Source organism: Ostrea edulis, chromosome 5, assembly GCF_947568905.1.
Source record: "Ostrea edulis chromosome 5, xbOstEdul1.1, whole genome shotgun sequence".
Lineage (NCBI taxonomy): Eukaryota > Metazoa > Mollusca > Bivalvia > Ostreida > Ostreidae > Ostrea > Ostrea edulis.
In genome coordinates this window covers 70,990,110-71,062,198 of record NC_079168.1, presented here as the reverse complement: position 1 = coordinate 71,062,198, position 72,089 = coordinate 70,990,110, and the positions used below count along the sequence as shown (strand labels likewise).

Sequence of the window (72,089 nt, the reverse complement as noted above, 5' to 3'; positions counted from 1 at the left end):
TAACAGTATCATCACCTTTCATCACAACAAGTAAATAACATGTATTTAAAAAATATTGATCACGTACGCAGCATACAGTGAAACTTCTTCAAACCGGCCCCTCAGAAAACCGGTTCTCCCTGAATATCGGCCCCTCAGAAAACTGGTTCTCCCTGAATATCGGCCCCTCAGAAAACCAGTTCTCCCTGAATATTGGCCGATTTTCAAAGTCCCGGCAGAAATCTTAACATTTCCCTAAAAACCGGACATTGGCCACTTTTTAAAGTACATTTGTTAACAAACATGTGTAATTTACCCTTAACATACCGGCCACTTTTTGAAGACAAGAAAATTTTGGCCAGAGGTTGATCAAGATCGGCCAGGTGTGCAAATTGACTGACCAACTGGCCAGGTGGGAAATTATCACTGGAGGTGTGAAAAACACTAGTAGCCTCTTTTATTTCTATTGTTTACCTGTGCTGTTAAGGGTGTTAATTGACACTTAAGCTAATCCAAGAGACCCTTCCTAATTCTGAACAAAATGTAAAAAACAGTAACAAATTGAAGGAATACAGAATCAAACGCCATATTGTTTCACCATACTATCCTATGGATATAAGCGGTAGGTAATAAAGAACAAACCCATGACTGATAATGATAATTATTAAAAGATAGATTAATTTTCTTGGTTTCCATAGACTTAAAATTCCAAAGAAATATTCAAATTACGATTTCATATTTACTACTGTACTTTTGAAAAAACGTCAAAACAAAATTGTTAATGACATAAACGATGAATGTAAACAGAGTTTTTATAGGTAAGAGGAATTCCAATAATAGGCCTCTGTGTTTTCTTTATGTATCCTGTTATAGATTTTCAGTTTGAAATTAGATGATTTCAGCGAGAATATTTCTTGTAATTCATAATTACCTTTAGGTACAAGTGGACTAATTTAATCTCCACCGATAATTGATTATAGATCACCAGATCAAAGTGAACAGTACCTACTTAGTGAATATTGGGATAAAATGTCTATAATTGCTAAATTCTCAGTATACCGGCCATCCCTCTAAACCGGCCGTTTTTTTCCAGTCCGAGAGCCAGCCGGTTTAGAGAAGTTTCACTGTATATGTATTCAATGAAAATCATGCATAGCTTCCATTTAACAATAAAAAAATATATCAAGATTCTAATACAATTAAATAATGCCACATGATTTGTAAACGGGGAAAGCACGAGATTTATTCATATTCCTAATGTGAATGTTGTCCTTTTTGTTAAGACCCGCCCACTGTATTTTATATCATTATTCATGAAGGAGTACCATGACAAAAACTGCTTGTTATGGGGTTTAAAAATCAATTGATATTTCGACATTCCTTGTGACAAAAAACAAAGGGAACTATTAAAACTATTCGGAAACCATTGTCTGTGGCGTCTATGCATAAAAATTTAACTTTTGTACAGCAGAATTACTTTCATTGACCATGGAAAAGGGGACTGACTCTGTTTCACCTCATCCTTTACTTTACAATTTTCTTAAAATATCTATGGTAAATGATTAATTTTATTTCATGTATTTGTATTGAGAGAAAGTTTATGTAACTGTTTTATGAGAGATTTTTTTGAAAATACAATTTCTTTAAGTAATATTGTAAAAAAAAAAAAAAATATATGATCTTCCTATTCTAAGTTAGCCTTAAATGTAGTAAATTAATTAGTTATCAAAATTTTGTAAATTCCTTTGATGGATTACTTTTATATGATAAAACCTCCAAATTGATATAAAAATTACAAAACTCACACCATTCATGTATTTGATATGAAATATGATCATTATTGAAATTGAATACTATAAAATCTTGTGTGAATCAATTTTCCACTGTAATTTTGAAGGTCTGAATATTTTATTTTTGAAAATGTACTTGTTCATGATTTCAAAATTTCTACTGCATCAAAATGAATTTCGCTCACAGTGTTATTTATATGTATGGAAAGGAAAGGGGCACGGAAATGTTTGCTGTTTCATCGAAATCTGAGAAAAGTTGTACAGTACATCTATAGCACATGAATAACACGTTCATGTAAAGTTTTGGGTATACTCTCAATTAAAATAAAGTAAACACTACTTTCAAAATTGGAATTTCATTTTCATGGGCCAAAATGGACTCTTATCACATATGATAGTTTGATATAAGTATTGTGAGTGTACTTATTGTAGCATGTTTTAAATCTAGTGCAGTGAGAATTGATACACTATTGGGTGTAATCATAAATACTTGTACAGTAGTTCTGCATATGTGTATGAATATTAACAGTAAAGATTTACATCTGTAGGAGGAGTACAAACAAGTCAAAAAGAGAAATAAACAGCTGTGTGTAATCCTAGCTCAGGGAGAAAGTAAGTCAAACTGAACAGCTGTGTGTAATCCTAGCTCAGGGAGAAAGTAAGTCAAACTGGACAGCTGTGTGTATCCTAGCTCAGGGAGAAAGTAAGTCAAACTGAACAGCTGTGTGTAATCCTAGTTCAGGGAGAAAGTAAGTCAAACTGAACAGCTGTGTGTAATCCTAGTTCAGGGAGAAAGTAAGTCAAACTGAACAGCTATATGTAATCCTAGCTCAGGGAGAAAGTAAGTCAAACTCAACAGCTGTGTGTATGTGCTATCTATATAACTGAGTTATTTTATTGAATTTGTACATGTGCTGTCTGTATAACCGAGTTATTTTAGTGAATTTGTACTTGTGCTGTCTATATAACCCAGTTATTTAAGTGAATTTGTACTTGTGCTATCTATATAACCCAGTTATTTTAGTGAATTTGTACTTGTGCTGTCTATATAACCCAGTTATTTTAGTGAATTTGTACTTGTGCTGTCTATATAACCCAGTTATTTTAGTGAATTTGTACTTGTGCTGTCTATATAACCCAGTTATTTTAGTGAATTTGTACTTGTGCTGTCTATATATATATAACCCAGTTATTTTAGTGAATTTGTACTTGTGCTGTCTATATAACCCAGTTATTTAAGTGAATTTGTACTTGTGTTATCTATATAACCCAGTTATTTTAGTGAATTTGTACTTGCATGTGCTGTCTATATAACCGAGTTATTTTAGTGAATTTGTACATGTGCTGTCGATATAACCCAGTTATTTTAGTGAATTTGTACTTGCATGTGCTGTCTATATAACCCAGTTATTTTAGTGAATTTGTACTTGTGCTATCTATATAACTGAGTTATTTTATTGAATTTGTACATGTGCTGTCTATATAACCCAGTTATTTTAGTGAATTTGTACATGTGCTGTCTATATAACCCAGTTATTTAAGTGAATTTGTACATGTGCTATCTATATAACCCAGTTATTTTAGTGAATTTGTACTTGTGCTGTCTATATAACCCAGTTATTTTAGTGAATTTGTACTTGTGCTGTCTATATAACCCAGTTATTTTAGTGAATTTGTACTTGTGCTGTCTATATAACCCAGTTATTTAAGTGAATTTGTACTTGTGCTATCTATATAACCAGTGCTCCCACTGGACCAAAATTCCCTTTCGCCACTTTTTGGGGGTGCAGCACGGCGCAGATAATCTCATGCTATACAATTATTTCCATCATATTATTTTATTCATTACACTGATTTTAGCATTTGGAATCAGTTACATTACTTAAAAATATCCAGCTACCATACCTAAACACTTCTTTCTGAAATAATAAGTTTATTTGTTTGATAATTAAATTTTATTGTGGAAATCAAAAATCAGGTAATAAATCATATAAATATAAACTTCATGATGCTACACCCCTCAGTGAAAACATTGTGTACATTGGCCGAAATGCAGATGTCACAAAACATCAAGCCCAATTTAGAGTCATATCTCAACCATTCCCTATTAAATTTCCGTTTTGGTATGGTAAATTTTGCAATTTGGACAGAATCAGATGTTTGAGCCGGTGGGGTTGACTGTAAAGCCAAACAGAGATATTTTTCTTTAATTTTAGGCTGACTAGGGTCAGAAGCTACACGTTTAGTGTCAAAACAGAATGGGGTGCATAGTCTTATGAGATTAGCATCTTTATACTGTTGCGCACCGAACTTAAAAGAAAATTATTTATCAAAATTGCTACATCCATACCAATGGTGACCGACCGCATTGTTTATGAAATATTCGAACTAAAATCAAACACATCAAAATCAAAATCTTGTAATCAACGAGCTTGGCTGCAAAAACAAACAATTGATGTATATACATTATACACAATAATACCGGTCGGTTCTGTGGTTAAGAATTGACATTAATGTGGAGATGATAATACAATAATGAATAAGACTTTAAACGTTAAACAATTGACCACAGCAGGGTACACAGCTGTCCGATGTACTTTATTATATAATCACCGACTTTTTTGCAGCCATAGATTATCTGGCCTTCGTGACCAGCTCTGTGTGCACTGGAGCGACGCGAGATTTCCAGTCGCACGCGTTAATTGACTGAGTAAACAGATTTTGTCTGCATAAATAAACAGCCGATAATGTTTCACTGACAAAGGAAAACACGAGACAGATTTTAAAATACAAATTATTGCAAAAAGGGATTTTCGCCACTTTAATTTTTTTTCGCCATTTTTGAAAAAAATTCGCCATTGGCGAAAATGGCGAAGCCCAGCTCGAGCACTGTATATAACCCAGTTATTTTAGTGAATTTGTACTTGCATGTGCTGTCTATATAACCCAGTTATTTTAGTGAATTTGTACTTGTGCTGTCTATATAACCCAGTTATTTTAGTGAATTTGTACATGTGCTATCTATATAACTGAGTTATTTTATTGAATTTGTACATGTGCTGTCTATATTACCGAGTTATTTTAATGAATTTGTACTTGTGCTGTCTATATAACCGAGTTACTTTAGTTATTCAGAACATGTGTTACTGTTTACAGTGAAAGACAAGGCGGAGGTTCTAATGCAGGTTGACCAACTCACTCAGGTCAAGGACGAACTCACAGAACAGGTACTATTTATAGAAATGTGCATCACATGTACAAACATATTGAAATTCAGACACTTCTTCGTTGAAATATAAAAATTTGTTTTCATTTTAAGGTATCAGAATTAACGGCCGATTTGGAAAAGGAAAGGTCAAAGGTTCACAGTCTAAAGTCAGAGCTTGATAAGATAAAGGTATTTCTTAGTATGGTCTGTCAGATATGATTGTCAGTTACCAATATAACAAAAGTGTAAGGAGATTGCAACAGACAGACAAACGACTAAAAATGAATTTGTATTTTGTTTTTTATCATTGTAGGGAGGCAAGCATGGTGGGAAATAAGCAATACAATGTACACCAAGCATGGTGTAATAGGGACTACTAAAGGGCCATTCTTTCATTTGAATTTGTCTCCAGTTAACACAAAGCATGACATACCAACAAACAATTTCTCTCCAGTGAATGATGAGAACAACATTGTCAAGCATGTTGTAATGGACAGCTGTGTTGTGAGATGTATCATGGACAACGTTATATTTTATATTTTTCATTAAATTGTTTTTCTTAAAAGTTTTGGCTTTTTTAAAAAATGAGACTATATTATATTAAGACATTGCCTTCCCATCGGTCTGTTTGTCCTTAACGCTTTGTCAAGGCCATAACTTCTGTATGATTGAGAGGAAAAGTTATATTTCGTGGAAATGTTCTTTATGAGAACCTGATGTTTCATGACCTTAATCCAAAGTCATACTTAAAATTTGATGAATATTCTTGGTATAATTCACCACTTTTAGCTCACTGGGACAACTGTCTAGAGGGCTATTGTCATGACCCTGGCGTCACACATTAAGGAAAAAACTTCAACCTGGGCTATATCTTTTGAATCAAATGGGATAGGGTATTGATATTTCACATATAGATGCCTTATGAAGAGACCTTTCTTTTGGTACCAAGACTTGACCTAGTGACCTTGACTGTTGACTTTGACCTACTTTTTAAAAACTTTAAACTGGGCAATATCTTTTGAACCAAAGGGGATATGGTTTTGATATTTCACTTATAGATGCCTCATGAAGAGAACTTTGTTGTGGTACTAAGACTTTCGACCTCGGACATTGACCTACTTTTTATATGCCCATCGAAGACGGGACGTAGTATTATGGTATGGCATCGTCTGTCTGTCTCTCTGGACCTTGTGGAGAGGATACAGACTGAACCATAAGCTCCAGTATTTTACAACTTGGTACATTTGATCACCATTATGAGAGGAAGATGCCTAATGTTTTTCAAGATCAAAGGTCAAGGTTACAGTATCACATAGTGGGAAAACCTTGTAGGCAGTATACAGACTACTGTTGGGGCTAGGACCGTCAAACTTGGTATACATACACTTTATGCCAAGTGGAGGATGCCTATTGTTTCTGAAGGTCAAGGTCGTGGTAGCAGGATACAGACTGAACTGTTGGGGCTAGGACCATCAAACTTTGTACACATACATCTTATGCCAAGTGAAAATATTACATAGAGAGTACATGATTTGTCTGGTTTTACGATGCAAAGAAAGTATGTCACACCCTGATGATTGCTGATACTACTTGAAACCAAGCTCTACAAATCATAGTGTAAGAAACAACCTATATTAGCTTTTCATGGGCGTATTACATGTATGTACCGTTGGCTGTACTCTTTGTTACAAACTTTAACCTGGGCAATATCTTTTGAACCAAGGAGGATAGTTTTGATGTTTCACATATAGATGCTTTATGTAGAGACCTTTGCTTTGGTACCAAGACTTTTGACCTAGTGACCATTATTGTGGATTTTGACCTACTTCTTAAAGGTTACATCTTTTGAACCAAGGGGATAGGGTTTTAATATTTCACATATAGAAGCCTCATGAAGAGACTTGTTTTGGTAGAAGACATTTGACCTAATGACCTTTGCCTTGAACTTTGACCTACTGTTAAAAAACTTTAACCTTGGTTATCTCTTTTGAACCAAGAGTGATAGGGCTTTGATGTTTCATATATAGATGCCTCATTAGAAGACATTTCTTTTGTTACCAGAACAATTGACCTTGGCAGTGCTCGAGCTGGGCTTCGCCATTTTCGCCAATGGCGAATTTTTTTCAAAAATGGCGAAAAAAAATTAAAGTGGCGAAAATCCCTTTTTGCAATAATTTGTATTTTAAAATCTGTCTCGTGTTTTCCTTTGTCAGTGAAACATTATCGGCTGTTTATTTATGCAGACAAAATCTGTTTACTCAGTCAATTAACGCGTGCGACTGGAAATCTCGCGTCGCTCCAGTGCACACAGAGCTGGTCACGAAGGCCAGATAATCTATGGCTGCAAAAAAGTCGGTGATTATATAATAAAGTACATCGGACAGCTGTGTACCCTGCTGTGGTCAATTGTTTAACGTTTAAAGTCTTATTCATTATTGTATTATCATCTCCACATTAATGTCAATTCTTAACCACAGAACCGACCGGTATTATTGTGTATAATGTATATACATCAATTGTTTGTTTTTGCAGCCAAGCTCGTTGATTACAAGATTTTGATTTTGATGTGTTTGATTTTAGTTCGAATATTTCATAAACAATGCGGTCGGTCACCATTGGTATGGATGTAGCAATTTTGATAAATAATTTTCTTTTAAGTTCGGTGCGCAACAGTATAAAGATGCTAATCTCATAAGACTATGCACCCCATTCTGTTTTGACACTAAACGTGTAGCTTCTGACCCTAGTCAGCCTAAAATTAAAGAAAAATATCTCTGTTTGGCTTTACAGTCAACCCCACCGGCTCAAACATCTGATTCTGTCCAAATTGCAAAATTTACCATACCAAAACGGAAATTTAATAGGGAATGGTTGAGATATGACTCTAAATTGGGCTTGATGTTTTGTGACATCTGCATTTCGGCCAATGTACACAATGTTTTCACTGAGGGGTGTAGCATCATGAAGTTTATATTTATATGATTTATTACCTGATTTTTGATTTCCACAATAAAATTTAATTATCAAACAAATAAACTTATTATTTCAGAAAGAAGTGTTTAGGTATGGTAGCTGGATATTTTTAAGTAATGTAACTGATTCCAAATGCTAAAATCAGTGTAAGGAATAAAATAATATGATGGAAATAATTGTATAGCATGAGATTATCTGCGCCGCGCTGCACCCCCAAAAAGTGGCGAAAGGGAATTTTGGTCCAGTGGGAGCACTGGACCTTGGACTTTGACCTACTTTTTAAAAACATTAAGTAAAGGATATAATCCAAAAACTGTTCATTCTGTGAGAGAAAGAACTGTTCGAGGCTAGTAGACCAGTTCTATCTCTCACAGAATGGACAGTTTGAGGCTTATATCCTACTTAAAACATTACATCTTTTGATTTAAGAATGGACAGGCTCAGGTAAACCCATTGACAATGATAGTTATGAATAAATCTGTTTTTGAATAGTCTGACAATATATCCCCGAGTCTTGAGTGGAGGTCTGTTTCTTTTGTTCACTTATTGGACAGTGTCAGGTAAGTTATCAAGGGTATCTAGTGCAGTAGGTGTTTTATATTCACTCACTCTGTCGTACTGAGCCATATCAACATGTCCTCTTCTGATTGGGAGAGCATTTTCATTGCACAATAAAAATTTAAGGAAAGTACTGTGAATACTATCTTGATGAGTGTTATATTCTGGATATTGAGGGTGAGAAAGTTATGGAGCCAAATTTTGATCTGAAAAGCATCGTGTTTTCAAATATATTGGATGAGGAAATAACGCCAGCCAAAAGAAACCAATACGTCCATCTCTTGAAATGAAATTATTCATAAAAGCGAAAATAATAATTCAGAATTAGGATATGCTAATAAAGAAAACATAAAAAAAAAAAGCATTGTGAAGAAATTTCGGAATGTGCTGTTAGTTTACATGTATGTTATATGGAAAGAGAAGTAACTCTTGTAATGGATACTTTATCTCCCCCTAAGGGAGCTCTTCATATTGTTTATCTCCCCCTAAGGGAGCTCTTCATATTGGAAGTTAGATATAGTGTTTCAAGTGATACTGAATAAAGCATGGTCTAACAATGGTAGCAGAGCGTGGTTGAAAGGAAATTAGTGTATCATAGTGTCAAAAACAGTGTAAGGAAGTGTGACATTTAAGAACTATTCAGTAAGAATTCAGTGAATGTGAAAAAGTGCAAAACTTCGTGGACTAAGAAAATAAGAATGTCAACAAAAATCACCCCCCCCCCCTCTTATGACCCCAAAGTGAAAACTTATGAATTGTACAAGCAAGAATTGTTAGCATGGAAAGAGGTCACAGAGTTAGATAAGAAGAAACAGGGAGTTGCTATAGCCTTGTCCCTTCCTGAAAATGATGAGTCCAGGATACGAGAAAAAGTGTTTGATCAGCTGAACTTGGAGGATCTTAAGGAAGAAACAGGTTTGAATACCTTGATTGAATTTTTGGACAAACATTTAGCGAAAGATGACTTAGCAGATAGCTTAGAGAAATTTGAAGACTTTAAAAGGTCTGATGGACAGTCTATTAATGAATACATATCCATTTTTTATGCCAAATACAGAAAAATCGAAAAGAAAAACATGAAGTTACCCTCTGAGATTTTAGCCTTCAAGTTACTCAGAAGATCACTGATAAGCAAAGAGGAAAGAATGATTGTATTAACTGGAATGAATTTTGAGAATAAAGAAACTCTATGAAGAAGCTAAGAAATCCCTGAAAAAATTCAAAGGTGAAACTTGTGGAAACGCACCCACTACATCAGTATCCATTAAACTTGAACCGGCATTCCTGGCAGAGAATGAGGAAGCACTGATGGCAGCTGGATATGCGAGAATGCCAATGAAGGGTAACATTAACAGAGGAGCTGGAAGAAATGAGCAGACGCGGGGGAGAGGATTTCAGAGTGGCCAGAGTAGAGGTTCATACCGTCAGCAAGGTGGGCAATCGGGTATAGGCAGTTCAGGCATTAAAAAGAGCATGAATCCATCAGGACCAGATGGAAATGTATTGACATGCAAATCTTGTGGGTCATTTAGACATATGATGGCAGCTTGTCCTCACAGTTGGGAAAACATGGCGAAAGTAAACACATGTTCAGCTGAAGAAGAAGAATTTGTGCTGTTTACAGGAAACCAACCAAAAGAGATAAGGCACTTGGGGATGGATGCCAGGAACTGTGCAGTTCTAGACAGTGCCTGCAGCAGTACAGTGTGTGGAAGTACATGGATCAACACGTACATTGATTCGCTTGATGAACTAGACAAGAATAGGATTAAGAAAATGGAGGGCAGAAGAATCTTCAAGTTTGGAGGGGGAACTCGTCTTAAATCTGAGGGAGAATATGCAATTCCAGCTCGTATAGCCGGGAAAGATGTTACGATAACAACTGATGTTGTTAATTCAGACATTCCATTACTGTTGTCAAGAACAGCTATGAAAACTGCTGGCGTGAAGCTGAACTTAGAAGATGACACAGCAGAGATCCTAGGAAAAACAATGAACCTTAATTTGACCTCTTCTGGACATTATTGTGTTCCCATAGATAAGGCAGAAATGATACCAGTTGAGGAAGTTTGCTCAGTCAGGATCGATGAGATAGACCCTAAGAAAAGGTATTTAACTCTTCTAAAACTGCACCGACAATTTGCCCACCCACCAAAGAAACGACTGGTATCACTTTTGAAGGATGCAGGAGCTTGGCGAGACAACTTCGGCCAGGATATTGAAAATATTGAGCAGAAGTGTGATGTATGCAAGACCTATGCTAGAACACCATCACGGCCTGTTGTTTCATTTCCAATGGCATCCCACTTTAATGAAAAGGTGGCTATGGACCTGAAGTACTGGAGAGGAAAGTGGATTTTGCACATGATTGACATGTGGTCCAGATATACAGTGTCTGTTTTTATCCAGAGGAAAAAGGCAACTGATGTCATCGATAAAATCATGTCTCATTGGATAGGAATATTTGGTGTCATGGGGGCAATTATGACAGATAATGGAGGGGAGTTCAACTCGGAAGAAACTCGAGAAGTGGCATCCATTTTGAATGTAAAGGTGCATACATCTGCAGGTGAAAGTCCATTTCAAAATGGATTGTGTGAAAGAGTGCACTCTGTAACTGACATGATGTTGACAAAACTAGAGCATGACTACAGGGATGTGAGTGAGCAGAGTCTGTTATGCTGGGCAAACATGGCAAGGAATGTATTGCAGATGTGGAATGGTTTTAGTAGTCACCAGCTTGTGTTTGGGTGGAATCCCAACCTCCCCAACATCATGACAGACAAATTGCCAGCACTTGAGGGTTGTACATTGAGCGAGACATTTGCTAAACACCTTAATTTGTTGCACAGCACCAGACGAGCTTATATAGAGGCAGAAGCTGATGAAAGAATTAGGCGAGCATTGTTGAACAAAGTGAGAGCAGCTGAACAATTTTATGAAAATGGAGATATGGTATACTACAAACGTGAGGGCAGAGATAGATGGCTTGGACCAGGTAAAGTTGTGTTTCAAGATGGCAAGGTTGTTTTTATACGTCATGGTGGAGTTTTTCTCCGAGTGTCGCCCAACAGACTACAAAAACTATCAGAAAATTTTATACAAACAGAAGAGAAAGTTACAGATTCTGGAAATATTGAGAAGACACAACAACCAAGAAAAGCAAAGAGTGCAGTCTCTGAATACCTGATGGAAAGCAAAATGAATCACAGTCCAGTTTCACTAATTCAAAGCAATATTGCACTGAAAGCACATGACAGCATTCAATACAAGATGGGTGCAGAAGATGATAACTGGATAAAAGCTACAATCCTTGGCAGAGCAGGTAAAGCAACAGAAAATAACAGAAATTGGTATAATGTGCAAGATTTTGAGAGCAAAGAAGAAAAAAATTAGACCTGGGCAGACTCTCTTCGGAAAGAATCAACCAAAATGATGAAAGTGTGCATTCTACAACATATGAAAATACAAGTTGTGACAATATAGCCCTAGCGAAACAAAATGAACTAGAAAAACTCAAAACCTTTGACACGTACACTGAAGTTGAAGATGAAGGGCAGAATAGATTATCAACAAGATGGATCATCACTTCAAAGGAAGGACAAGTAAGAGCAAGACTTGTTGCACGTGGATTTGAGGAAGAATTTTGTATCCCTAGAGACAGTCCTACAGTCGGAAAAGGTGGTCTGAAGATATTTTTGACAATAACAGCAAGTAAATTATGGGATGTCAAAACCACAGACATAAAATCAGCCTTCTTGCAAGGAAAAACACTTGACAGAGATGTTTATCTTCAACCTCCAAAGGAAAGCATCACACCTGCTGGAACAATATGGAAGCTGAAACACTGCTTATATGGACTAAAAGATGGTGCAAGACAGTTTTATTTGAGCGTCAAAGAAGAACTTGATAAACTTGGTTTTGAGCAATGCAGTGTGGACCCAGCTCTATTCTGTTATAGAAAAGACAGGAAGCTTCATGGGATTATCTGCTCTCATGTTGATGATTTTCTCCATGCTGGGGATGAAGTTTTTGAGAGACAGATTTGCAAGTTTCGAGAGAGATTTTCTGCAGGAAAAGTAGCTGAATGCAAATTTCATTACATTGGCTTCTATGTAAAGCAAGATCAAGAGGGGATAGTATTGGATAACACCAATTACATGGAAAAATTACAAAGTTTAGAGATTGACCCTCAGAGAGCAATTCAGAGGAAATGTCAGCTGAGTGGTGAAGAACAGACAGCATACAGACATATTATAGGACAGATCAACTGGGCAGTGCAGGGATCAAGACCAGACCTTGCATTCGAAATGATAGACATGAGTACTAAGCTGAGAACTGCAACTGTAGCAGATTTAACCAGACCAGCAAAAACCATTAACAGGCTTAAAGACTTCAAAAGTGTTTTGAAATTCCCAACATTAGACCTCACCTCGTTGAAGATTATGACGTTTACTGATGCATCTCTAGGAAATCTTAATGAAGGAGTAGGAAGTACCCAAGGAGTCATAATCTGGATTATGGACAAACAAGGAAAATGCTGCCCCCTTTTCTGGCAGGCTAAAAAGATACGAAGAGTCGTCCGCTCCACTCTAGCTGCAGAGGCGCTTAGCCTACAGGAAGGACTGGAGGCAAGTTTTTACTATCGACACATGTTGGAGGAAATTTTAGGACTCCACAGAAAATCCATCGATATTTATGCATTTGTGGACAATAAAAGTGTCATAGATTCTGTGCATTCTACTAAACTTGTGGAAGACAAGAGACTTCGAATTGATATTGTAGCTTTGGCAGAATCAGTCGCGCAAGGGGAAGTACGGATAATTCAGTGGTGCTCTGGACAAAAACAGTTGGCAAACTGCTTAACAAAGGCAGGGGCAGATGGTTTGTGTGTCTTGGAGATTCTACAAAGAGGGCAAATGTTGTCGGACTTTGTACTTTAAAGTGACAATGTTACTGTTAATTCTAAAACTAGACAAACTTTAATTCTGAACTTTTATTTCATTTTGGTTAGGTTCAAATAAGCCTTAAGAAAAGGAAAGTATAATTAATGTTAGTTTACATGTATGTTATATGGAAAGAGAAGTAACTCTTGTAATGGATACTTTATCTCCCCCTAAGGGAGCTCTTCATATTGTTTATCTCCCCCTAAGGGAGCTCTTCATATTGGAAGTTAGATATAGTGTTTCAAGTGATACTGAATAAAGCATGGTCTAACATGTGCCTCTTGATCCAGCGAAATTTAAATACAGCATGGGAATATGTCTTTCAAATTAAAAGTTTGATGCAATATAATAATGACCAATGGAATTAAAAAGAATTGTGAATATTAAAGTTTGAGCAGAGGGGAAATATCGTTTTAAGTGTTTCTGTGATTTTTCCAATATTTGTGTTGATTTTTACTTGTAGGGAATTTAGAATTAAATCTGTATCTCTTTGACACATGTATTGTCTTTCTCTTATTTTCAGCATACCTGTAGACATCTAATAAGTTGTAGGGTTTACCTGTCACTGTCCAATAAGTTGACAATTACTGTCCATTATTTTTAAGAATATATAGTATCTGTCCTTTATTATAAATAATGGACAGCAATTGTCAACTTATTGGACACCTACAGGTATAACCTTTTAACTACAAGTGGACTTTCTTCTATATAAAAACCTAAAAAGACAAAGGATTGTGTAACAAAAATGTTTTAACCTTGGCTTTGTCTTTTAACCCAAGAGATAGGGATTTGATTTTTCATATTTGGATGCCTCATGACCAGGCCTTTAATATGGTATCAAAACTTTTGACCAAGTAATTTTGGAATTTTGACCTATTTTTCAAAAACCTTTGAATTAAAGGGATAGATTAAGTAGAGTCATGCTTCCCAGCAAGCTGTGTTGTCTTGTTTACATGCTTTGTTGCAATATGAAGTTCATACTTGGTGCAAAAGTTCTTTATGAGAAGGTGATGTTTATGTCCTTGACATATGTATATAGTCAAGGTCACAGTTGAAGAAAATTAAAAGTTTCCTTGTGTATCCAGACCATAATTATGTCTCTCCTCTTCCAGGGGGAGACATATTGTTTTTAGCTTACCTGAGCTAATAGCTCAAGTGAGCTATTTTGATCACCTTTTGTCTGTCGTCTATGTGTCCGTCGGTCTGTCTGTAAACTTTTCACATTTTTATCTTCTTTTCCAAAACCACTGGGCCAAATTAATCAAACTTTATACAAATCATTCATTGGGAAAGGGATTCAAGTTTGTTCAAATGATGGGCCATGCCCCTTCAAAGGGGAGATAATCTTGAAAATGAAGAATAGGGTGGAGTCATTTAAAATTTTCAAGAACCACTTGGCTAGGAAACTTCAAATTCACATGAAAGCTTTCTGACATACTGCAGATTTGAGTTGGTTGAAATCATGGCCATTGGGAGTATAAGGATATGGCCACAATAGGGCATCAAAATTTTATAAGGGAATATATAGAGACAATCTTCAAAACCACTGGGCCAGGAAAGTTCAAATTTTCTTGCCAGCTTCCTGACATAGTGCAGATTTAGATTTGTTAAAATCATGCTACCCCCCCCCCCCCCCCGCGGATACATATGTAGGTTGGGGTCCACAATAGGAGATCAAAGTTTTACATACAAATATATATAAGGAAATAAAAAAAAAGTTGTTCTCAAGTATTTCTGGCCCAGGAAAGTTAAAAATATGCCAGCTTCCAGACATAGTGCAGATTCAGGTTTGTTAAATCATGTCCCCCAGGAGTAGTTGATAGATTTTTTTATGGCAAGACCTTGCTATACTTTTGTATTTGACCTTGTGACCCTGGCCTGGAAGATTTTCCTACTTATAATAAAAATATGACCTATTCAAAATCTCCTGAACTATTTAAGATAAAGATTTCATGCTTAAAGTTGTATACAGATTTCTCAAGGTCTTTCATATTATTCCATGATCTGTGACCTTGGTTTTATCCAGAACAGCAAGGTCATGTTAGGTCATATTAGTGTTGAGGCAACTCTTTATTGCATGTATGTGAATTCATTTTCAATTATGATGTGATCCTTTGAGACTAGGTTGGAATATGGGGCCGAAATGTTGCATGGGAATAAAGATTGATAAAAGATCACAACAGAAGGGCCAAGGTGATTCAGGCGAGCGATGTGACCCATGGGCCTTTTGTTTTCCTCTAAAGAGGTTAGGGGGCTATGTTGTGTCAGTACAAATATTTGCATTGGCTCACTGATTTTGACTACGGATAACTCCGTTTACCTGATCAGGATATAGGGTTCACGGCGGGTGTGACCGGTCGACAGGAGATACTTACTCCTCCTAGGCACCTAATCCCACCTCTGGTGTGTCCAGGGGTCCGTGTTTGTCCTTCTATCTATTTTGTATTGCTTATAGAAGTTATGAGATTAATCACTGTTCGTTTTCTTCAGCTTTCATTAAAATACACACACCTGCATGATATACCAGAAGTAAGAGGAGCAAGCATCCCCTATCGACCAGTCACACTCACTGTGAGCCGTATATCTTGATAAGGTAAACGGAGTAATCCGTAGTCAAAATTAGTGTGTAAAGAATAACTTAACAATTGGTATGAAACACGTCAGAACGCATTTGATCCAACGACAGGTTTTATTGGCAAACTAGATCGTTATAACGACCATAGAATTTGCGAAATATTGACTTTAGACGAGACTGTTGAAACCCCTGTAACATCAACTTGTTTGTTAGTAGCCTACCTCAATTTAAAAACTGATCATACGCACAACAAGCTCTTACATATCTAATGAGTTGAGAGACATAACACCATAATTATGCAAGTGATAATGGAATATTACTACATAAATATGGAAAGTTGATGATGGAGAGGCTAAAATCATCCCGTTGGTCATAAAATTGAGTTTTTAGTTTGCCGTTAACATCTATGTTCAATAAAATATCTAAGTACGAAGCAGATGCGGAAGACTGATGTCTTTTATTTCGAGTTCACTGGGATGTATCGAATCGACATATTACTGTTAGATAAAGCATTGTTGATATATTTATAAATGTCAAGTTGAAGACGACAGCAAGATATATTTTCTTATGTAGCAGCTTTTGAATACATTCTGCCCCATAAGAATATAGAAACAGGTCAGCTTATAACGGAGCACAATTCGTGCCCGTGAAAATTCCAATTGACTGTTGGAAAAAATTAGGAATATATTGTAAATGAGGAACTCCAGTAGCTTTTTAATATTAACTTCAGAGTACTTGTGTGTAGAATCACAGTGGTGTTTAACAACTTCAGAGTACTTGTGTGTAGAATCACAGTGGTGTTTAACAACTTCAGAGTACTTGTGTGTAGAATCACAGTGGTGTTTAACAACTTCAGAGTACTTGTGTGTAGAATCACAGTGGTGTTTAACAACTTCAGAGTACTTGTGTGTAGAATCACAGTGGTGTTTAACAACTTCAGAGTACTTGTGTGTAGAATCACAGTGGTGTTTAACAACTTCAGAGTACTTGTGTGTAGAATCACAGTGGTGTTTAACAACGTCAGAGTACTTGTGTGTAGAATCACAGTGGTGTTTAACAACGTCAGAGTACTTGTGTGTAGAATCACAGTGGTGTTTAACAACGTCAGAGTACTTGTGTGTAGAATCACAGTGGTGTTTAACAACGTCAGAGTACTTGTGTGTAGAATCACAGTGGTGTTTAACAACTTCAGAGTACTTGTGTGTAGAATCACAGTGGTGTTTAACAACTTCAGAGTACTTGTGTGTAGAATCACAGTGGTGTTTAACAACTTCAGAGTACTTGTGTGTAGAATCACAGTGGTGTTTAACAACGTCAGAGTACTTGTGTGTAGAATCACAGTGGTGTTTAACAAATTTTTTGAATGATTGTTCTCTAGATGTGAATATTTCCTTTTTCACTTTTGTTGAAGATGATGTCAAAAAGGATAGTCTTTCATTTATTCTAAGACAAATGCTGATGTACAGTGTTGAATACGTTTAGATATTGTTTATTTGAGAGAAGATTTGTAACTTCAAATCTACTGCAAGTTTTTTAGAATCCACATTTGATGAAATTCACAGAAGATGCGTATGGTAGATCGGTAAGGTAACGAATTTCTCAATATGATACAAAAGTATATATATATATATATATATATATATATATATATATATATATATAGTTTTCGTCATCGTTACGTGTTTACAAGTGTTAGACGATAAGTGGTGGTCGTTCAATAATTTATTCTAATGAACTGTGTGCGTAATTGATCAATATTAAGATGAAATTTAATTCGTGAAAGCCTGGGGAGGGACTAATAGCCTATCACATAACAGTATTCAGAAATTCTTCCAGTTTTCAAAAGCCTTGTTTCCTGAACACCTGATAGACAGACTTTGAACATGTGTACGGTTGCCGTGTATTCCAGATGTGCTGTAACTTTTATAGTGCCATTAAAAGCATGTCCTGCTAAGTGTTTGATGTTCAAATGTGCCCCCGAATTGCTCAATAGTTTGGGTTATGCAACAAAACTAATCACAAACAGAAACTGAATGGTTTGAGTATTAACTGTTTCTTTGCATTGTTGTGTGCATCCCAGATACTGAATATAAAATCAAAAGGCGAATTCTGGAGAGTATCTTAATATAGATACCACGCCATGTGTGAATCCACGTGCATGTAGCGATGTAGAAAATAAGTATTTACTGAAATGTACATTCATTCAACGCATTTTTCTTCTCAAAGTCAAATAAACTACATAACTTACAACAAAGTATAAATATAATTTTCATTTTAATATGTCTGTGCATGAACTTTCAGCACAATCATAGGCACTTGAATAAAAAGAATGATATAACTATTTGATTATTCCTAGATAAGCCATTCAATTACTACTTATGCTATAATAACCCTGTACTGGGGCTATAACATAAAGAAGTAACTAATGATTTATTAAGGAAATACTGTATTTTTATTCAAGTGCCTATGACGCAAATTACAGGAATATTGAGCGGAAGTCGAGTTACTTTAAGCAAATGATATGCGTGTTTGTGTTATAGGTACCAACGTTCCTGTTTTTCTGGGGATTAACGCTATTTTAGATGCTCGTGAATTCGTATGAATTTCATAAAAGGAAAATGTAAACGTGCAAAAATAGAGGCGCACATCTTACATACATACACATATGTTGTACAAGTTTTTGCTTGTTGATAAGAAACTATTTTCTAAAGACAAAACAAATGGATGCCGATATTATTCTCTTCATATCCGATATCTCAAGTATTCATCATATGTAAACCTGTGTATATATATATATATTCAATAAATTCTTTTTTTTTTTGGTATCGGGGTAGAATAAAGTCAAAAAATAAAATCCAATACTCAAACTTTTTGAGTATTGGATTTTATTTTTTGACTTTATATATATATATATATATATATATATATATTAGAGTTTTGTAGAATTTTTGTTTGCGATAAAGATATGGTAGAGACGCTCCTTGAAGAAAGGACCTCGCCATAATCTTGGTAGATTGATGTACTATTAGTGATGTTGCGATTGTCTATGCAAGTCTGCCAGCGAAAAATGCACTATTGAAAAACTTCCGTTGATCTTTCCGTTATTACTGGTGTGTGTGTGTGTGTGTGTGGAGAGAGAGAGAGAGAGAGAGAGAGAGAGAGAGAGAGAGAGAGAGGTTGAATGTAACATTTGAAGAGGAAATCTATACGTGTACTGACTTAGTTTTACGTCTCTGTTACGTACAATGTATGTATTTGAATGTACAGTTGTATATAGTATCTCGTCATGTTAGTCTGCCTGGTAGTGACCTCTAAATATTAACATCATACACATGTAATTGTAATGCAAACATGAGCTCGTCAAGAGTCCTGGTGGGTCTAGAACGGCGCCCTTTAGAAATTGGGAAATCAAAAATCTAGTATCGATTTTACACGAGAATTGTGGTTCGTTGAAGTTAGCCGTCTTTGACAGTGATTGTAACTACATAAGAACATCAGGTAAATATACATACTTATGCACCGTACAAGAATACCACATTCTGATACACAGTTTGATGCATTCAAACAGTTGTTCTCTTCCGTGAACCTTGCTAGTACAAGACCTGATTAAACCTATGCACGGGGAGTTCCCCAGAACGACTGACCCAGTTATAACTTTTTTAAAATATGGCAAGACACGCAGACAGGTAAATACCGGTGTAATCGTTTGATTTTCTCAGGTATATCTCGAGGTAAAGAAATGTTAAACTGGCAATTTTTCATATATTATCAGCTAACAAGACCTAGGTACATAGCGACATGAGAGGCGCTGCACACACCTGAACTTAAGGAGCTATCTTCTCCACTTTTACTGATCGCTACGAATGGCTAGGAACGGAACCGCGGCCTTCAGTTCCCAGGGGGTGGGGACGGTGGATGTCGTCGTCATTGTTATCTATTTAGCTTTCTGTCTGGCCACGGGAATCTGGGTAAGCAAAATCTCTCTCTCTTTCTAATGCAGTGTGTCAGATGTTTGAATGTTGAGAGTATAATACATGTACCGGTATGTGCACACTTATAAAATCCAACTTAACAAGAAAGCATTATTTGGATCTAAATTTTAAACTTTCTTCAATCTGCAGTGAAATTCAAAAATGATTTTCATGTTCAAAAGAAACGAAAATGGAGACTTATTTCTAATTTTTGGAATTTGACGTCACGAAGACGATGATCATGCTCTCCTTGAGAACTGTCTTAAATTTCATGGGCGCCATGCATCGACCGCAGCTCCTTTCAGTATTTTGCATGGGAAAAGTTTTTAACATAAAATTACCATACACATATATATTTCATTTGATCGTAGTTGGCGCATTGTGCCACGCACCAGCAAACCCGGCAAGCTTGAATTGCCATTCAGCAAACAAACGTGTGTTTCATTGGCGTCGATGAAGATTTACTTGATGGATAATGCCAAAGTTAAAATACGCAGTTTAAAGGTCAAAAAATGTATGACAAGGGAAAATATATTAATGACAAAATTAAGAAAATCGTATTGTGATATAAAATATAAAAAACATTGTATTATGCATTTTTACTATCAATGATTATGAGTAATACAAAGGCAAATGCTTATTTCCAATATTTTTAGTATAATTGATTATGGCCTAAATGGTGCCATGCATGTCCCAGGTACATGTGCATGTAACTAATTTTAAAAAACCAAACCCCTCATTCGGTCGCCGTGTGCAAATTAATTCAGGTGAGTGCCTCAGGCCTATGAGAGGCTACTTATTTTGGTCTGGGTCAGTATGTATATGCTCTATGGTTATTTTGATGGTCAGTCTGTTTTGGTCAGTATATGCTCTATGATATTTTGATGGTCAGCCTTGTGCATCGTTTTGTCTCAGGCAACATGGAGGACAAATAGAGGCAGCATCAGTGGCTATTTTTTGGCGGGAAGAGACATGCTGTGGTTTGCTGTGAGTATTCCATCTGCTTTTAATGCGCACCATTAGTGATTAAAACATGAAACACACATTGGCTAAATATTTAAGACGGTTCAAAATACATCTACCCAGCAAGCATTTCAACATTACCTTTCAACGTTGAATTTTGGTTGCATTTGATAAACCACTTTTAAGAAGATTGTAGAAGAACTTGACTTATTGCATGTAATAGTAACATTTAGTCACTGTCAACTCTTGAGTGTTTTTTTGTTTTTGCCCTTTGTAAGATAGGGGCCTCGCTCTTCTCCAGTAACATCGGAAGCGGAAGTTTTGTGGGACTGGCGGGGACAGGCGCAGCGTCAGGAATCGCTGTCGCAAGCTACGAACTCAATGTAAGTGTCAAACCAACCAGCTATGCTAACTCCGGATAGATATCAGGTACCTGAATTATAATTAGCTGGTTACTCAGTATGCATGATTAGTAAGCGAAAAAGTCGTGAGTAAAATCGCTTAGCTTCTAAGTTCAATATATTCATATTTACATTTGGTTTGTCAGGAAATAAACCTTAGCTGTTTCAATTTGTATTTCTTTTCTTGATAGAAGTACTGAGTTTTTAATGTGCCATGAAAACTTACAGTGCAAACTATAAATATAAGTAACAAATGTGTAGATTGTTAGTGTTAAGGATGTACTGTTGTTTATACACATCTAGATTGTTAGTATTAAGGAGGTACTGCCGATTATACATATCTAGATTGTTAGTATTAAGGAGGTACTGTCGATTATATATATATATATATATATATATATATATATATATATATATATATATATATATCTACAATATGTAGATTGTTAGTATTAAGGAGGTACTGTCGATTATACTTATCTAGAGTGTTAGTGTTAAGGAGGTACATGTACTGCCGTTCATACATATTTAAATTGTGAGTGTTAAGGAGGTACTGTCATTATATCTAGAGTGTTAGTATTAAGGAGGTACTGCCTATTATACATATCTAGATTGTTAGTATTAAGGAGGTACTGTCGATTATATCTATCTATCTATCGATCGATCCATCCATCCATCCATCCATCCATCCATCCATCTAGATAGATAGATAGATAGATTGTTAGTATTAAGGATGTACTGTTGATTATACATATCTAGATTGTTAGTGTTAAGGAGGTATCTGTAATACCGTTCATACATATTTAGATTGTGAGTGTTAAGGAGGTACTGTCGATTATACATATCTAGATTGGTAGTATTAAGGAGGTACTGCTGATTTTACATATTTAGATTGTTAGTATTACATGTAAGGAGGTACTGCCGATTATGCACATCTAGATTGTTAGTATTAAGGAGGTACTGCCGATTATACACATCTACATCTAGATTGTTAGTGTTATGGAGGTACTGCCGATACCCCACGCCTCCATTGTTTATATCCCGCTAACACACACACACAAAACAAATCAGAGAAAAATCACACATTCATGAAGTACAAGCCTAATATAAGATGTTAATAAGTTTAACTAGCTGCTATCTACATCTGTGTTAGCTTTAGTGAATTCGAAGAGTAAAATCAACCAACTAATTACTTTGTGGAAAACTTAAGTTGAAAGTTCAACTAACTCTGTGGAAGCATTAGTAAGTGTGAAGTTACTTGTAAAAAGTAAGTTTTAATTACTAAGCGCAAACATCAATTAAGTGTGAAATTAACAAACTATTAACTCTCAATAAGCGTAGCACACAGTATTGAAATGTAAACTATACCAGCTAATTAATGCAGGTAAAACACACGTTAAAGGTTAATCATTAATGAGCTACTAACTCCGTGCAAGCCCAAATTGAGCGTAGAAACCAGCCAGTTACTTAACCTACACTTATTCGGTAGAAGCTTTATTTAAGTGTAAACTTTGTTATTACTTTTTAAGTGTAAAATCAATTAGCTATATTCAACACAAGTACTAATGAACTTTGTTCAGCCACTGATGTTGTGTAAGTGTTATTAAAAATGTAAAATTAACTAGCTGTTAACCAAGCCATTGATGTTGTGTAAGTGTTATTAAAAATGTAAACTTAACTAGCTATTAACCCAGCCACTGATGTTGTGTAAGTGTTATCAAAAATTAATGTAAAATTAACTAGCTATTAACCAAGCCACTGATGTTGTGTAAGTGTTATCAAAAATGTAAACTTAACTAGCGTAAGAAGTAGTGCACCTGTATTTCCATGTAGTTTAAGCATTATTTCATTCAATAGTTAATTGAATAGAATTAGGTAATACATGTATATACATAACCTACAAATACCCTCTAGTAAGTAAGAAAGTAAATTTTATTTAAAAAGTCGGCACTATATACATTCTCCCCACATTGTCAAGGCAATGTTATAAATATTAGAAATAGATTTTAATATTACAAGGTATGATATCACACCGGTATATGTAATGAATGAACAATAGTCTCGTTGTGGTTGCATGGTTGTCATTCGAAATTTTAAAAGCTATGGAACTCTACAAGCAGTCCTTGTACATGTAGAAGTCGGAAAGAATTAATGTTTTTATTTCAGGAAAAATGTGTAGCCGATAAAAAATAAATAAAAATAATACAATCCATTCCTCTTTTCTTAATTGAGAGAAATTGGATAAAAATCGGACTACATCATTTACACATGGTTCACTTACACAGATAATTAGGTTATCTTAAGGACATGTTGACACAGCAGGTGAACTTGGGTTAGCTAGATGACTGCAATGTTTACAATAGAAAGAAAAAAAACCCTCTGATCAAATATATTGATAATACTTTTTGGGAAAAAAGAAATTAAACTTGACGGCAATCTCCCAAATGGACAAAGATTCTACAATTCACCAAGCTTCTGAGTGTAAATAACATCAAAGAACTTAGTAATTCAGGTCAATATCTTAAATATTCTACAATTGACCACGCTTCTGAGTGTAATGTATATATATTGTGTTTATATATAACATAAATTTATGCAATGATATTACTGTATAACGTTATGTAAGTTTATGCACTCTCCATATCCTGTTCCTGTATGTATTATATCTTTATATCTACTGTACTGCCTGTATATATATATGTGTATGTGAATCCAATGAGCCATATGGCTCAAGGAAATAAAAAAGAAGAAAAAACCCCACTAAAAAGTAGGAAAATATACTTGGTTTCGACTCCAATCTACCAAGGCAAATTAAATGAGCCCAGACCCCATTTTGCATTAATATCAAATATAATACAATCGTGGACAAATCAGAATTACCTACAGAATTCCCGCTGTTTTATACTGTGTTCAGTGCGGCACGAGTCCGTTATCTTGATAATTAGCGCGCGGACAGTGAACTGCAATCTCTGGCCGCCACAGGTGATTCAATACAGTTATTCTGCTTTGAGTTGTTCGTAATGAAAATAACGTGAAAAAAATCTTAATGAATTTCAATCTTTTAAAAATATCACCCCCAGTCCAGGTCTTTCTAATACCCCCCCCCCCCCCTTCAGATCGTATGATGTATGTTCAAGTTAATATTAAATGTTTCTCACTATTGAAACTGCTAAAGTAAAATAGTGATAGGAAAAACTGCTAAGTAAAATAGTAATAGGAAAAGCTGCTAAAGTAAAATACATATACAAATAGGAAAAGTTGCTAAAGTAAAATACAGATAGTAATAGGAAAAACTGCTAAGTAAAATAGTGATAGGAAAAGCTGCTAAAGTAAAATAGTGATAAGAAAAGCTGCTAAAGTAAAATACATGTACTAATAGGAAAAGCTGCTAAAGTAAAATACAGATAGTAATAGGAAAAACTGCTAAAGTAAAATACATATACTATTACGAAAAGTTGCTAAGTAAAATAGTAATAGGAAAAACTGCTAAGTAAAATATATGTACTATTACGAAAAGCTGCTAAAGTAAAATAGTGATAAGAAAAGCTGCTAAAGTAAAATACGTGTACTAATAGGAAAAGCTGTTAAAGTAAAATAGTAATAGGAAAAGCTGATAAAGTAAAATTCATGTACTATTACGAAAAGTTGCTAAGTAAAATAGTAATAGGAAAAGCTGCTAAGTAAAATAGTAATAGGAAAAGCTGCTAAAGTAAAATAGTAATAGGAAAACCTGCTAAGTAAAATAGTACTAGGAAAACTTGCTAAGTAAAATAGTAATAGGAAAACCTGCTAAGTAAAATAGTACTAGGAAAAACTGCTAAGTAAAATAGTAATAGGAAAAACTGCTAAGTAAAATAGTAATAGGAAAACCTACTAAAGTAAAATAGTAATAGGAAAACCTGCTAAGTAAAATAGTAATAGGAAAACCTGCTAAAGTAAAATAGTAATAGGAAAACCTACTAAAGTAAAATAGTAATAGGAAAACCTACTAAAGTAAAATAGTAATAGGAAAATCTGCTAAAGTAAAATAGTAATAGGAAAACCTGCTAAAGTAAAATAGTAATAGGAAAAGCTGCTAAAGTAAAATAACAATAGGAAAAACTGCTAAAGTAAAATACATGTACTAATAGGAAAAACTGCTAAGTAAAATAGTAATAGGAAAAACTGCTAAGTAAAATGGCAATAGGAAATCCTGCCAAGTAAAATAGCAATAGGAAAAACCGCTAAAGTAAAATACATATACTAATAGGAAAACCTACTAAAGTAAAACACATGTACCAAAAGGAAAAGTTACTGAATTAAAATGGCAATAGCAAAACTTGCTAAGTAAAAGAAAAATACATGCACTAATAGGAAATCCTACTATAGTAAAATACATGTACTGATAGGAAAATCTGCTAAGTAAAATAGCAATAGGAAAAACTGCTGAAGTAAAATAGTAGTAATTTCATAGGAAAGGATAATCTTGTTTCATAAATCGGCTTCTGATATTGCTCCATTACTTATCGTCTTAGATGGAATATAAATAATATATATCATCATAATAGATATATACCCTTTATTAAAGAAATGCAGATAGAATATACTCGATAATTTGGTGATATAAATTTGATATGTGTACATTTATCGCCTTAAAGCAAATAATATAATTCATCAACGATAATTGACTTGCCTGGGTACCGGTATAGTTTGGAGCATATAAAATACCTGCGACAATGTAACTATAATTTCATTTCATATGAACCAGCATTTTTGATTGGCTATGATTTTGAAGTATCATTATGAAGTACATTGCACTGGCGAATCTACAGGATGGTTAGGGAAGTTGAAATCCCATCCATATTAGCTGGACAATACTGACGAAAATGTGCTAGGATGGGGGATTACAGCATCCTTCTGAAAATTATTTTGATTCGCCTCTGCAATCATTGGACGACACCTAAATTTGTCTCTAGGTGTTGATATAAATTGAATTTGAGAGATCAGCAAACCTGCATTGAAAGCAGACATTCAGAAAATAAAAACCTAGGAAACAGGACATGTATGCATCATATAATACGAATGTGGTTTCATCGTTCTTTATCATACACAGGTCATCTTTAATTCTCATTTGCGATTGATTTGATGCGCGCATCAGTTCAATTATTACTCCTATCAATTGAATTGTTACACGCATCAATATGGTGGAATTATTGCCCGCAATTTAAGTTGGAGCTCAGTATAAATAATTTGATGATCTCTTTAATTTGATTGAAGATGTCTTTAATTGTTTACAACAATTTTGTATCAGGAATGAATGCGCGCATCAATTCTTTTAAAGAAAGCCACAATTCAATTAAAGAGATCATTAATTCAATTGTGGATATGTTGAATTCTTTTAAGTATGTACATGTAGTTGTTCTCTCTAAAAGAATTATTGCGCGCATCAATTGAATGAATGATATCGTTAATGGAATTGAAGAGAGTAGTAATTCAATTATTACGCGCATTAATCGAATTGATGCGCGCATTCATTGAACTATTGCTCTCTTCAATTGGATTGTAGCGTGCATCAATTCAATTGTTGATATCATCAATTCATTTGAAGAGAACAATTCAAGTATAGCACTCATCAATTCATCAGAACGATTAATGCTATCAACAATTCAATTAATGCGCGCAATAACTCAGAATTGAAGATAACATTAATTATTTGAAGATATCTTTTATTGAATTGTTGCGTGCATCAAATAAATAGATATCTTCAAATAATAACATATATCTTCAATTATTTGAGCTTATGCTAATTTGGTGCTCCATACAGGTTGATACCTAGTTATACATTATGGATTATGACGCCACCTATGATTACAAGAATGTTTCCCTAGTACTTTCGCATCTAGTAATCTACGGGTTGGTGAAAGGTCAAACGCTATTCGTTGTATGAATTTGATGCTTTTATCGTTCTATGTTACCATGTTTCTGTCACTTACCTTGAAATCGTCTTAATGATGAAGACATTAACTTCCAAATGATGAATACATTGACATCATCCACATGATGAAGACCTTGCCATAGCCCAAATGATGAAGACGTTGACATCGTCTAAATGATGAATACATTGACATCGTCCAAATTATGAATACATTGACATCGTCCAAATGATGAAGACCTAAATGATGAAGACATTGATATCGTCTAAATGATGAAGACCTTGACATCGTCCAAATGATGAACACGTTGACATCGTTCAAATGATGAACACGTTGACATCGTCCAAATGATGAAGACTTTGACATCGTCTAAATGATGAAGATTTTGACATCGTTTAAATGATGAAGACATTGATATCGTCCAAATGATGAAGACCCTGACATCGTCTAAATGATGAAGACTTTGACATCGTCTAAGTGATGAAGACCTTGATATCGTTCAAATGATGAACACCTTGACATCGTCTAAATGATGAAGACCTTGACATCGTCTAAATGATGAAGACATTGACATCGTTCAAATGATGAAGACTTTGACATCGTTCAAATGATGAAGACTTTGACATCGTTCAAATGGTGAAGACCTTGACACACACGTTCAATGTTAAGAATGATTGTACCAATAATTACAATTCCTAAATACATGTATACCAAAGGCAGAAACATTGGAGTTATGACCAGAACATTTACGTATTTGCATAAGCAATGGGGTTGAGTTTGGTTAGGTGTTCTCCCAAACTTTGCATTTTTGTTAAAGGTGTGGGTTTTTTTTTTTAGCTGAGTTGCAACGAAGTTGAACTCGGCTATTGGTTTGGTGATGCGGGCGGTTGGGCGTCAACAATTGGTTTCCGAATGATAACTCGAAAAGTTTACAATCTAATCAAATGAAACTTTGAAATATTGTTGGGTACCAGATAAGGAAGACCCCTATTAATTTTGGAGAAAAATGGTCAAAGGTCAAAGTGACCGAAAATAGAATGAAAATTTTAGAAAAATGTGGTTTCCGGATGATAACTCTGAAAGTGTAAAACCGAATCAAATGATACTTAAAGATATTGTTATGTACCAGGTAAGGAAGACCTCTATTGATTTTGGAGAAAATAGGTCTAAGGTCAAGGTCACAGTGACCGAAAATAGATTTAAAATTCCAAAAAATTTTGGTTTCAGGAGGATAACTCGAAATTTTTTAAATTTGAATTAAATGAAACTTGGATATATTGTTGGATACCAGCAAAGCAAGGGCCCTATTGATTTTGGAGAAAATAGGTTAAAGGTCAAGGTCACAGTGACCGAAAATAAATTGAAAACTTCAGACAAATATGGTTTCTGGACAGTAACTCAAAAAGATATGAAACTTTGTTATATTGTTGGATAGCAGGTTAGGAAGAACCCATGCAACTCGGTTCATGCACCCCTGGGTGCATATATTCATTTTTTCAACCTTGACATGAAACACCTGTCTTTTCGAACTGTTTTTCTAAATGTGCTGGTTTAGCACGAGATTTCAATATACATTGATGATAATCTTAAAATCCTTTGCACACTATGATTTATATTAAACACTTACGTAATAAATGATTGACCTTGTTGACAGGGATTGTTTTGTCTGTTGATGCTGGGATGGCTTGTGGTTCCAGTATACATCGCCAGTGGGGTAAGTTAAAATAATGTTTACTTTGTTTTTACTGCTTGGGTTCGCAGGCAAATATGTTGAACAGTCCAGCTTAATTTGATGTTGGTCATGTCGGTCAACATTGATCATATGTCGACGGGTGAACGCCACCAACAAATAGAGGGAGATGATTGATTGCATATTCTTTAATGTCCCTCTCTAGAATTTTTGCACCCATATGGAGACGTCGCCGTTGCCCGTAAAGGGCTGCGAAAATTAGGCCTTTGCTCGGCGCTTACAGACTTGGAGGAGAGGGATCTTTATCGTGCCACACCTGCTGTGACACGGGACCTCGGTTTTTACGGTCTCATCTAAAGGACCGTCCCATTTAGTCGCCTCTTACGACAAGCAAGGGATACTGAGGACCTATTCTAACCCGGGATCACAGGGAGATGAAAGTGAAAATTATGGTACTTAAGGAAATCGGACATCAAAAGAGTTAGGGATAGAAATAGGAGTTAGTGATGTGAATGGTAGTTAGGGATATGAATGGGAGTTAGGGATAGAAGTAGGAGTCAGAGTTAACGATATGAATGTGAGTTAAGAAAAGAAATAGGAGTTAGGGATATGAATGGGAATTTGGGATAGCGATGAAGCTAGGCATAGGAATGGGGGTCAGATATATGGATGAGAGTTATGGATAGGGATGAGAGTTATGGATAGGGATGAGAGTTATGCATAGGGATGAGAGTTAGGGGTAGGGATGAGAGTTAGGGATAGGGATGAGAGTTAGGGGTAGAAATGAGAGTTATGCATAGGGATGAGAGTTAGGGGTAGGGATGAGAGTTAGGGGTAGGGATGAGAGTTATGCATAGGGATGAGAGTTAGGGGTAGGGATGAGAGTTAGGGGTAGGGATGAGAGTTAGGTATAGGGATGAGAGTTAGGGATAGGGATGAGAGTTAGGGATAGGGATGAGAGTTAGGGATAGGGATGAGAGTTAGGGATAGGGATGAGAGTTAGGGATAGGGATGAGTTATAGATAGGGATGAGAGTTAGGGAAATCAAGGTAGCCAGGGATACCATTGAGAGTTAGTGATAACCATGGGAATTAAGGATAGCATTGGAAATTAAGGATTGCAATGGGAGTTACGTTTATACATTACGTAGGAATGAACAACTAATTCCAAGCATGTATAAACTTTATACAGGTATTGGAATAAACAATTATTTACAGGTGTACACATTACATAACGAATACATCATTAATTAGAGGTGTGCACTTTATATAGGAATACACAAAAATAGGTGTACAAATTATATAAAAATACACTGCGCACTGCACAATCAAACACAGATGTGTACGTTTCACAAGAATGCACATGTAATCTATACAGATGTACAAGTTATTTAGGAATACACGATTAATTACATATGTACACCTTACTCAGAATACAGAATCAATTACAGATGTATATGATTCGCAGTAACTGTACACATTACACAGGAATACACAATGAACCAAAGACGTACACGTTACGCAAGAATACACAATCAATTACAGATGTACACGTTACGGTAGAATACACAATCAATTACTGATGTACACGTTACACAAGAATACACAATCAATTACTGATGTACATGTTACACAATAATACACAATCAATTACTGATGTACACGTTACACAATAGTACACAATCAATTACTGATGTACACGTTACACAATAATACACAATCAATTACTGATGTACACGTTACGCAATAATACACAATCAATTACTGATGTACACGTTACACAATAATACACAATCAATTACTGATGTACACGTTACACAATAATACACAATCAATTACTGATGTACACGTTACACAATAATACACAATCAATTACAGATGTACACGTTACGCAATAATACACAATCAATTACTGATGTACACGTTACACAATAATACACAATCAATTACTGATGTACACGTTACGCAAGAATACACAATCAATTACAAATGTGCACGTTACGGTAGAATACACAATCAATTATTGATGTACACGTTACGCAAGAATACACAATCAATTACAAATGTGCACGTTACGGTAGAATACACAATCAATTATTGATGTACACGTTATGCAAGAATACACAATCAATTACAGATGTACACGTTACGGTAGAATACACAATCAATTACTGGTGTACACGTTACACAAGAATACACAATCAATTACATATGTACACGTTACGTAAGAATACACAGTCAATTACTGATGTACACGTTACGCAAGAATACACAATCAATTACAGATGTACACGTTACGGTAGAATACACAATGAATCATATAGATGTACGCGTTACAAAGGAATACAAATTCATAATAGACGTATATGTCGCACTCTATCAGAAACGTACATATCACACAGGAACACAAAATCAATTAAAAGTCTTCACCTGACATGAATAGAAAAAAAATCAATTAAGGTGTAATTGCAAGTTAGATATGAAAGCATCTTAATTACAGGTATAAACTTAAATAGGAATACACAATGGAATTATATACTTTATGTACATGAAAAGGTGACGATAACGAACAGTGATCAATCTCATAACTCTAATAAAGAATACAAAATAAAGTTTGGGCAAACACGGACCCATCGATATACCAAAGGTGCGTAGGAAGAGTAAGCATCCCCTGTCAATCGACCCCACCCGCCACGAGCCCTATATCTTGATCAGATAAACGGAGTAATCCATAGCCAGAATCGGGATGCCAAGAATGGTCTAACAATTGGTATGGAACACGTCAGCTTTTCTTTTTACAATATCTGATTGCAATCAGACAATGACTGCAGGAGGAGTAGGTTTTGATACAATACAAAATTGTTTTATTGATACATAGTACTGACAATCAGAAGTAAGCATTTCTATCCTGTCATCTTTTGAACAGTCTTATCGAATTGCAGGTGTACACACTTCCGGAGTACCTGAAGAAGAGGTTCGGCGGTCAGCGGCTACAAATCTACATGTCTGTACTTTCACTCCTCATCTACATCTTTACTAAAATATCGGTAAATGAGCTGTTGTATATTGATTGATTGTATCTTGCTTAACGTCTCGCTCGAGAACTTTTCACTCATATGGAGACTTCACCAAGACCGGTTTAGGCCTATGCTCGGCGCTTACGGCCATTAAGCAGTGAGAGTTCTTTAGCGTGCCACACCTACTGAGACACGGGACATCCGTTTTTAAGGTCATCTACGAGGACCCGTGACATTCACGCCTGATGCGGAGCGTTTGGCGATGGAACTGTCACTACCTATTTTCACGACTTTTAAAAGTCTGTCGCGGCCGGGATTCGAACCCCGGCCTTCCGCATGTGGCCACCGCGGCGTTGTGTATTGGTATGATAGATAGCTGGATAGGATTGTGCTGTTTATACCGCGCTACCCTACTACCGACTTGTTGGTCGATGATGCGGTGGCGATGACGCAATCTAGTGTGATGACACGATAATGATGACGCTATTATGATGGTGGTATGGCGCGATGACACGAATAAGAAGCTTGCTATCGCGTCATCACCATTGTATTAGATAGTGTCACCGTCATATCATCATCGTATCATTGCTCCATCGTTATCGCACTTCATTATTTCATCGCGTAATAGTAATTGCACCAGTTTAAGGTGGTGGTATGTACCTTCGGATATAGCAATATTGACAATGGATCATGTATGTATTAATAATTTGGTGGGTACCACCAACAAATTGGCCTTAGTGATGACGCAATAAATCTCAAACTTGGCACATAAAACAATACAAAAAGAACTTGCTGCACAACATATAAGTTTCACAAGAACGTACCTTTGGTAATTCGTCTCTTGCACACATTTGTCAACTTTTGTTGTCAATATCCTGCTTAATGTTATACAATATCGTTACTTCATAATGGCTAAAGCATATTAATTAGCTGCCCGGAATCAATGGAAACAATTTATTTCTTCTTTAAACTCTACCTGCATTTCTACATTGTTCTATATATAAATGTAATCATCGTTCTCTCTGGGCAGCGAAATTTTCTATATCAACAGGTGGACATGTATGCAGGAACCATTTTCATACAGCAGGCAATTGGCCTTGACCTCTATGCGGGCGTGGTAATCTTACTAGGAATATCGGCCTTATACACCATATTAGGTACTGTAGAGTTCCCAAAGGCTCACTGACACAGTAGTTCGCTTTGACAGAGAATTACAGTTTATAACCCGGTAAGGTGATTGTTGATAATGGAATCCTGTTTTACAGGCGGACTTAAAGCTGTGATTTATACAGACACATTACAAACTGTTATCATGGTGGCTGGGTCCATCGTCCTGATGATACTTAGTGAGTATGAAAAACACGGGTATCTAACATGTCATTCCCTTCCAAGTCTCTCGTACAACTTCATTGCAAGGGTCGAGAATATAATACAAAACAGGTGCCCCTCAAGTACATTTCTTCTCATTGGTTTTATGTACTGATTCTCAGGTTTTGACAAGATCGGTGGGATAGAGAAAGTGTACACACTGTTTCCCAGGTCGGTGCCCTCACCCCTGGTGAACGGATCAGACTGTGGGGTCCCGCCATCTGATGCCTTTCATCTGCTCCGTGACGCCGTTACTGGGTCAATACCCTGGCCAGGGAACGTGGTGGGCATCACCATCCTCAGTTGCTGGTACTTCTGCTTTGACCAGGTATTAAACGCACAGCATGTTTGCAGAGATTATGCATACAAGAGAGAGAGAGAGAGAGAGAGAGAGAGAGAGAGAGAGAGAGAGAGAGAGAGAGAGAGAGTTAGAGAGAGAGAAAGAGAGAGAGTTAGAGAGAGAATCTCATACTATGCATACTGTTCTAAAGGAAGTTGTTTGCGTAGAATCACGGAAAAGAAAATTCGACTATCAAAACAATATACCCAGAGACAAATCCAATGAAACCCAGAATGCAATATGATTTTTAGTACAAATGATGAAGTTATTTACTGGGATTTTTACCTTATGCAAATGTTTACATGTATATCATGTGGTGGACCCCGCGATATAAGTAGTAAACTACCGTACAGGGGTATGCCGTGCGACATCACACTGGTCAACAGTGCTAACAGTCTAATAAATTGTTTGACGTCATACACATTCCAGCTCTCTTCCGGCAACCTTTGTTTAGTTTCACTTCCGGCCGCTCTTATTTAGTTTTCAATTCCGACAGCCCTTGTTTTGTTTCCACTTCCGGCATCCCTTGTTTAATTTTCACTTCCGGCAGCCCTTGTTTTTAGTAATGAATATAACTCTATCAATTTTCATTACTTACACGTTCTCAGGTTCTTGTCCAGCGGTCGTTGGCTGCTAAGAACATGCATCACGTGAAAGGTGGATCCATTCTTGCTGCCTACCTGAAGATCCTACCACTGTTTACCACAGTCTTTCCAGGGATGATTAGCAGAATCCTATTCACAGGTAGGTTTCTGATAAAGAGCATCAGACTAAAACCATTCAGTAGCACCACCCTTCTTGTTATTGCAATATTCATACGCGTGTCATGACGGCAACGATACTCAAAATCAAGGAGAATATTTTCAAAGATATTTACAAATTGCGTCCTTGGTTTTTGTTTTCGTTTTAAAATCTAGATCAGGTGGCCTGTGTAGATCCCAAGATATGTAAAGATGTCTGCGATAACGAGGCTGGGTGTACAAATATTGCGTATCCCAAACTGGTGGTGGAACTCATGCCCGAAGGTAATATTCAACACTGATTTATAACACCGACCACATTCACTTCACTAAACGGGAGGAAAATAGTAGTGCATCACATACATTAATACTGGAGTGCTTTAAAATATATGAATTTGTCTGCATAGTAGTGCCAGATTTTGTATTTTATAGAGTTAATGGATGTGCCAATATATCTAAGTACCAACATCCATCTTTCACTTTGTATAATATATCATGGTAATGAACACAATTTTTCAACAATGATGTAGATATTTCATACATAAACATTTCTGATAGTGTTTCGTCTGCTTCATATTTGTCTGACCATCCAGGTGTCTGTTATATCAAAGTTCCATGGCGGTGGTACTTATTTGGAGATAAATACCGAAATGTAACCGATGTTTCTCTTTTGCTCTCTTTCAATTTGTTTAATTCATAATGCAGAATAATCGTTTTGCAGTGGCTACAATCTTGTCATAGAGATAGAAACATCTCATTTCTACCCTATGTGTATGAATAACAGGTTAATTTCACACGAAAAAAAGGAAATTGGATGTCTTATTATCATGATACAATTACGGTAGAGAAATAAAACTCGATATTAGTCAGAATACACTCTAGGCACTAGGCATACACCTTTAAAAGTCCAAACATTATTGCATAAAAATGATAGAAGCAACACTTTTGTACAATCAAAATATCTTTTTTCATAATCGAAATTAGTCAGTGTCGTAATTAATTTTAAACAACTCATCTTTTTAAACAGCATATTCGAACAAATATAAACCTCCAACTCTTGTTTGCTTTTATTAGTGATGGACGTTGACCATCACACAACTTAGAATCATTGTCAACCATTTTCAACTTCAGGATTGAAAGGTTTGATGCTGGCATCAATGATGGCTGCATTGATGAGTTCTCTGACGTCAGTGTTTAACAGCGCTAGCACGCTGTTCACCATGGATATCTGGCAGCGCGTGCGCCCTGGATCTACCGAAGGAGAACTTTTGGTAGTGGGCAGGTAACCAGTAAAGTGATTTTACATCATCAAGTGTTATTTGATTACTATTCTCAGATATGATAGATGATTTGTTTGGATTGAGTGATGTACGAGTGCCCAGAATATAATAAAATTCATTCCTGTTTAAAGCTCCTGGGTGGTAAAGATGGAATAAAATAGGGAGAAACAAATCATGAAGTGTTTGTGTGGAAAACTCTTTTTTAAACTTATAATTCAATCTGAATATATGTTAATTAAACCTTAAGTAAAATGGAATGATAGGACAATGTTTTGAAATGATTATATAATTTCATAGTACTGATTCATTATAATTGTGCAGAGTATTTTTATGCCCCCCTTTGAAAAAGAGGGGGCATATTGTTTTGCACCTGTCGGTCGTTCGGTCTGTCGGTCGGTCGGTCTGTAGACCATGTGTTGTCCGCTCAATATCTTGAGAACCATTCACTTGATGATAATGATATTTCATATGTGGGTTAGTTATGAGTAGAAGAGGATCCCTATTGTTTTTCAGGTCAAAAGGTCAAAGGTCAAGGGTCAATCTACTCTGGACATAGGAATATAATGTCCGCTCAATATCTTAAGAACCCTTTGCTTGAAAGACATCAAACTTGGCACACTAGTACATCCTAAGGAGTAGATGACCCCTATTGATTTTGAGGTCATATGGTCAAAGGTCAAGGGTCAAACTGGGCATAGGAATATACTGTCCGTCAAATATCTCGAGAACCCTTTGCTTGACAGACATCAAACTTGATACACTGGTACATCTTCAAGAGAAGATGACCCCTATTGATTTTGAGGTCACATGGTCAAAGGTCAAGGGTCAAACTTGACATGGGAATATACTGTCTGCTCAGTATCTTGAGAACCCTTTTCTTGACAGACATCAAACTTGGTACACTAATACGACTTCAGGAGAAGACGACCACTATTGATTTTGAGGTCAGTGACCGTCACGTGGTCAAAGGTCAAGGGTCACACTAAACAGGAATATACTGTCCGTTCAATATTTTGAGAACCCTTCGCTTGACAGACATCAAACTTGGTACACTGGTACATCTTCAGGAGAAAATTACCCCTATTTATTTTGAGGTCACATGTTTAAAGGTCAAGGGTCAAACTGGACATAGGAATATACTGTCCGTTCAATATCTTGAGAACCCTTTGCTTGACAGACATCAAACGTGGTACACTGGTACGTCTTCAGGAGAAGACGACCCCTATTGATTTGCAGATCACATGGTCAAAGGTCAAGGGTCAAACTGGACATTGGAATATACTGTCTCCTCCATATCTTGAGAACCCTTTGCTTGACAGACATTAAACTTGGTACACTGGTACATCTTCAGGAGAAGATGGCACCTATTGATTTTGAGGTTGCGTGGTCAAAGGTCAAGGGTTTAACTGTACATAGGAATATACTGTCCGCTCAATATCTTGAGAACCCTTTGCTTGACAGACATCAAACTTGGTACACTGGTACATCTTCAGGAGAAGATGACTACTAATTATTTTAAGGTCACATGGTCAAAAGTCAAGGGTCAAATTGGACATAGGAATATACTGTCCGTTCAATATCTTGAGAACCCTTTGCTTGACAGACATCAAACTTGGTACACTGGTACATCTTCAGGAGTTGATAACCCCTATTGATTTTTAGGTCACATGGTCAATCCACTCTTGACATAGGAAGATATTGTCTGCTCAATATTTTGAATTGATGATACTACTCTCAATTAAATGATGTGTGTGTGTATAATCCTTTTTAATTTTGCACCATGGGGGGCATATGTGTTTTACAAACATCTCTTGTTATAATCTAGTGATGAAATTCCTCAGAATGTTTTTCATGTGGTAAATTTCACGATATTTCTAATTATAAGCCTGGCTGTGAAATTTTACGATATTTCTAATTATAATCCTGGCTGTTAAATTTCAGGATATTTGTTTAAAAGAATGTGGTTAGTGGATTTTCAGGATCTTCACTATAATTCTGATTATTAGTTTTCATGATATTCCAATCCTTGTGATGAATTATTATATTTCTTATAATCTGCTAGATGAATTATTAGGATATTCAATGTAATCTATGTGAAGAAATTTCAGGATATTCTTTATAATTCTGGTGGTGAAATTTCAGGATATTCATTATAATTCTGGTGGTGATCAGCGTTGTGTGGATCCCCGTGTTACAAGCCTCACAAGGGGGACAACTCTTTAATTACATCCAGGCCGTCACCGGATATCTTGCCCCACCCATCCTTTCTCTCTTTCTACTGGCAATATTCTGGACGAGAACCAATGAAGCCGTAAGTGATCAAATGATTGATTTACCAGTAGTATATGGGGTTTAATTTACATTGATTTAACACTTATAAGAAATATTTTGTCCATCGTTAACAAAATAATTTTTCTTCTGGAAAAAAGTTGCCCATTTTCACTCAATTCTTATCATTCCATTGCCAAAGGCAGTAATATATATGCACATACAAGGAGACCCCGACATTTATAGACTTCATTTAACGCGTTTGGCCAGATGCTATGGATTGTTTTCAGGTAATTGCAAGCTTTAATATCTTTAATCTTATGTTAACATTTTCTTTGGAATAGCTATGCTTCTTATTAATTGAAAACTGAAACCCTATGAATTGCATGAATTATATGTTATTGTCCATTACACACTCAAAGTCACCAATAAGGCTCAATTCTTGAATTGAAATTGACCAAAAATGTATCTTTCAAATTGCCATAAGTCATTTATTTAGTGAAACTTTAAAGTTTGATTGGTCAAACTTTGTTAACATTCGTAACACCAAATTTCGTATAGACAAGGAGCTTAAGGGAGAAGTGAAGAGGGATTAAGTCTGTGCTATAGTGCTTTTGAATACTAGTATTCATATAGTGCTTTTAAATATTCATATTTTGGTAAACTAATAGTACACTGATTATTTTCACACAGATGGTTTTATAAAACTTTTACGAGACCTTGTGTTGTTTTTTTTGGGTGTGTAGGGTGCGTTCTGGGGGCTGATGATTGGATTGGTGGTGGGGTTAACTAGGATGGGGCTTGACTTCGGATACGGTTCCCCTAAGTGTGGAGAAGAGGAGTTCCGGCCTGCCATCATCTCTAAGGTCCACTTCCTCCACTTCACCATCATCCTCTTCTTCCTCAGCCTCTTCGCCATGATCATCATCACGCTCTTCACTGAACCTATTCCTAATAAACACGTGAGTATTACATCTACATTACATTACAGAGATATTTTATTGAAAGTAGACATTAACGGCAAACTGACAACTCAAATGTATGACAAACGGGATGATTTCAGCTTCTCCATCGTCAACTTCCCATATTTGTGTAGCAATATTCCATTATCACCTGCATATGGTGTTTATATATCTCAATTGATTCGATATGCAAGAGCTTGTTCTGGGTATAGTCAGTTTTTAAATCGAGGTAAGCTACTGACAAACAAGTTGATGGTACAGGGATTTCAACAGTCTCGATTGAAGTCAGCATTTCGCAAATTCTATGGTCGTTATAACGATCTAGGTCGTCAATACAACCTCACATTGGGTCAAATGCTGTCTGACGTGTTTCATACCGATTGTTAAGCCGTTCTTGGCACACTGATTTTGACTGCGGATAACTCCGTTTACCTGATCAGGATATAGGGCTCACGGCGGGTGTGACCGGTCAACAGGGGATGCTTACTCCTCCTAGGCACCCGATCCCACCTCTGGTGTGTCCAGGGGTCCGTGTTTGCCCAACTATCTATTTTGTATTGCTTGTAGGAGTTATGAGATTGATCACTGTTCGTTATCTTCACCTTGCATGTAGTAGTCATATGTAAGTTTTGATGGTCACACATAATCTCATATAAGTATTAGTTATCAAACATGAAAGGTGAAGATAACGAACAGTGATCAATCTTATAAGTAATATAAGCAATACAAAATAGAGAGTTGGGCAAACACGGACCCCTGGACACACCAGAGGTGGGATCAGGTGCCTAGGAGGAGTAAGCATCCCCTGTTGACCGGCAATCTGAGGTACACCAACCATTCTGTTAGAGCCTGTGTTCCTTAAAGACTCCACAGAATGACACCTTTTTATTCATAAGTAGTAATAGTTACACATACATATTGATAGTCACATATCAATAGTCATATATAAATATTACAAGTAACCCGTAACTACATGTACATTGCTTATAGCTACTGACAGTCACACGTAAGTATTAGTCGTTACATGTAAGTATTGATAATTGCACTTAAGTACTAATAGTTACCCGTAAGTATTAGTAGTCAAAGTCTTGATTTTAATGGTTACCAACACCCTGCTCACTAAAGTATAACAATAATAATTTTCATTCATATGTCGATTCAATATATCCCAGTGAACTGGAAATAAAAGACACCACAGAGTCGTCCACTCCTTCTTCATACTCAAATATTTCATTGAGAGTAGATAATAACGGCAAACTAACAACTCAACTTTGTGACAAACGGTATGATTTCAACTTCTCCATCGTCAACTTCCCATGTTTATATAGCAATATTCCATTATCACCTGCATATGGTGTTTACAACTCTCAACTGATTCGATACGCAAGAGCTTGTTCTGCATATGATCAGTTTTTAAATCGAAGCAGGCCACTGACAAACAAGTTGATGGTGCAGGGGTTCCAACAGTCTCGTTTAAAATCAGCATTTCGCAAATTCTATGTTAGTACCTATCATTGGGTCAAATGCTGTCTGACGTGTTTCATGCCGATTGTTAGGCCTTTCTTGGCACACTGATTTTGACTACGGATAACTCCGTTTATCTGATCAGGATATAGGGCTCACGGCGGGTGTGACCGGTCGACAGGAGATGCTTGCTCCTCCTAGGCACCTGATCCCACCTCTGGTGTGTCCAGGGGTCCGTGTTTGCCCAACTCTCTTTTGTATTGCTTGTAGGAGTTAGGAGTTATGATGCAGTTGCTACTTGTATGTTACAAACTACAGTAAACATGACCTCCATTGACAGAACGCTTTTGTTGAACTGCTGTAATTTGAAGTGGGAGAAAAGACGAAATGATTTGAATTTCAATTTCAGCTCACCAGGTTGACTTGGTGGTCACGTCACAGTTTACAGGACAGGGAGCCGTTCAAAGAGGAACAGGAATTCCAGAGCCTGGCCACGTCCATTCAGAACAAAAAGATGGAGACACAGAAAGAAGGCAAGATATCAAAATATAAATTTTCAAAACGTATCAAAAAAGAATTAAAATTTCCGTAATCATTGAACTACTGGGTTCATAAACTTGTAGGATATTTTCTTAGGATATCGAAATAAATGATAGACCACAGTGACCTTTTTTTATCCACTAGTTAAAATGACCAAGTGGCGGCATGCTTTATATGTGATATGTGGATATGAGCCTCCGAAACCGGTAACAGCCACAGAGGCGGAAATAGCCGAACAAAACCGACTTTTAAGGAGTATTACGGAGAAGGGGAAATGGAAATGGTTTGTGAACATTAATGCAATCGTCCTAATGACACTTGGCATCTTCTTGTGGGGATTCTTCGGTTAACATTGAAAAGCAGCATGTGATACGTCATTAGAATAGACACTATGGCTTGTAGAGTGTTTCTTTAAATATCATATATGATATACATGTATATATATAGTCATAATATATTGTATATGTTTGTATGGAAACTTAATTTCAGTAAAAATATTTGAAGATTGTTACTACAGATGGCAGTGTTCCTTATTATCAATCTCAAGAGCTTTTATTTATTTTTGTCTCATATACAATGCATGTCTACAAATGACATAATTTACAATGGTCCATATCATTATTTGTCTTTGGTATAAAAGTCGTTTTAGTTTCTGATTCCAATGATTTATCAAAACTTTTGTGGTCGTTTACGCTCTACATGTATGTAATATACGCAACCACCACAAAACGCCCTACATGAATGTAAAAATACACAACCACCACAAAACGCTCTTCATTAATGTAATATACACAACCACCACAAAACGCTCTACATGTAATATACACAACCACCACAAAACGCTCTACATGTAATATACACAACCACCACAAAACGCTCTACATGTAATATACACAACCACCACAAAACGCTCTACATGTAATATACACAACCACCACAAAACGCTCTACATGTATGTAATATACACAACCACCACAAAACGCTCTACATTGATGTAAAATACACAACCACCACAAAACGCTCTACATGTAAAATGCTCTACATATATGTAATATACACAACCACCACAAAACGATCTACATGTAATATACACAACCACCACAAAACGCTCTACATGTAATATACACAACCACCACAAAATGCTCTACATGTATGTAATATACACAACCACCACAAAACGCTCTACATGAATGTAATATACACAACAACCACAAAACGTTCTACATTAATGTAAAATACACAACCACCACAAAACGTTCTACATGTATGTAATATACACAACCACCACAAAACGCTCTACATGTAATATACACAACCACCACAAAACGCTCTACATGTAATATACACAACCACCACAAAACGTTCTACATGTATGTAATATACACAACCACCACAAAACGCTCTACATGTAAAATACACAACCACCACAAAATGCTGTAATGTATGTAATATACACAACCACCACAAAACGCTCTACATTAATGTAAAATACACAACCACCACAAAACGCTCTACATGTAATATACACAACCACCACAAAACGCTCTACATGTAATATACACAACCACCACAAAACGCTCTACATGTAATATACACAACCACCACAAAACGCTCTACATGTATGTAATATACACAACCACCACAAAACGCTCTACATGTAATATACACAACCACCACAAAACGCTCTACATGTAATATACACAACCACCACAAAACGCTCTACATGTAATATACACAACCACCACAAAACGCTCTACATGTAATATACACAACCACCACAAAACGCTCTACATGTAATATACACAACAACCACAAAACGCTATACATGTCAACAGCTTCAACACTGATGAATCGTGTCTGTTATAGACCCCTCCCCCAAGTATTCTAGATCTTTATTTTTTTTGTTTTGGTAATTCAATTTTAATCATGATCTTTATATCAAAAATTAAACTGAATAAAATGTTGTCTCTCACTTATTCATACGTTATGAAAATGTATTTTTACGCGTGTTTTCGGTTCAACTGAGGGAGAATTCTAAATCTATATTTTTTGTTTTGGTAATTTAATTTTAATCATGATCTTTATATTAAAAATTAAACTGAATAAAATGTTGTCTCTTACTTATTCAAACTTTAAGAAAATGTATTTTACGCGTGTTTTCGGTTTAACTGAGGGAGAATAAAAAGCAGTAGTGAAGTTTACAGTATTTCATCGGGAAAGTGGTATGGCAGGCGTCTGCAATTTCAACACAATGTAAACAATCTCTATGTATCTACCGAAGTATGCTAATTACCCAATATTCTTAGAAAACCCAAAACTAATTCAAGAAGAGGCACTCTTGTAGTTTGAATGTTTTTGTGACTTGCTACGTGATCGCTTATAGGATAACGCTTGACGACTGAAGATCGCGGCCGCGCTGTTGGGATGTAAACAGTGCCAGGAAGAGGGTGAGTAGCAGGTACTCTTCAATTGTTAAACAGGTGCGCTCATAAATCTCCTGCTGTCGCTATGATCTGGATTAATATTCTTACAAAGGGCTTTTTGTGTCTGATTTTTACGGAAATGTGATAATTATCATATATACGTTGTATAATATTGTTTACGGATATCAGACGTCAAGTCCTTCATAACAGTTCTCATTTTTTTTCTGTGAAGCAGTAAGTAGTTTTCTGTAAAGTTATTTGTGAAAATTTATGAGGATATTAAAAAAACCCAACAACAACCCATAATTGATAAAGTTTCTGTTCCTCTGATGAGGATTTCAGTTTTATTCGATCTGTTGAAAGGTAAAGTTTTTAAATATAATTATATATAATCATAATGACAATGTCCAGTGTTGTATATACTGATACCAGTGTTAAATCTATTGATTCATTGTACAAATGCTACCGGCTGGTTCCGTGCTCCCCATGTGCCTTTTTCTCACTTTGTGACATTTTCCAGTTATATGATTTTAAATGAATTATAATAAATGTAAGAAATAAAGAACTACCCCGTGCCTATTTTTGTACTATCCTCAGTGTATATTTCTGAAACTTTCCATTCTTTGGCAAACCTTTGGCGAAATGGTTCTTGTTTCCGTTTTGATAAAATAGCTCCCCTTTCAGCAACAGGTTATAATCTATATCTCCTTGGAAAGTAAACGCTTTGATGTATCTAATATATTTTTTTTTATTTACATGCCAGGTTTTGAAGACATCGAGACAGATGTTATGGGATGTTCGCAAATAAATGCTGCTCTTCAAGCACTTTGTATTACGTTTGTCTGTTTGATAAAGGTGCATTTTAAATAATAACATATACCATGTTCGCGCAGGTTTCTCTTGTAGTGGAAACATTTTTTTTTTGTTGGTATTACTTTTGAATATAGCATTTTGAATTTGGTGGAATGCCTTTCAGTGCATACATTCGCACATGACCGTTTTAATCTGAGGGCGTATTGTTTTTTTTAAATCGCTGAATAGTCGCCCGTTTCATTTATGCTTGATACGTCACCGTTGCGTGTTTAATTAAACAATCACGTTTATTTATTCCCCTCTATCTCAGCTGGCTGGTGAAAAATGAAATGAAACTTCTTTAAATTAAAAAAAAAATTTAACAGCGGAGAACGCAATTTCTTCATCAAAGCAAATACTTTTTGTGAATAGATGTGTCGAGTAGGTACGGCGATTATCACGAAAATCTGGAATAATTCTGGGAATGCGATATTTCTCTGTAAAGTATATAACTTATAATCAAGCAATGTTTTCCGACATTAGAAACGGTAATCTCTGTGCATGATAGATTGTGTCAGTTTTGCGTAATTGGCCGCAGTAGAATACGCACTACAGGTTGATTTGCACGTTAACCCGTTGGTTGTACTCTCTTTTTTCAGATGCCAAATAGCCGCTGAGTGGCCGCTGACCAAATTGTACAATGACTCTCAACATCTGTTCCTTCGGCTTTCATTTCATTTGTTTTGTGATTAGGTGATTCCAAGCCGATTTTATTTTATACGAATTTTGTGCATTATTGCATGAAGATGAACATACCAAAAAGACGGTGAGCTGAACAAATCTCGTTATTTGGAATGAGTGGAAGGCGGGTAGGGGGCAAACCCGTCCCGGAATATAACATTGTGCTCTTGGGAGACCTTGGGGTTGGAAAATCAGGTAAGTTTGAAATATAAAAGAGCAGTGTTCTTATCAATGAGATACATTATTTTTTCGATCTTTGGAATTTGTTTACAATATAGTAAATTACATGCATGTTGATTATAATTAGCTTACCAGGGGAGGGGGGGGGGGTCATAAAAGCACAAGTGAGCTGCATTAGCAACTGTTTGATTTTTCTTCTTCGCTGCTATCAAAGAAAAAATGTTATTTGGTGAATTCTCTTCAATGAATACGTGAACCAGCCTGCTATCTTGCTTATGGATCGGGGATCTGGAAAAGAAATTTATTTTTACAGAAATGTTTTTGGAAAAAAATACCATGCATCTATGCACAACACTGAAAACTATGTGTCGATTCTATACTGAACTCGTATACGATTAAAATCTTCAGTATCTTTTTGTTGATGTAACTTCCTGCACAATTGTTGTTTTTGTTTGCCTTCCATTGTGATACACACAGCGCTGGTGCTGCGGAAATGGATAAGATTGTGTTACTGGCAGAGAAGCAATTAGCAAAATACTGGTAACAATTTACCACCTGTGCAACACACTGCGGCGTCACTGCGGTCAGTTCGGAGTAATGTGTAGTACTATAACACAGTTCCTTCTGAGTGATGGGCGTTTCTGGAGAGATAACACTATTATTATATCGCTCTAGCACCCTTTCATTCAGTGGGTGGTCCAGGGAACTTAGCTCCACGTATTTATCACTGCGTATTGTTTGAGAATGCTGTTATATTTTTAAAATGCAAAATATAAAGACGGAGTTGAACATATTTTATTGCATGAATAATAATATACAAAAGGTTCGAACACAAGCTCTAACAACTTACGAGGCTCTCGCCTAAGATTAATTGATAGCAATTGTCACAAAGTATGCATAGCCAAAATAGATGCCATAATAATACATGTACATATAGCGTAGAATATATTACCCAGCCTGTTTCTAGATTAATGTATAAAACTTCTTCGGATGCCAAAATTGGCAGTGCTGTTAAAATTCTACACGTAGCTGCATGGAGCTGTACGTTTCTAACTATAGAACATCCATCCCATCCGACAGAAGCATATTCTGGTATTGGTATAACAAAAGGCACATACAATTAATAATTTGTTTCTACATAAAGTGAATTTAAGTTTTCCTTAGTAGTTCTGGGTTTTTTTATGCATTGTTTACAATATCGTTGATATACACAGGTCATTTTAAATTATTAGAAAAAGTGAGACCAAGACGTTTGTGAGAAGATATATCTAATTGACAATTTTGAAAAAGCAGTCTTTGAATTGCATTGTGTTTTGCCTTGGTAAAAAATAAAACAAGTAAAATAAATGCGAAAAATTGTTTTAGATAAAAATTTATTAAGCCTGCATTGTCTCTAATACATTTATTGCGGCAAGTACTGCGGGGATGGCAAGTGATAAAGTTTTCAATATAGGTCTCTCGTGGATTGCAGAATACAAATTTACTTTCCAAAATACATGTACTAATGCTGTCTTTGATGGCGAAAAACAAATTATAGTGATTGTATATCCAGATTAGCGGATCTTAGGTCATTCTGTAATACATTGTATTCGGCTTTAATTTTGCTGCATTCAATTTTCGTTCTTTTCATGGTAAACCAAAAAGACTGAGCTTAATACTGCACCAAATAGTCAGTACAAGTGAACCGTTAATACTGCAACAAATAGTTATCACAACCGAACCGTTAATACTGCACCAAATACTTAGTACAACCGAAACGTTAATACTGCACCACAAATACTTATACAACCGAACCGTTAATACTGCACCAAATACTTAGTACAACCGAAACGTTAATACTGCACCAAATACTTAGTACAACCGAACCGTTAATACTGCACCACAAATACTTATACAACCAAACCGTTAATACTGCACCAAATACTTAGTACAACCAAACCGTTAATACTGCACCAAATACTTAGTACAACCGAACCGTTAATACTTCACCAAATACCTAGTACAACTAAACCGTAATTGTCAGTATGTGAAATGAACTAGAAAGTGCAGACGCGTAGAAAAAGAGTTGTATCCAGGAAATATAAGAACTATTCACTAAATCAAACCTTATTTCTAAAGCCTTATTTAAATAGGGAGCTTTACTCGTATGCAAAATGTTTACTCCGGTATTAATTAATTTTAACAACATACATGTATAAATTACCTCTGTACGTAAATTTACACCTGTGGTCTTGAGCAAGCACATATTTTTAAACTCACATGTTCAAAGGCAATTGTTTTGCTCCTGTGTGCGATCGTATGAACGCATAGCAAATTGCATGCATAGGCAGTATCGTTATTTGTAACATTTTCTCAACCTCACAAATATAATATGAGTTCACGGTCCATCAGATATGGCCTTAAAATGAAATTGATGGCAAAAAGCAAAATATTTCATTGGGGAAAGAAAAAAAAAACTTTTCTTCTACACACTCATGCGGGGGAGGGGTGGGGGCATTCGACTGGAATTCACATGCGTCAGACATGTGGAAGAGTTCTATTTCTTTTGAATGAAGCCATGGAAACTATCATTTTAAATGAATAAAGTAATGGTATATGCACCGATTTACTCACACTATCTAAAATAACACGTGAACACGTAAACAATTTACTTTGAGTATAGTTAGATTCTAGGTTTCATATAGGGACATTTCAGGCATTACATGTACATAAACATGTGGACCTTTCAGGCATTACATGTACATAAACATGTGGACCTTTTAGGCATTACATGTACATAAACATGTGGACCTTTCAGGCATTACATTTACATAAACATGTCCTTGATTGATACACTTACACATAGGTGCATACACATTATGTTTAAAGTACAATTTACAGTATATCATTTTATAATATTTGTATTTCCAATGTTTGTGTCTTTGACATCTTTAGAAATTGTAATGAAGAGGCATGTTCTCATGAATGCGCTGTGCAGTTGTAAACAATGCTTGTAAGAATATAGAACTAAATATAGTACATCTATTCTAACGGCCGAGACTTCCTACAGAAATCAAAGTAGAATGTAAATATAAGAAATAAATTTCATTTTGAAAATACATGAGGGAACGAACTGCGTCTTACGCGCTTCCTGAACCATGCCACCGTGAAACATCGCAACTACCCGCTTCCTGAACCATGTCACCGTGAAACATCGCAACTACGCGCTTCCTGAAGCATGCCAACGTGAAACATCGCAACTACGCGCTTCCTGAAGCATGTCACCGTGAAACATCGCATCTACATGTATGTAAGTTCATACCCTCATGTATTTTCAAAACCACAATTTGTAGATAGTCGATTGAACAAGGAAAGTTGAACCAGTATAAAATTTTGCGTAATAAAACTAATAATGATGATGATAATACATGTTAGTGAAGTAGTGTTGCCGTGTATACTAATGGGGAAATTCAGAGAGATGCTGTTTGAGGGAGAGACAGTGATAATAACCTCGGCATTGCAAAAGATACCACATGACGATGTAAAGTACTAATATTACACTAGATAACTCACGAGCAGTGGCAAATCCAGAGAATTTTCAAAGAGGTGGGCGGTTGAGACCCAAGTCCAACTTAAAAAGAGGGGGTAGGTGGGTGTGAAGACCCCAAAGTGACAAAAAATGCAGTATTCCTCAGATATCACTGTAGGAAATAAAAAGCATGTATTTCATATCAAGTTATATAAGTTATACACTTAATGCAAACTATGCATTTTAACTCAGTCGGATCAAAAAGTAATCAAGCTAATTTCCTATTTTAAAATTAAGTATTCTCCAAGTCGGAAAGTGAACGCCCCATTTTGAAATATTTTCAAACATTGCATAAAAAATTAGCATTTTTCTGCAACGCTAGCTACCTTCATCACCCTATGAAACAACAAAGAAAGCATTTTATTGTTTAAGTGATGTAACCGCATTGTTACGTAGACACCAAATTCTATTTTTTTCCTTTGGAGAATGCAAATCTTTCATTTTGGCGGGAAAAATCTTCAAAAGAAGCCATGGCCTGAAAGATTTCACTCATTTCTGTCAAAACAAACGTTAGCTATTTTCACCTATCATGAATTCAGCTATCCGATGATTTGGGGGGTAGATTCGTGGTTTCTGGATTCCAGATTTTATTTTTATTTTCGCTCTAGCGAAATTCGGAAGATTCAAAAGTCAGTTTCAGGTAAATCGAACATACTATTTTTGCCAATTTTCAATGTTGCCAGTAAGTACTTGGGACGATTTCTTATCTCTCTGAGGGGCGACTACTGTTTACATTGATCATTTGATCGCAGACCGACTGAAATGGTGCCATTACAACTCTATAGAGTCACGTGGTGGTAATTGTATTGGTTGCTATTGATGTGTTGGATACCATTTAGATTTTAAATTTAGAAATATTATACATGTACAGGGAGTTTAATACAAGATCAGGATTATAATAGGAGAACCGTAAACGGTACATACACATGTTATACGCCCGTGAGAAGGTTATACATGGGTATGGTGTTTTTATTACAAGGTGTTTTTTTCTTGACTTTGATTAGCAACCATGGCAAAAATGTCTGGAGTTGTAGAACTTTACTTAGGTTGTATTAACCATAATTAAGGTGTGACACACTTTGTTTTGTAAAATGTGAATAAAGGAAGGTCAGCAATTTTCATATCTACATATATCCAGGGTAGCTTATTCGATATATGGGTTAACCTACAAATATGTGGAACATAGCTTTGAATCTCGCAGAATTTTTATTTTTTTTTAATGTCACAATAAAGTGCACTTTTGCAAGAGTTTATGCAAAATTTATTACATCAGCTAAATATTACATGAATGTAACACTTTCCTTTATTATGAATTTCGTTGGTTCTCATACCTCCTTAAACTTCCCTCAACAAGACATCCAGATGATGAGAATCAGCATTCTCCTGAAGTTGTTTACAAAGGCCCAAGCTTTAAAACTGTTAGGGGAGTTAAAAGGCCAAACTATGCACTCACTAGGATACAGACTGACTACGTTCAACAACGTGTAATTTTCCCAAACATTGAAGACTATCACAATCCTTACCACATGCATACCTTCAATACCTATACAAACTCTATGTATAATAAGAAGGTCCTCACTTGAAAACCCTGAGAGGCGTTAGACAGACAATTCATGTACTATGAAATCCTAATAATCTTTTTTGGAATATGTATACAAACACTCTGTAGAATAAGAAGATCTTCAATAGGTATCCTCCATATAAAAAAGGAGCAAAACTCCTCCAAGAGAAGTTAGAAGGGATTAAAATTGCCACATGATCTAGAGTGACCCACAGAGAAGCTACATGTACATAGCAAGTTTCAGTTTAATAATATGCGATAGATAAAGAAACCCTGAACGTACGTACAAAAATCCGATAGATGCGGAAAATCCCGAACGTACGTACAAATATTCAATAGATACAGAAAACCCGAACGTACGTACAAACATTCGATAGATACAGAAAACCCCGAACGTACGTACACACATTCGATAGATAAAAAAAAACCCGAACGTACGTACGTACAGACATCGTTGTACCACGATACATCCCCTCTAAAGACTTGGGCGTATAAAAGCTGAATCTACACGTACCGCGAGATGTGGTTAGGGTCCCGGATCAATGACTGGAATTATTTATTTTAATGACAATTTCTACAAAAATAAAAGGATTTTATTCAAGAAGTCGGTTTAACTGGGTTCCTAATTTGAATTTGTTTTTTGTTGTTGTTGTTGTTGTTTGGGTTTTTGTCATTGAAACACGATCTCAATGTTTACTAGTTAGTACACGAGTATTATATTCTTTGATAACACGATGTTCACTTTCTCAGAAAAGATTTGCTTTTAATTTCCTTACACTAAATACTGGCAAAAATTCTGTAAACTTCTTACAGATAAATGTTTGATAGAGATGTCGTGCAAACAAAATAATGAATCTCGCTATTGTTTAGGGAAAACAACTGCAGAGACTGAACTCTGATGCAAGCAGTCTTTTAGCCACAACAATGCATGATTAATACCACTTTATTTAATTCTTACATTGTCGGCAGACTTTATGGCCAAGTGTAATTATGGCAAAGAAAAACATGTGTTGTTTGGCGCTAATTTTCCTCCAATATATTTTGTAGATGATGTTAAGATCACAGTCTCGATCCTTTGTTTTATTGGTTTTCAAGTTGCAGCTATTTGTTGTTGTTGTTAGCTCATTCAATAAAACACAACGAATTGGCAAAACCTCTGTTTCATTTTTTTTTTGACATGCATTATGTATTTTCATTGCTTTCGAATAGGTTTCCAGGTCCTAACCACGCCAGGAAAGATGCTATCGATTCCATTATCTTACAAAACTTGGGGTAGGGGTTATGTTTAATATGTCTGTAACTGCACTGAGAGGTACTAGACATTCACTATATTATGATTTCATCATCCTACAAAAGTTTTCTTTTTATTCCACTGGATTTTCCGAATATTTTTCTATTGGTTAACACATTCAAATGCATTTAAAGATATGCAATCAGATTTAAAAATCTTAAAAAGTTTTAAAATATATTTTTGAAATGTTACAACCTTTTCTAAATGTAACTTCCTGTTTAGGGAGGTGAGAGAGTTTTCACGTTGATGTTTTTATCAGATGAATTACTTCTTTCTAACAAACAATTAAAAGGGGTGTATTCCTTGATATGTGTATCATAGTGAGCGTATGGCTTATGTAATTCTCCACAAACTAGCGCCATTAAAGTCTGTTCCTTGGGCTTCACAGATAATTTTGGGAGAGCTTGATGAACCCAGGGTAATAATTTGTAGCTGGTTCCCTGTGATTGGAGTTATGATATACAACAGTCTCAGTGCATGTTAGCCCTACCAGATTGAATAACTCGGAAAGGTTTGATAACGAATCTTTCCTCCAATACATTATTACGTCTTTTAATGACGGAGAACGTCTCCCACCGAGGGTTTACGAGAGCAAGATATCAGAGACGGAAGACATTTAAGTACGATCTGTTTATATCGTTAACATACATGAAATCATTCATATTGGTATCTTAATTTCGCGCATTGTCGTCATCTATCATATTAATTTCAGCTACGCTTTGTTTTCCTGATAAAAACTAAAAACTGAATTAAGATCAACTAGCAAATAATTTTATTTCTGCACTGTTATTTCTCAGGTGGCAGATCACTGAATCTGAAAAGGTGGGAAGAAAAGATAATTCATAAATGTAGAAGTATTCAAGAATTAATTGCGGTGATCCTCACTTAGCATCACAAAACATAACATGATGCTTGTTGAAAACAGATGTTCATCATTTATTAAATCATGCTGGGTTGTGTATTTTTGTGATATTTTCATGAAAATGAAAAGCTACCAAAAAACATCAATAAATAACTGAAATAATATCATAATTCTTACTGGTGTTATTACATTTTCGGCATGAAAAAAGAATTGGCGCGACATTCGCTTTCAACCGGAAAGTTTTATCCCGGCGCCGTGTAAAACCTAAAACGCATTACATAAATTTTGTACATGTCGGTAGGGATAGTTGAGTCTGTAGGATCGGAAGTTCTAGGCGTTGGCACGATAAAGAACCCTCATTGCTACGGCCTTCAGCGTTATGCATATGTACACTTATTAAAGAGTAAAAAGTATTTCTGCACTGCTAACTTTAACTATACATGTATATTACTCCTCCTAGGCACCTGATACCACCTCTGGTGTGTCCAGGGGTCTGTGTTTGTCTGATTCCACCTCTGGTGTGTCCAGGGGTCCGTGTTCGTCTGATTCCACCTCTGGTGTGTCCAGGGGTCCATGTTTGCCCAACTAACTATTTTGTATTGCTTATAGGAGTTATGAGATTGATCATTGTTCCTTATCTTCACCTTTCATTCACGACTTTCATAGTTTAAAATTTTTACCAAAATTTGATAATTAATGTTATTATTATGATATTTGCAGAATATAAGTAGAATTCACCCAAGATTCATGTCAAATGTAATTATATATATTTTTGTGGGTCCATTTATGAATTACGAGGTAGACTTTTTAAAATGCTAATTAATATGAAATATGTAAGATTAAGTTCAAATAAAGTTCTTATAACATGATGATCCTAGTAAGTGTAAAAAAAAAACCTGTAACACAAATAAAACAAATAACAATAACAGATTTAAACGTAGGTGACTATGCATGGGTTGTAAACAAATTTATAGTGATAGCTGTAGTAGAAATAGCTTTATCAGTGCTTTAAATTCAATTAATTATATAGTGAAAAGTAGCAGTGCGGAAATACTTAGGTGTAGGTCAAAATATGACACGTCAACTAAAGCGGAAATACTTATGATCCTTAGGTGTAGGTCAAAATATGACACGTTAACTAAAGCTGATGACGTTTCTTCATGAATAAAAAATTCTCGAATGATATACTGAACACGATATACATGTACAAACAAAACAAAAGAACTATTGTAGGAGTTTGCGTATAGACTCGACCGTTTCCCGAAAAGCCTTCCTACATTGTTGTATGGCAGAGAAAGTAAACGTGGGTCTGACAGGAATCTGGCGTGCGAGGAGGGTGAAAGATTTCATCGATGATTTGTAAACATTTTTCAAACAATTATCATTATTTGCTTTCTTTGGGATTTTGAAATGGGTAAATGTATCTTGAAATACTTCTGGGTTTACCTGTGTCCGAACAGCGTAGTGACATGACGAATCTGACGCAAAAACCCCTCCACGATTCTAAAATCAAAGAATATATTGCTTCATTTTAAAAATGGAGAGATGACCCAGAGACAACAAAAATGTGTACTATTCTGACATTTTTTTTAGAGGGAAATGCACCAGGTCCAAAGATAGTGATTCTACTTTTAACATCCAGTATAAAAGAGTCTTAAATAGCTCAGTGCATCCGCTTCTGATATCAGGGGTTGGAGCGTTGGACATTTTGAGTTTGAATCCTGCTGGGGTTACTTATTCTTTTTTCTTTATATTTTGTGCGGTGTATACAAGCGAGCGAAATAGATTGTCACATATTTTAAATGATTGTCTTTTTCAACCTTTTCGTTTTCTGCTAGATGCATACGAACGCCAGTGTTGTTGTACATAGTATAATTGCGTATAACACATTATGGCATGAATATTTTAGACACATCTTACAGTATCATTGATTTATCCAAGAGACCCTTTTGATGAAAAATATTAGATAGAAAATTTGAGTCTGTGGCCGTCCGAGGTACTAGACATGAAATTTGAATTGTTTCGTCTCGATAATTCCAGTAAAATGCACATCTCTAGCGTCCAATTTCTTTGTGAGCATTTTTCGATAAACCTTTCCTTACGATTGACGGGTTGGTAAAATGAGTTCGCTCTAATTTGTTGTTCTTTGTACAAAATTCTTGCAATCATAGAATTCCGAACATTAATCCAATATTAAGTCTAGTTTTAATAACACGTTGGATGTTATAATTTTGTCCGCTAAAAAATACATTCTTGAAAATATTCATTGTTATTTCTGAACATCTATTCTAGCTTATTGTGATGAGCAATGTCAAAAACTTCTAATAAATAAAAAAGATCATATCTAATTACTGACAGGTAATGGATGTGGGCCTTTCTGACACAATATCTTAGGGATCTGGGCGCATGAGAAACAGAAAAGAATCCTCAAGTTTTTGTTACAGTTTTACAGTTTGAAAAAAATCAGCATAATTTCTGTCATAGGACAAAAAAACAAAACAAAACAAAAAAACCAAAAAACCAAATCGGAGAATTTTTACTTGATTTAATTGTACATTTGAATATGATTTTACATGATATTTGCAGCAAAAGGCTTTTTTTCATCAATTTCCTGTCTATCATTCATCGTTTCTCAAACTCAAAAGGAGACAAATGTGTTTTTCTTCCAAAGAACTAATTCGTTAAAGATATATGTGCTGTATTAAACAGGAATTTGGTCGATCTTTGTGCCGTATTAAACAGGAATGTGGTCGATGTATGTGCCGTATTAAACAGGAATTTGGTCGATGTTAAAACCCAGACTTGAATTTTGTCAGTATGATAAACTATGAAAAATAATACGATTTGACAATTTTGACAAATTATATACGAGTATTAAGGGAGTACTGGTCTGCTCAAAGTAAGGAGAAAAGGATGATTTTCTAATGAATATTTATGAAGGAATGACGTTTATGGTGGATGTGCGCAAGCGCGCGAGAAAAATATTAGAAAGACCATGGGAGATGAGATACGTTTACAGTATGTAGTCGTACTGAATGGTGATTTCATGGTAAACATGAAATTGACCCCCCCCTCCCCCTCCATTGCTTTAAAAAGTGATTCTCTCTACCCTGTTTCCGTCCGACTTTTTTTTTTTTTTTTTATATTATCGCTGAATGTGTTCCGCCAACAGCCTGCAGGCTGTTCACGTTGCCATGTAATTGTTGACTTTCGAAATTCCACGTGCAACGTCACGTGATCATTGATATTCTCGAAATGGGGCCTTCACTATCCGACTCGGAGAATACATATTTAAATAGGAAGTTAGCCTGATTGCTTTTTAATCCGATTGGGTTAATTGCATAATTTGCATAAATTAAGTGTATAACTTATAAAGCGCATTTGATTATTCCTACAATAATATCCAAGATCACGGTATAGATATCTTTAAATGAGTTAACCATGAATTGTCTCTCTTTGTAATGCTAAAAATAGCATCTAAGAAAGTTTAGCTTTTTGTAACCTTGATCTAAAATTCAAAATGGCATTGGATTTTGACTTAGAAATAGGTGTGAATTTTGGAAGCACAGAAGTTGTAATTGTATATCATGCATGCTCCTAGTTTAGTTTGGTATGTGCTGAATTAACTGTCATTTTTGGTTTGTAGGGGGGCCCTTTGCCCCAAGAGGAATATTTCCCAAATTAATCATCATTTCAACAAGTCCAATTCTAAATGAAATTATGATCAATGCTCAAATGTAACTCTAAATTTCATCTTTGACCCCTGAACTTCAGTTTAAAAAGCTAATGCTAAAACAGTATGCGTCATGCTGATGAAATCGGTTTGCTTCCGTCTATCACCCGTCTCTCAGCGATAAAGCAATTGTACCGTAATATCAAAGGTACGTGTGTCGCATAATAGACGAGTAAACATAGATGTCTTTGTTTAGTCAGTGTTGATGTACGAATCGAATGTGAAATGCTGAACATATTTATTTCTAGTTCCACGTGTAAAATGAAACTTTTTGCTACCTTAGATTATAGAACAATTTATGAATACTAGAAGAGAACGCTTAATTCAGTCAGTGAATTTGTTATTACAGCCCTTACAGTTAAATACATAACCAGAAGATTCATCATGGAATATGATCCTTGCATAGGTAAATGATTATTCATAGGTAAATGATTATTCATAGGTAAATCTGTATTCATAGGTGAATATGTATCTGTATTCATAGGTAAATCTGTATTCATAGGTAAAATTAGTATTCATAGGTAAAATCTGTATTCATAGGTAAAGTCTGTATTCATAGGTAAAATCTGTATTCATAGACGGTCAATTGATATCCACAATTAAATCTTTATTCAAAGGTAAATCTGTATCCACAGGTAAATCTGCGTTCATATCAAAATATTTCACTGTTCATTATGTTTATCCATATTATCTAAAACAGAGGACACTTACACCAAACAAGAGGATATAGACGGGCAGGAATTGTCGGTGCACGTGATGGATACGTGCGATAAGGTAGGTAAAAACGTAAATCTTATACAAGTACATGCACTTAAATAAATTTGAAATGTTACCAAAATGAAATTATTGTACATTTCCATCGCACTTACGTATTAATGCTCACAAGAAATACATGTACTACCTTGTTGCTTAGCACTACCTCACTTTAGACATTATTTTTTTATGGAGACTACGAGGGCGAGTCAATAAGTAACCAGCCTAACTTATTTCCGATTGATACCCACCTCTTCTTTTTCGATGTAATTGCCCTCTTTTTTATGGAGACTACGAGGGCGAGTCAATAAGTAACCAGACTAACTTATTTCCGGTTGAGATCCACCTCTTCTTTTTCGATGTAATTGTCCTCTTTTTTATGGAGACTCGTACATGTACAATTAGTAAATATTTTTATCAATACATCATTTTCTGCTGTAGGAAGACAGTGACCCCCATAGATATTTACGCTGGGGAGACGCCTTTATGGTTGTGTATAGTATCACAAACCGAGACAGTTTCCAGACTGTCCGTAAATACTTAGAAACCATCTCACAGTTCCTGAAGGCAGCTAACAAAGATCTTCCAGTCGCCATTGTTGGAAATAAGATTGATCTTGAAAGATACAGGTACATATGAAGGAAACGAAGACTGTCATAATCTGTAAAACAACTGCTTGAAAATGATATCCATAGTCTAAATAAAAACAATTCTATCAGTATATGCATGTATGGAATTCTCTTACAAACAAGGAATGCATTTTGTGTTCCTATCATATTACACTAGTTGTCATGCTTGCTATTTTGTCAGACAAATCAGCAAAGAGGAGGGCGCTAGCTTAGCAGCAGAGTATGAATGTCTGTTCTTCGAAACAACAGCAGCAGAAGAATTTGAATACGTGGAGGATATCTTTCATGGTCTCGTACACGAGATTCAACGAGAACGAGGCGAGAAACACATCCATTTTCAGCCTCTCTTCATCACGGAGGAAAAGTTCCAGTCCGCTCAAAGAGGAGGTCGTCCTAAATCGCCCCGGTCTCCTGCTGACCGGAAAGAGGACAAAACGGGAAGCAAGAAAAACAGTTCTAGTTTCAAGTTATTCAACAAAAGCTTTAAAATCTTTAATTAGTAAACACAATTATAGGTTGTGACACAAAGTTTGGATTGTGTTTAAAACATGATAGAGGTTTGCTAAAATCCCCTGATATTTATGATGTTTTGATGTATTTACATTTAAAAATGTATTTTTAAAGTTAGCTTTACGAAAGATCATATTCATCATTATTGATTTGTATCATAGTAATCATTATTAATTCCATATAAAGAGATGTGATTATTTTTTAGCTAAGTCATATTCTAGTTGTTGAAAGTAAACACATTTAAAAAAAAACTCTCTAAATTTATTATATCCAAACATTTATCACTGCGAGTTTGACATTCATCACTGTGAGTTTGACATTCATCACTGTGAGTTTGACATTCATCACTGCTAGTTTGACATTCATCACAGTGACTTTGACATTCATCACTATGAGTTTGACATTCATAACTGTGAGTTTGACATTCATCACTGTGAGTTTGGTATTTTTGAGGTCTTTGGAGTTTTAAGAACGCATATTGTTTGATACTGTTACTGAATATTAAAATTTAGCTTATATATTATACTACATTATATATATTCATCACTGTGAGTTTGACAATCATCACTGTGAGTTTGACAATCATCACTGTGAGTTTGATAATCATCACTCTGAGTTTGACATTCATCACTGCGAGTTTGACATTCATCACTGTGAGTTTCACATTCATCACTGAGTTTGACATTAATCACTGCAAGATTGACATTCATCACTGCGAGTTTTGTACTTTTGAGGTCTTTGGAGTTTTAAGAACGCATATTGTTTTATACTGTTACTGAATATTAGAATTTAGCTTAGATATTAATACTACATTATATACATTCATCACTGAGTTTGACATTCATCACTGTGAGTTTGATAATCATCACTGTGAGTTTGACATTCATCACTGTGAGTTTGACATTCATCACTGTGAGTTTGGTGACTAAAACTACACATTCCAACGCCACTGATCACAAGTTACCGACAGGTTTACACAGTATGTTTATTTGCATTATATACATTATAGACCAGATTCCATGTGTTTGGAAATTTTGAAATAATTAAAAAACTCTTTAGCATATACACTTAAAAACACACACACACACGCACACACACACACACTCTCTCTCTCTCTCTTAATATTTCATGCAACAAATTCCAAAATATTTAGACTTGTTTTAAGGTATACACATTCCATTATATATACTTATCATTTCATACTACATATAACAAGAGGCCCACAGGCCTTATCGGTCACCTGAGTACTAGTTAAAGGTATTACTTTCAAGGGCTAAGGAATCTAGAAATAAAAATTTCTGCTCTGAATATCTAAGCTAAATTCTAATATTCAGCAACAGTATAAAACAACATGCGCTCTTAAAACTCCAAAGCCCTCAAAAGTACAATACTGATGAAAGTCTTTACATAATATGATATATGTATTAACATTAAACAATATGACTAATTGGGACCCATCTTAAGAGTCAAAACAATGGGTTGTGAAATTCATCATTTTTGTACATCTGTTTCTGCTATTCCTAGATATGCATTTAGATTTTATATTATCAGCAAACTTAAAGAAGTCCTTCAAATTATTATGATGATTTTGACACCACCCTGAAACCAAACCCTTACTCCCTAGGATCATGAGTTACAATTATGGTAAAGGACTACCTACTCCTTCTAAATAATTTATTATCCATTTAGTTTCATTTTAATATCAATAACACTAAAGAAGATGTTATTTAAGTGTTTTATACATAAATACTACATGTATAGACTAAGTTTGGCCCCACCCTGGGATCAGAATCCCTACCCCAGGGATCATGAAAATTACAGTTTTGGTAGAGGCCTTCCTGCTCTACATCGCTATGCATTTAGTTTTTCTTACACGTGTGCAGTTCTTGAGAAGATTTTTGAAAATTGGTCAATTTGAGGCAGTTTTTGCCCCTCCCCTAAGGCCCCAGGAATCCTGAAATTAACTATTTATGTCCCCCTTGTTCCAAAGATGCTTCATACCAAATATGAAAAGAATTGAAATGATAGTTATCAAGAAGTTAAACCTATTGTTCACACATTTAATAACTGACCATTTTGGCCCCACCCTGATACCAAAACCCCTACCCCTGGGATCATCAAATTTACAATTTTGTTAAAGGACTACCTGCTCTTTCTAAATATTTATTTAGTTTCAATATAGTATCAAAAGCAGTAAAGAAGATGTTATTTAAGTGTTTTACACATAAACACTATATACCAAGTTTGACCCCGCCCTGGGGTCAGAACCCCTACCCCGGGGATCATGAAATTTACAATTTTGGTATAGGCCTTCCTGCTCTAAGAGTTTAGAAAATTGGTCAATTTTAGGCAGTTTTTGCCCCGCCCCTAAAACTGAAGACCTGTAATTTACAATTTATGTCTCCCTTGTCCCAAAGATGCTTCATACCAAATTTGAAAAGAATTGGACTAGTAGTTATCAAGAAGAAGTTAAAAATGTTCAGTTGTTAACGCACGACGGACGACAACCGACTGCAATAGGTGCGAATTAAGTGCGAAGAAAAACTGGTTGTTAATGCCCATTATATATTGTATGATTTTACAACAGTGTATTTATTATAACAGCATTTTTATCTGCTCATACTTCCTTTTCAAAATACATATAATGCCTAAATAGTCATTTGTACAGTCCAATGCTATAAAAATAATGATATTGATATTAAAAAGAACACGTTCTCCGAAATTCGACAACAATATTCCTGAACTTTTTGTGAATGAAAAGGTGAAGACAACAGTGATCAATTTCACAATCCTATAATGAATACTAGAGAGTAGGGCAATCACGGACCCTTGGAAACACCACAGCTGGAATAGGGTGCTTAGGAGGAGTAAACATCCCCTGTTGACCGGTCACACCGGCTGTGAGCCCTTTATATATATTTCTCGTGTAAACGGAGTAATTCGCAGTCGAAATCAGTTTGTAAAGAATGACCTTTTGAAGGTATAATTTTAAAACCCATTCCCATACATTTTTTTTTCCACCAGTGAAATGAAAGTCACCTGTGACAGAAGTTGTATTGAAGTTTTTTTTAAAACTTATTTGATGGCATCTTTGATTTTCACGAGAACTTGTGGAATATTGCAGTCGAATTTAGCGGATTTATTCGATGCCGTGTTCAAATTTTATGATAAAAAAGACTCATCACAGTAACCTAGTTTACTCATTAACTGTCCCCACTGTGTCACATAGTCATGTGGATGAACCTTAAGGTGAGCCGTGTGTACAGACTTCTTCCAAGAAAGGGAGATGACGTCCCAGTCTGAAGAGTCCGTCTGCCATTTTGTCAGCATCCTCTTCATGTAAACAGGATCACACATTGGATCGTTTTCCGAATAAATTACCAAAGTTGGAACTTTAACCGGACAGTTCCAAAAGTGATCAATCATCCCATCATAAATTTCTGTCGTCTGTTTCTTTGTGAATTTATGAAAAGTGTCCATGGTCGCCGTTAATGGCTTCCTTAAAACGCGGGGCAGAGAGAGAGCTTCACCAATACCGGTCGACATATGACCATAACTTCCGGCGACAACGCTGTCAAATATCTGAGCACGGATATTGTCTCTGAAAAATCCATACTCACCATCTTGATTACTAGCTTGCATTGAACACGTAGTAAAATTGTAAGCACCAACGGAAAAAGCGTGGACAATGTACTGCTCCTCTTTTGAGTTCCTTTCGTTTTTCAGGTACGTCAATAACTCCTTAGATAATTTGGCCGACTCTGGTGGCCATAAAAAATGATGCAGTTGTCCATGAATGGTCAAAACATTCAATCCAAGTTCATGATATAACATGCAGTACTTGTCAAGGGCTTTGGGATTTGGATATAACCATTCAAAGAGCAAGACGAGGTCATGTGATTTCCTTGGCGAAGGTTGAACGGTTCGTAATATTAGATGTTTACTTCGGCGTTTTTGAATTACTTGAGGTGTCGGCTTGTTGGGAACTGTATGCTGAAGTCGGCAATTAATCAGTGAAATGCGCTGCACTTTTCGAAATAGGATCATGCTTATTTTCAATCAAGTTCTGGTTGTATGTACCTGTAAAAGATTTCACAATTTGGTAAGGGTCGTCGACTGACGACGAGCACGAACTAAACGTACAATATGTACACGCTATCTGGGCATAAGATGCGTTCTTCAAAACAAAATTATTTTAAAAAAATTCTGATAAGATTGGAAAAAATTTGCCATCATCCCATGTGTTATATAATTGTCGTTGAACATAACCAAATGACCATAGTTTCATGAAATTTATATATAACATGAAGGGCTCAAATCATCACCAATTCATAATTCTAAATGTATGGTTTTGCACTGTATGCATTGGCACCTAAAATCTATTCTACTTACAGGCTATACTGATATTTTTATTTGCACATATTTCTCATGATATAATGAAAGGAGACGTATCAAGGTCATGGAATGATCTAATCGTAAAATACTAATGTAAAACACATCTAATGTTATACTCAGTTAAATGTAATGTGAAGCAGTAAACTTAATCAAGAATTACAGCTATATTCAGTTGTTTGATATTTAATGATGAGTGTTCCAATAACGACGACGTCCGCAATACTTCCATTGGCATTATATCCCCCATAAAAATAACCTTGTCACTTATTCCCCATATCTATATTTTTCATTCAAGATTTCTTTTTTTTCATATACACACAACAGCTATGGTAAGGTAGGTAGGTAAGTATCATATGTAAAACTTGTACGGTACCAATTTTGATGCACCAGATGCGCATTTTGACAAATAATGTCTCTTCAGTGATGCTCAAGCCGAAATTTTGGAAATTCGAAATGACAAAAAACTTCTAAGAGCTAAAAGGAAAACTAGAGTGCCAAAAAAAACTGGAGCCAAATTCGTCCAAGGATCAGGGGCGCGTTTTACAAAAGAACTTACGACTTACGACAAAACTTTACATATTGGAATTTTCAGGTCTATTGTTTGTTTGCACTCCAACTGCAAAATATTTTTTTAAATGTTGAAAATTAAGCATCAGAAAAGTTTGACTTCCTTCACTAAAGTGATAACTGTGTAATCCAATTTAAGACTTGCGACTTTGCCGTAAGTTGTTTTGTAAAACGGGCCCCAGAGCTATGCAAGAGGGAGATATGATGCTTAATTTTGAAATGAATTACTAAATTTTATCCCAGCAATTAACAGGTGCAGTCCAAAGACTATTTCTACCTACGTAGCTATTAATAGCTACATAGGTATTTAACCCTACTTAAAGTAGCTACTTCTACCTACGTTTACCTGTTTTTGAAAATATAAATAAATAATAATTAAAGTGCATCTTTTAAACAGGTCAGTCGTTTCATGTATCATGTTGTGTACGTGCACGGCAAAATTCAGAGTGTAAATTTGAATACTTTACGAGGGTGGAGAATGCAGGGGAGATGCATGAAAATTCGCCTCAAAACCTATAATGTAAAACTGCATGAAGGTATACTTTAAAATTAATACAGATTTGTTAGACATTCTACACTTTTTCTCACGTAGCTTTGATCCTAAACTCCCAGAAAATGGAACTGGGTGATGTTATTGATGCAAATTTGAAAAGTTAGAAAGTAATAATTTTTGTCCAATGTTTTTGTGATATTCATCGTCAGTGTAAGTGAATCAAGAAATTTGGTACACGCCATATTGCGCCGTTCCTGCGTTTGGCCACGAAATGCAAGTAAAGGAAAAAGTAGGTAAAAATAGCTACCTGGAGTAGGTTTAAATACCTACGTAGCTATAAGTACCTACGTAGGTAGAAATAGTCTTTGGACTGGACCTGATTAAATATACACCCGTTTTTTCAAGCTAATACCGAAGTACTTAGCTACTGGGCTGTAGAGACCCTCGCGGACTCTTCATTCAACCCCCTTCCCACGGTTTAGGATGGGAAGATATTTATGCTTGAAAATAATTTCTTCTCACTTAAAAAAAACCCAAACAAACAAACAAAAAACAAAAACAACAATGCTACGTGCCTGGTAGCTAAAACGTAACGAATTGTTGTTCACAAAACACTCCTTTCTTTAAGAATTAACTTACCAATAACATTGAAGCTAAGAAATTATCACACCACCTCAATCTACCACAGATCTTCTAGTCTCCTGACCTCCGAGGTAATTCGGACAACCAGGGAGAAAATGAAAGTAAGCAAGAGACAAGTTGTCCATAGAATGATTCGATAATATTGAGATCTATGAATTTTTGGGCGTATCTAAAAAAAAAATAAAAAATTGATGGTAACGTCCCGCTCGAGCAATTTTCACTCATTTTGAGACGTCATCGTTGCCGGTGAAAGGCTGAAAAGTCTAGGTTTACATGTATTCTCGGTGCTTACGGCTTTTGAGCAGGGAGGGATCTTAATCGTGCCACACCTGCTGTGATACAGGACCTTGTTTTTTGCGGTCTCATCCGAAGGACAATTTTTTATCTCTTCAAGTTACAGATTTAATACAAATCCTAAAATTAAAAAATTATATATGGGAAATTGTTCCATTATCCTTTTACCGAACCAGTAATTACTTGTTTGGGTAAGACATCTTATCTTTACAAAAAGGGGGTTGAGTAATTTCACATCAAATTTTAACCTAAAAAATCACACCCTGTGGGGTTGAATACACTAATCTACTTTTAAAGTCATTAAAACAAATTTTGGATAGATGTGGTCAAGACTTGGATTGAATTACAGAACACTTGTACAAAGACTGATGTTACTGCAGATTCACCTTTGTTTTACAACCCCATTAGTCAGAAAATGTAGTTTAATAATTATTTATTCGACAATAACATCAGGCACATTAATGATATTATTGAGGAAGATGGTAGGTCTACTTTTGTTTTAGTTATGAGACTTTTAATGCTACTTATCCAAATGTGAAAATTAATTTCTTGGAATATGCAAGTATTATCCATGCTTTTTTGAATTTTTAAACAAAAACTTTTCAGTGACTGCAGGTACAATAAGATGGAGTCAGCTTTAAGATATGGGTAACAGAAAATGGAAAATTTTCAACACACTACCTTTCAAAATAACTAAAAACCGCAAATTCCAATGGTTTAAACAACAAATAAATTTTTATTCAAAATTTAAAAAAATAAATTGTAAGATGTGTACGTTTAGTCACAGAGAGGAAGAGAAAACATATACTGTGGGAATGTTATTAAGTTCAAGCATTCCTAGATGAGTTTCAACTTTACATAGAAGATAAAACTTTCAATTATTTTTTCCAAAAATATTTTATTATAATATTAGGTATTCCTGGTAGAAAATTGTGTATACAAAATATTCTTACCATTTGGTTGAAATACTATATTTATACAGCAAGATGTGCTGAGAAATCATTGAGCATTCGTTTTGCAATATCCTACTTAAAACTCTTATGAAAGCAAAAATTCATATTTTACAAAAATGGTGATAACGAAATATTTGATACCCATTGAAACAGAGGGTACATGATCTCTCTCTCTCTCTCTCTCTCTCTCTCTCTCTCTCTCTCATAAAAACATGTCTGTATCCATGCCTGATCATTGGTATGCATATTGAACATATATTATGATATATACAGATTGTTTACAAAAATAGAAAACATTAAAAAACCCCACTAATTACTCAAAATTAATAAAGGTGAAGATAGCAAACAGTATTCAATCTCATAACTCCTATACGCAATACAAAATAGGGAGTTGGGCAAACACGGACCCCTGGATAATATGATTATTTCAAACACGGACCCCTGGATAATATGATTATTTCAAACACTATTGTTAAAATAAAACCAAATCAGCGTCATCATCGGAATCAGGTTACGTAAATAGAGAGTTGGATAAACACGGACTCCTGGATATACCAGAGGTGGGATAAGATGTCTAGGAGGATTAAGCATCCCCTGTTGACCGGTCACACCCGCCGTGAGCCCTATATCTCGATCGGGTAAACAGAGTTATCCGTAGTCAAAATCAGTGTGCCAAGAACGGCTTAACAATCAGTATGAAACACGTCAGACAGCATTTGACTCAATGATAGGTTGTATGGCCAAACTAAATCGTTATAACGACCATAAAATTTGCGAAATGCTGACTTTAAACGAGACTGTTGGAACCTCTGTACCATCAACTTGTTTGTCAGTAGCCTGCTTCGATTTAAAAACTTACCATAAGCAGAATAAGCTCTTGCGTATCGAATCAGTTGAGAGATATAAACACCATATGCAGGTGATAATGGAATATTGGTACATAAAAATGGGAAGTTGACGATGGAGAAGCTGAAAACATCCCGTTTGTCATACAATTGAGTTGTAAGTTTGCCGTTAATATCTACTTTCAATAAAATATCTAGTATGAAGCAGAAGTGGACGACTCTGTGGTGTCTTATTTTGAATTCACACGGATATGTCGAATCGACATATGAATGAAAATTATTATTGTTTAAAGATAAAACGTCGTTGATATATCTAAATGTCGAATTGAAGGCAACATGGGAATTCCAAAAGACTCTTGAAAGACCTGATGACCAAAGGCCACGAAGATATTGTCAATGTTTCCATTTTTGTTGAAGAAGCAACTTTCTATGATGTCAAAAAGTCTAGTCTTTAATCTATCGTGATGAATGGTCATGTAAAGTGTTATGTTGTAAATAGTGTGGATCTATGGTTGTGTAATACTTCCTGTCTACCCGAGGATCCGAGCTTTGAAATACTCGTGCACGGGTTTTACTAGGAAAAGTCCCTTTGAAGCAGTATGGCTATGTTAGATTTTAACTGTGTCTGTGACTGACTTTATTTGTCTCACTAATCTGTTGTGCAGTTTGATCTTGAGGACAGAAAGTCACAGGACAAAAAGTCACGGACAAAATGACAAAAAGTCACAATAAGATATTTTATGAAAGTAGGACAAAATGTCACAGGACAAAGAGTCACAGTTTTATAAGAAAACAAGACAAAAAGTTACAGTGAGAAATATTATGAAAGTAGGACAAAAGTCACAGTTTATAAGAAAATATTGATTTTGATATATATTTGAAAACATATCTGTTCTTTTTGTAAAGTTTAAGAAACTACCCAGATAGCAAGCTAACATTGGGCCAACGTAATCAGTTACATTGGGCCAATGTTGGCAAATGATGTTGGCCCAATGTAATTTTGCTCATCGGCCCAATGTTGGCCCAACGAGTTGGGCCAACGTTGGCCCAATGTAATGCAAGTTTTCTCATGACATTGGTCCAACAATGAATCAACGTTGGCCCAATGTGTGTGACATTGGGCCATCGTTGGCCCAACGTCATAAGTAGCCCTGTGTTGTGTGCCTTTTTCGTATATTAGCCCAACATTGAATCAACATTGACCCAGTGTGTGTGATATTGGGCCATCATTGGCCCAACATCATACACAGGTTGGCTTAATGTTGTGTGCATTTTCTAATGATATTGGCCAATCACTGAAATAAAATTGGCCCAATGTTTGCCGAACATCATATACACATTTGGTTATTTGTTTTGTTTTTTCATTTAAGCAATAAAATATTGTATTCAAATTTTAGAAACGATTCCAATTTGCAGATGAATTAACTAATCTCATAATCCTCCTTCAATTACAATATAAGGTTGACCACTGTTAGAGCTCAGTAGAAAATCTATCAATTTTTTTTAAAATCTCCACCAGAGACATAAGGATTGTTCAACTTCTACACATTATCAAAACAAAATAAAAGACATCTAATGAATTTAATTTGTGTTAACAACTGGTCAAATGAAAATATGATTAAAACAATAAATGCATTCCAGTGTAAACATGTTAACTTTGTCTCTTTGTCTGATACATGTGCATACACTTTAATTCTTCCACAATTATGAATCACTGTCCTCTGTTGCATTCTGGGAGCTTTGGTTTCTCTCTTTTTCTTTTTTTCTTTCCTCTCTTTCTTTTCGACCTCCTTCACGGTTACATGCGTACCGGAACCACTCTTTGATAACATTGTTTATCTCATTGTGTGTTGCGTCTGCACATGATCGGTTTGCTCGAGCAGCTCCTTTCAATAAAAGTCAAAGTATTAACCTGTGGCTCTGCTTTGAAATCTGAAATATTTAACTGATTTGAGATAGATATACATGTATAATATACTTACATTTCTGTATACGTATGCCAGGACGTATTACTTTAATCTGAATTCACAATAAAAACGATTCCCCGGAATAAGTTTTCCTTTTTCAGTTGCCTTGTTTCACGTTATTCCTCAGTAAAACTCCGATATTAGCTAGAATGCTGGACGCGTAAAATAGATACAGGATTGACCATCCCAACATATCAGATATCAAGATTACCATGGAAACTGGCCAGTCTCAAGCTGTGAAAAACTCTGTCCTAATTGCTTGGTCAGTAAATGTGCTCTTATCTTAGAATCTGCTTCCTAAATCCAACACTTTAGAGCATTTATGCAATCTTTGCATGTGTTAAACCTTTCTCTTTTGAGTTCATTCTTTTGATATGCAAGGTCAATTTTCATCCCTGCACAAATGATAATTAAATGTATGTTAATTTTTTAATATGTTTTCTAAAAAAGAAATCAATTATGTATGCATATATTTTACAAAAATTATAAATATTTCAAATCAATTATACATTCTATACGTAGCTTATTTTAATTAACTCATCATCCTCTTCTTCAAAACATACGAGTCATGCACATTTGTGTGTGCGTGTGTCATAAATATAGATATCAAAATCTATTTTTTAGTCGAATTTCATCACAATCTTACAATGTTGGCCCAATGTTGGGCCAATGTTGTATTCCCAACTAACCTCGGTACCAGTATGAAAGTGATAAGTTGACATTGGCCCAATGTTGGGCCAGCATTGTGTTGACAACATACTCCGGCAATTAATTAGTCACAATATTACAACGTTGGCCCAATGTTGGGCCAATGTTGTATTCCCGACTAACCCCGGCATCAGAGTATGAACGTGATATGTTGACATTGGTCCGATGTTGGGCCAACGTTGTTTAGCCAACGCCAACCATCGGCCAACGGTCCAACCATTAGCCAACGTTGGGCCAACGTAGTCATGCTATCTGGGTATATGATTATGCATTTGGGTACCATGTACCTGTAATTGTTAGCTTAAAAATATATATGGAGTCTCATTTGCTAAGCCAATCATTATTCCAAAAATGTAACTCATGCAGAGTAATAAAGGTAATTCAAAGATATGGTGTAAAACAACTTTTGGTAATCTATGGATATTACATAAATGGTGAAGTCAAGGAACAAGAAAACCATCATTTTATTCATGCACAAAATATTAAGATTGGTATGAATATCAGCGTTCTATATTTTATAAGAGAATGAATTTGTCTTTTTGTCTTTTCTAATCAAAAGTCATTTTTGTGACTTTTTTCCTGTGTCTTTTCATCCTATCTGATCAAAAATCATCATTGTGACTTTTTGTCCTGTGACTTTCCGTCCGTATACCGATTGTAGGACAAAAAAATCAGAGGACAAAAAGTCACGGACAAAATGACCGTGGACAAAAAGTCACGATTAGAAATTTTTGTGAAATTGGGACAAAATGTCACGGGACAAAAGGTCACAGTTAACCGGAAAATAAAAATAAACAAATCATTTTTATATAAATTTAAAAAAAAAATGTTCTTTTTGTAAAGTTTAAGAAAATATATGTGTAAAATGATATATTTTCTATGAGAAATTATTTAAAGTTTCAAATTGATTTTAAAAACAAAAAAACTCGTAAGTTGAATTTTCAAACATTTTTAATAAAATCGGGGGAGATAACTCGCATTTGTTTACGGTACAAAACCGATCAATTTTTTTAAAATAAATGTTACCGCGACGGAGACAGGTACATGTAACTGATAGTCATCCCGCGATGAGAACGCGGTTTACCTGAGTTACCTCTAGATTACCGCGTTAGATTTTTCCCATCGCGGGAAAGCGGTAAACAAGAGATCCGCGTGCCTATACTGTAGGTACGGTAACTCATTCATTCGACCCATTGACTGGAATATCAAATGTGTCTAACAGAAGAAGGAGAAAACCATCGCATTATTTTTGTAGTTTAGAATCAAGAAATTTTACCAGTAAAATAATTCCCAAACTTATAAAAGATAGTGGGGAGAGAATTCAAGATTAGTTTGAAATATTGGATGAAACAAAGCAATTTTATGACAATTTATATTCAATACCTAATCAGGAAATAAACATAGTTGACTTAAATTCTGAATTGAAGTATGAAGATATTCCCAAGTTATCCAGAGAGGAATCTATGCTTTTAGAAGGTAAAATTACATTGAAGGAGGCTTCTACAACACTAAGTAAAATGAAAGCAAATAAATCACCAGGTTCTGATGGGTTCTCAGCTGAGTTTTTAGGTTTTTTTTGGAAATACCTTGGTACATTTGTTGTAAGGTCTATCAACTATGCATATGATAATGGCACTCTGTCAATATCACAGAAACATGGAATTATTACACTTTTACCTGAAGGAGACAAACCAAGACACTATCTTAAAAACTGGCGTCCAATTACACTTCTGAACACTATATATAAAATAGCTTCTGGTACCTTTGCAAATAGATTGAAGATTTACTTGGATAAACTTATCAATCCTGATCAAACTGGCTTCATTTCTAATAGGTATATAGGAGAACATACTTGACTAATTTATAATATTATGCAGTATACTGAAGAAGAAGAAACCCCAGGTCTTTTACTACTTATTGACTTTGAGAAAGCCTTCGATACCCTCTCATGGAATTTTATACAAAAGACCTTAACTTATACTACTCAAAATTTGATAAGGATCACTAGGTTATATGTGTGTAATTTACCACTAACATAACAAAAAACATAAATTTGACTCAGAAACGTGTTTACTCAGGTTATGAATGAAAATTCACGAACGGCATGAACATTTATCAATACGGAATGCTTAAAATCTGATAACAACACAAAAAGGCATTTCATTACAAAATGTTAACAGCAAACCAGAGAAAGAATTACACAGTTTTGGGGGATAGTTCATCATTACACTTAGTCGATGAAGTGTCAATACCGGGTATGGCCTCCCCTTGCATCAATGACAGCTTGACAACGTCGAGCCATGTTGTCAATAAGCACCCGGATGTTTCCAATGGGAAGGTTGTTCCACTCTTCCACGAGGGCGTTTCCGAGCTCTGCCAAAGTCGTGGGTTGTGCTCTACGGCGTGAAAAGGCAACCTACAGCATGTTCCATACATGCTCAATCGGGTTCAAGTCCGGCGAGCGCGCTGACCAGTCCATACGGACAATTGTCTCCTGCTGAAGGTACTGCTCCACCACCCTGGCGCGATGAGGACGGGCGTTATCATCCATCAGGATGAACTCAGGGTCAACAGCACGTAAACATCGAGGATCTCATCCCGGTACCGCACCCCCGTCATTGTTCTTCTCTTCAGGACATGAAGATCTGTTCTTCCATCCCTGCTGATTCCACCCCAGACCATGATGGAACCACCACCATAACGGTCATGTTCACTGATGTTGGCATCATGGAAACGTTCACGTTGTCATCGCCACACTCGGTGCCTCCTGTCTGTAAAGTCCAAACAATACCTGGACTCATCGGTGAGCAGAACTTGGACCCAATCGTTCTGTGTCCAAGTGACATGATCTTCAGCCCAGTCCAATCGCTCCCACCGGTGTCGAACAGTCAGAGGGACTCGAACACATGCCCTTCTCCAGTTGAGACCTGCATTGTAAAGCCGATTCCGTATTGTCTGAGTGGACACATTCACCCCCGAGGCGTTCAGGAGGTCGTTACGTAGGCTGGTTGCTGTCCAGAAGGGATGGCGTCGTGCCTGAAGAGCCACGAAATGGTCTTGGCGTTGGGTTGTCGATCTCTGACGACCACCCCCATGTCGATGTGCTGCTGTACCAAAAGTTTTCTGTCGGTTCCAGGCCCTGTTTACAACGCTCTGGCTGACGTTTAGTGCATTTGCAACGTCACGTTGTAAATAGCCAGCGTCAAGCATTCCAATACATCTGCCCAGTTGTTCTGTC

The 72,089-nt window shown here is 35.8% G+C and overlaps 5 protein-coding genes across 22 annotated transcripts in view; 4 read left to right on the top strand and 1 right to left on the bottom strand.

The window, feature by feature from the left end:
- The window catches only part of LOC125652913 (G kinase-anchoring protein 1-like), a 24,493-nt gene extending 18,951 nt beyond the window's left edge, over positions 1–5,542 (top strand). The window contains exons 7-10 of the mRNA XM_048882392.2: positions 2,318–2,381; positions 4,926–4,996; positions 5,089–5,166; positions 5,291–5,542. Of these exons, the coding sequence (XP_048738349.1) occupies positions 2,318–2,381; positions 4,926–4,996; positions 5,089–5,166; positions 5,291–5,314 (237 nt within the window). The 3' untranslated portion in view covers positions 5,315–5,542. The remainder of the gene's footprint in view (positions 1–2,317; positions 2,382–4,925; positions 4,997–5,088; positions 5,167–5,290) is intronic.
- Positions 5,543–9,206: 3,664 nt separating this feature from the next.
- Positions 9,207–13,451, top strand: LOC125651042 (uncharacterized). Its single transcript, XM_056166153.1, has 3 exons — positions 9,207–9,423; positions 9,734–11,833; positions 11,995–13,451. Exons 1-3 carry the CDS (start codon positions 9,207–9,209, stop codon positions 13,449–13,451), a joined length of 3,774 nt encoding a protein of 1,257 aa, XP_056022128.1.
- A 6,303-nt stretch (positions 13,452–19,754) lies between these two features.
- On the top strand, positions 19,755–41,460 carry LOC125652903 (sodium/glucose cotransporter 4-like). The gene is made up of 15 exons (XM_048882380.2): positions 19,755–19,997; positions 20,916–20,987; positions 21,242–21,346; positions 28,931–28,990; positions 31,908–32,012; positions 33,034–33,139; positions 33,248–33,328; positions 33,473–33,678; positions 34,299–34,434; positions 34,608–34,715; positions 35,562–35,712; positions 37,853–38,021; positions 38,725–38,940; positions 40,814–40,937; positions 41,089–41,460. Exons 1-15 carry the CDS (start codon positions 19,893–19,895, stop codon positions 41,292–41,294), a joined length of 1,950 nt encoding a protein of 649 aa, XP_048738337.1. The 5' UTR covers positions 19,755–19,892; the 3' UTR covers positions 41,295–41,460.
- A 1,551-nt stretch (positions 41,461–43,011) lies between these two features.
- Positions 43,012–58,505, top strand: LOC125652917 (ras-like protein family member 12). Of its 16 annotated transcripts, none has more exons than XM_048882396.2 (7): positions 43,012–43,391; positions 44,819–45,095; positions 51,419–51,481; positions 56,445–56,501; positions 56,796–56,869; positions 57,290–57,477; positions 57,659–58,505. In XM_048882396.2, exons 2-7 carry the CDS (start codon positions 45,014–45,016, stop codon positions 57,975–57,977), a joined length of 783 nt encoding a protein of 260 aa, XP_048738353.1. In that variant the 5' UTR covers positions 43,012–43,391; positions 44,819–45,013; the 3' UTR covers positions 57,978–58,505. The 16 variants fall into 16 exon arrangements, with proteins under 16 accessions (XP_048738353.1, XP_048738361.1, XP_056021382.1 ...); XM_056165398.1 differs by having other exon boundaries at positions 43,365–43,424; XM_048882397.2 differs by lacking the exon at positions 43,012–43,391 and adding an exon at positions 43,412–43,601.
- Positions 58,506–58,952: 447 nt separating this feature from the next.
- On the bottom strand, positions 58,953–64,272 carry LOC125652915 (uncharacterized). Of its 3 annotated transcripts, none has more exons than XM_048882395.2 (2): positions 64,126–64,272; positions 58,953–62,067 (listed from the first exon to the last, which is right to left on the bottom strand). In XM_048882395.2, exon 2 carries the CDS (start codon positions 62,032–62,034, stop codon positions 61,150–61,152), a length of 885 nt encoding a protein of 294 aa, XP_048738352.2. In that variant the 5' UTR covers positions 62,035–62,067; positions 64,126–64,272; the 3' UTR covers positions 58,953–61,149. The 3 variants fall into 3 exon arrangements, with proteins under 3 accessions (XP_048738352.2, XP_056021372.1, XP_048738351.2); XM_056165397.1 differs by having other exon boundaries at positions 64,082–64,271; XM_048882394.2 differs by lacking the exon at positions 64,126–64,272 and adding an exon at positions 64,018–64,064.
- Between the last annotated feature and the right edge of the window lie 7,817 nt (positions 64,273–72,089).

Coding starts and splice junctions, on each gene's coding strand:
- LOC125651042 (XM_056166153.1), top strand. CDS start 9,207: ATGTCAACAAAAATCACCCCCCCCCCCTCTTATGACCCCAAAGTGAAA. Junction 9,424..9,733: donor GGATCTTAAGGAAGAAACAG/GTTTGAATACCT, acceptor AAAAATTCAAAG/GTGAAACTTGTGGAAACGCA. Junction 11,834..11,994: donor TACAATCCTTGGCAGAGCAG/GTAAAGCAACAG, acceptor GTGACAATATAG/CCCTAGCGAAACAAAATGAA.
- LOC125652915 (XM_048882395.2), bottom strand. CDS start 62,034: ATGATCCTATTTCGAAAAGTGCAGCGCATTTCACTGATTAATTGCCGA.
- LOC125652917 (XM_048882396.2), top strand. CDS start 45,014: ATGAGTGGAAGGCGGGTAGGGGGCAAACCCGTCCCGGAATATAACATT. Junction 56,502..56,795: donor GGAATATGATCCTTGCATAG/GTAAATGATTAT, acceptor TATCTAAAACAG/AGGACACTTACACCAAACAA. Junction 57,478..57,658: donor ATTGATCTTGAAAGATACAG/GTACATATGAAG, acceptor CTATTTTGTCAG/ACAAATCAGCAAAGAGGAGG.
- LOC125652903 (XM_048882380.2), top strand. CDS start 19,893: ATGGCTAGGAACGGAACCGCGGCCTTCAGTTCCCAGGGGGTGGGGACG. Junction 32,013..33,033: donor ACATCTTTACTAAAATATCG/GTAAATGAGCTG, acceptor CTATATCAACAG/GTGGACATGTATGCAGGAAC. Junction 33,140..33,247: donor GGCCTTATACACCATATTAG/GTACTGTAGAGT, acceptor CCTGTTTTACAG/GCGGACTTAAAGCTGTGATT.